Source organism: Strongylocentrotus purpuratus, unplaced genomic scaffold (assembly GCF_000002235.5).
Source record: "Strongylocentrotus purpuratus isolate Spur 01 unplaced genomic scaffold, Spur_5.0 spur5_scaffold_5, whole genome shotgun sequence".
NCBI lineage: Eukaryota > Metazoa > Echinodermata > Echinoidea > Camarodonta > Strongylocentrotidae > Strongylocentrotus > Strongylocentrotus purpuratus.
This window is the reverse complement of record NW_022145611.1, coordinates 33,667,532-33,721,047: the sequence shown is the minus strand read 5'-3', so window position 1 is coordinate 33,721,047 and position 53,516 is coordinate 33,667,532. Positions and strand designations below refer to the sequence as shown.

The 53,516-nt window shown below is 37.6% G+C and overlaps 7 protein-coding genes across 7 annotated transcripts in view; 4 read left to right on the top strand and 3 right to left on the bottom strand.

Moving 5' to 3' along the window:
* The window catches only part of LOC577727 (spastin), a 55,812-nt gene extending 44,971 nt beyond the window's left edge, over positions 1-10,841 (bottom strand). Inside the window, exons 1-2 of the mRNA XM_030999540.1 lie at positions 10,121-10,841; positions 5,731-5,823 (exon numbers count right to left, since the gene is read on the bottom strand). Of these exons, the coding sequence (XP_030855400.1) occupies positions 5,731-5,823; positions 10,121-10,580 (553 nt within the window). The 5' untranslated portion in view covers positions 10,581-10,841. The remainder of the gene's footprint in view (positions 1-5,730; positions 5,824-10,120) is intronic.
* A 2,617-nt stretch (positions 10,842-13,458) lies between these two features.
* Positions 13,459-16,769, top strand: LOC105440824 (sphingomyelinase C-like). Its single transcript, XM_011671387.2, has 3 exons — positions 13,459-13,596; positions 14,716-14,760; positions 15,232-16,769. The coding sequence occupies exons 1-3, from the start codon at positions 13,524-13,526 to the stop codon at positions 16,554-16,556; spliced, it is 1,443 nt and encodes a 480-aa protein (XP_011669689.1). The 5' UTR covers positions 13,459-13,523; the 3' UTR covers positions 16,557-16,769.
* A 976-nt stretch (positions 16,770-17,745) lies between these two features.
* Positions 17,746-20,929, top strand: LOC100888670 (sphingomyelinase C 2). Its single transcript, XM_003730417.3, has 3 exons — positions 17,746-17,852; positions 18,323-18,367; positions 19,332-20,929. Exons 1-3 carry the CDS (start codon positions 17,777-17,779, stop codon positions 20,555-20,557), a joined length of 1,347 nt encoding a protein of 448 aa, XP_003730465.2. The 5' UTR covers positions 17,746-17,776; the 3' UTR covers positions 20,558-20,929.
* A 1,224-nt stretch (positions 20,930-22,153) lies between these two features.
* LOC100888731 (sphingomyelinase C) lies at positions 22,154-26,335 on the top strand. Its single transcript, XM_003730418.3, has 3 exons — positions 22,154-22,500; positions 23,331-23,372; positions 24,021-26,335. Exons 1-3 carry the CDS (start codon positions 22,440-22,442, stop codon positions 25,259-25,261), a joined length of 1,344 nt encoding a protein of 447 aa, XP_003730466.1. The 5' UTR covers positions 22,154-22,439; the 3' UTR covers positions 25,262-26,335.
* Positions 26,336-29,625: 3,290 nt separating this feature from the next.
* LOC115929619 (sphingomyelinase C 2-like) lies at positions 29,626-34,471 on the bottom strand. The gene is made up of 3 exons (XM_030999181.1): positions 34,360-34,471; positions 32,290-32,334; positions 29,626-30,842 (listed from the first exon to the last, which is right to left on the bottom strand). Exons 1-3 carry the CDS (start codon positions 34,433-34,435, stop codon positions 29,626-29,628), a joined length of 1,338 nt encoding a protein of 445 aa, XP_030855041.1. The 5' UTR covers positions 34,436-34,471.
* A 4,867-nt stretch (positions 34,472-39,338) lies between these two features.
* On the bottom strand, positions 39,339-42,013 carry LOC105440827 (sphingomyelinase C 2-like). The gene is made up of 3 exons (XM_011671388.2): positions 41,938-42,013; positions 41,137-41,181; positions 39,339-40,627 (listed from the first exon to the last, which is right to left on the bottom strand). Exons 1-3 carry the CDS (start codon positions 42,011-42,013, stop codon positions 39,411-39,413), a joined length of 1,338 nt encoding a protein of 445 aa, XP_011669690.2. The 3' UTR covers positions 39,339-39,410.
* A 5,559-nt stretch (positions 42,014-47,572) lies between these two features.
* On the top strand, positions 47,573-52,798 carry LOC577482 (sphingomyelinase C). Its single transcript, XM_777708.5, has 3 exons — positions 47,573-47,841; positions 49,427-49,468; positions 50,959-52,798. The coding sequence occupies exons 1-3, from the start codon at positions 47,766-47,768 to the stop codon at positions 52,155-52,157; spliced, it is 1,317 nt and encodes a 438-aa protein (XP_782801.2). The 5' UTR covers positions 47,573-47,765; the 3' UTR covers positions 52,158-52,798.
* Positions 52,799-53,516: the final 718 nt, after the last annotated feature.

Genomic DNA, 53,516 nt, shown 5'->3' with positions numbered 1-53,516 from the left:
GATTGGCATCTCTTGCATGAATACTGTACAAAAAGCTTTTGAGATTATTGATTCATGAATTTACAACAAGATGAACACTAATTACAACCTCCATCTCACACTGCTGATACTGGGACAACAAAGCCCTTATCATTTAATAAAGCCTTGTCTAGACTTGATGGAGAAACATGCCTCAAAAAAACCTTTCAAGAAAAAAATGTAGCTGCTCATAACAAGGGTCCTTAAGCATTTTTGTGTGAGAAGATTATATAAAACACATTGTATCTTTATTAAAATGTTACTTTGCTATTTTTCAAGGTATTATGGTGGCAAAATATTTATTTGCAACTGGCAGTGTTTCATTCACCCCATTTGTCTAGTACAAATGAGGGCTTCAATTTTCACTCATAGAGAGAAAACCACAGTCTTTTGATCTGAAATTTTGCACAAAATACTTTCATAAACTCATCTTGCTGCTACAGATAAATTTGGAGATCAGTTTTTGAGGGCTTGCAAATCCCTAAGAGGGGCTTTAAGGTGTCAGACCACGGAGATGGAGAGACACAATTTCCATACCATCAAGCAGAAGTCCTCATTAAGTATTTTCTTTCTGAGGATTAAAAAAAGCTATATTTAATACCCAATTTTTAGCTGATCTGCAGTAATAATAAAACAATTAAGCTCGAAAGAAATTTAGACCCCGTTCTCACTCACTTCGTTGGAGCGCTCTGGAGCGCTCTAACTAAGACCCGCTCCTCAGGAGCGGTTTTTAGGTGAGTGAGAACGCTCAAAGTGGTCCAGGAAGCGGACTTCTAGACCGCTCCAGAAGTCCACCTTCCGAGGAGGTCTTGAGGAGCGGGTCTTATTAAGAGCGCTCCAGAGCGCTCTAACGTGCAATGTGAATGGAGAGCGTACTTTGAACGGAAGTGACGTTCCGCGCAATGAGCGATCGGGCAGGCACTACACATATACATGTATACGGGACGCGTCGCAAACGGGACATCAGGTGACATAGGGTTTGGATTCCGCGCGCGAAAAAATTGACCCGCCTACCTGAGCTGCCATAGCAACAAGACCACTTTGACTCGTGGAGCGGTTTTAGCCATAAAAACTGCTCGGAGTGTGAACGCTCACAAACCGTTCCTCAAGACCCATTCCTCTGGAGCGGTCTGGAGCGGTCTAACTAAGACCACTTTCAAAGTGAGTGAGAACGGGGTCTTAGTCATGAATACCAGTTATTGGTCAGTAGAACTAATATAACTCAGTACATATTAAACTCTATATATAGGCCTCCCATATACAAGAAAAGTTAAAAGTTTACTCTTAATTTCTCTAAATGTTCATGAACTAAAACTATATCTTGTTTCTTATCTCATTTTTGACTGGATTTTCACAATGTTAGAAAGTGTCTTTGAACTTATTTGTATTCAATCTCAAACTTTTCATGAAGAATTGTTGATACTTCAAAGTTTAAACAGTCCAATTAATGACAACACAGAATGTTTAACATTCAGAAATGTTCTGCATTGATTGAAATTCCCAGAAATAAGCACACGTGCCCTCGCATACATACACACCATGCAAGTTTATTGATTAACGAGAGCGAGAGGTTTCAATTATCCATCTCGTTAAATTCAGAGACACGTAGCCACAAGTTGTTACGAACGGATGGGTTGATAAGAGTCATGCGAGGCTAATGTTCAGCTAATGTTCAGCTAATGTGTGACACACACATACAGATACATCGCTTCTAACCCTAATGACTGTGCCCTGGGGATATACAGCTACCCTCGTAAAGAGGCTGTCACTCACTTTTTTATAGCACATTTTCTCCAGTTAATAGACGGCAGCATGTTACATCAATACACTATTCTGAATAGTGTCAATTATAATCAATTTTCCAATTTAGATTGGATTAGAAAAGCCTATAAAATGTTCATGAATTAATGATATATTCCATTATATCCCTCATGCTAAATTTCTTGTGCATGGATTAGTCATGAGCAATTAATGTGATTGTACAATGTACATGCATGAACATGAATATCTCATAGTCATAGAAAGCAAGCCCTTTACTATTTTTCATATCTGTGATGTCAAAGTAGGTTATTTTTTCATATTTCATTTGTTAGTTTGCAGAGAAATGTTTTTAGTGGAAAGCGAGCTTGCCTTGCTGAAAATTATGTTTTTTATGCCACTTGTTGCTCATTGGCCAATGATTAAGTCACAACTTTCTCAAAGTTACTAGTGCAAAATGCGGTAACACTGCAAAGATGAGGGGTATAAATACACCCTACCTTAATTTCTGCCACCAGCTGATTCTACAGGGTCTCGGTCTCTGCAATACTCCTATTTCCTAATGGGATTGCACCGTCAGGAAATAGTACTAATAGTACAATCATCTTCACTCCTCAAATTCAACTAGAATCTCTCAAAGCAGGGTGTATTTCACACTATTTGTACACATTGTATATATACACAACTGATTTATAATTTCAAGCACTGGTTTGTGCAGCTCTACACTCTACACAAAACCAAGATTTTTTTAAAGTTTGGAAATCTGGGTGCTGAGAGCTAGGAGATAACTTACAAATTACTAAATGTGCTAAAACTGCAAAAAGTTTACACCTAGAGAATTGCTAATTGTTTAAAAAATCATTGATGAACATTAAATTGTTATATGTCTTATGAAAGATTGTTTTATCCCAAATCATTTGGTACCATTTTTGTGTGGTATGTGTTCTCGCTTGGATGAACATGAGGCATTGTTTGCGAGAGTGCAAAAATCGACTTGCGCCAAAGTTGCCTATGTGATGTATAAAATAAAACAATCGGGATTTGGGTATTAATTCAGTCTTTGCAGATCTAAATAACATCCCTAACAAAATAAATCATGCCACACATATCAAATATCCAATATCAAATATCAACAAATATTTTGTGTGCGTGTGTGTGGGTGTGTGCGACTTTGCCTTTTGCAAAAAACATATGCAATGCATTCATTTGATACTCATTCTCTCACTCCGCTAATCCCAACATAATACATACTGTAGGCATCACTTTGGCGCAAATCGATTTTTGCACTCTCGCAAACAATGCCACCTGTTCATCCAAGCGTGAACACATACCACACAAAAATGATACCAAATGATTTGGGATAAAACACTCTTTCATAAGATGTATAATAATTTAATGTTCATAGATGATTTTAAAAATGATTAGCAATTTTATAGGTGTAAACTTTTTTTTTGACTCACACGGTAGTTAACACCCTTTTGGCTCACAAGAGAATTTATTGGCTTGCAATATAAAAATTGACATGTATGAACTATATTTATTGAGTTCCAGGTTACAAATCAAAGGCATTCTCTGATTCTTTAAAGTGACCCTTACTCCTAAAGTGGATTCCTAACTGGTCAATTGACCGATACGCCTCAACAATACTGGTCACTGAGGTCTGGAACTCTGGATGCTTGAGTGGAAATGGAGCAGAAAAGATGAGTGACTTGACTTCTCAATTATTCATAGCAGCACAGCTATTTATATCATTCATATCACGCCTGGGGGCCTTCTTCAGAATATAAAACCTGAGAAGGACGTACATTTTAATGGACGGATCTTCTCAGATGACTTGATAGATGCAGGGAGAGAAAGTACAGATCTGGTAAATAATTTGGAATGAACTTTAACAAAAAGAGAAATAATCTGATTCCTACTACCATATATGATGAAGATTAAATGAAGAAAGAATGTTCCATTTCTATCCATAAGAAAATAGAAGACAAATACCTAAATACCATACAAAATATACAGAGAATAGCCCAAAAATATCATTTTCAAATGTGTAAAATGACTGGGGGTAAAGTACATGAAGGCCTACATGTTATAATCATGAATGCACATACATTTAGATTTTATCTAAGTAGGCCTATATGAAATAGGGAAAGTCAAAGGTCACTAGAAACACATTAATTGTTACTCTTCATCTTAATGATAAACTTTTCCTAAAACATAAAATATACATATAATAAGTTGGCAAATACAACAAGAAATTTTCATCAGAATTGCGTCGGAATTGGTCACTTTTGTTTGCAAATTGCTATCGCTCTGTTATGATTTTTTGTTTATGTCACTAGTCAAATGGTACCAGGCACTGAACATGATGATTAAAATAAAATCCAATTGAAATTGTCATTTCATTTTATTCCTTGAACTTCAACTGACTGTATAGTGCCTGCCATCATTACTCATTACTTGATTGAATTAGGGTTGTATATTTCTCATTTGATATTGATTGATGACTAGTCTTTAACTACACCATCACAGCTGGGTAGCAATTCATCATTTCTGGCCAATTAACCTCACTTTCCTTCAAAGACTCATTTCTGCTTTCTAAATTCATAACAACTTGATTGATTTAATAACGTTTGTTAAGAAGCTAACTGTGTTTACAACAAGCTCAGTGTCTGAAAGTGTGTTTGTATCATATCATTGATATCATTTGAAAGGCCTTGATGAGTGACTCTCTTCCTTATTACTCATATTCCTAAGACTGCTTTAAAATCAAATGCATCCTTCTCAAATTGATGTCACTTTTCATTTTGTTTCTAATCCCCTATATAAAACCCTAATCAAATTATAATTGTTGTAATTGTCAGATATTAATTGTCAACCTTCCCTCCTCTTTTGCATTTCTTGAACTATCTCTCAATCTTCTCCACTTCTTCCACATCCATCCAGAATTCATCTACTTTTCCATCTATCCCTTTTCCCTCTCTGCCATTCCCACAACACTCCATCCAATCTCAGTTTCCTATGTTAACTGAGAGTCAGACTCAATGATGTACACATACTCTCTAGATTCGGTAATTGGAAAGAGAAGTAGATAGGACAGTGCGGTTTTCTTTTACACTCATGATAGTTAATGTAAAGCCAGTTTCGGAAAAGGTCAGCATTATCTTCCCTCCTCAAAGCTTGGTTTCTATTTGCAGCGGGCTGCTGTACCATTTTACATCACAGCAAACACACCCATATGGCAGTGAAGCACTGTTGTGCATAAAATTGTATAATGGTGAAAAGAAGGTATTTTACCTTAGAAATAAGCATACATTTTAACATACATGTTTAACAAATGTAGTATGGTGCTGTGAGATTGACAACTGTCTGTTGAGAGCCAGAAGGGTGTAAATTTAATTGTGAGTTAATGATATCCTTCCAGTCTCAGCAGATAAGCCCTCTTTCAAACATTGCATCCATTTGTTCAGAGCTAGAAGGGCATCAATTCTATGTCAAAGTATATGAGTTGATGCCTTTCTTCTGGCTCCAAACAGAAATATACTACTACAGAAAACAAATCAGAAATCTAATAATATTTTTTAAAATCTAATGCTGCATTTGTAGAGGTGTAGTGGTCTAGCACATATGTCAACAGACTGTGGATTACATGGTTTGCCGTTCCGAGTCCCATCGCAGCACTAATGTCCTTTGGCAAGAAACTAATCTACATTTGCCACTCTCCACCCAGGTAATAAATGGGTACAACCATGAGGTTGGATTGGTATGTGTGCGCTTGTAAAATGGCTCCTGGCCAGAATAATCCCCAGGGAAGCGTGTGCACTATCATGTGCGGATAAGGGATTAAAACCATTGACCGGGGTAATAATAATTAAAATGTAAAGCACTTTAAACAAAACTATTAAGCACTACATATGTGACTATTATTAATATCATTATCATTTTAATTATTCCTACCTGGTTTATTACAATCCACTGCAATACCTTTCTCCAACTCATCCACTCCTTTCCTATAGTACTCAATAGCTTGTCGCTTGTTGCTCCCTGGCCCTGTAAAGATAAAGGTCAAAGGTTATGAAAAAGTAAAATATCTACACACCTGTAAGCCTATGTTGTTATTAGGACTGTATGGCTTACTTGCTCATACTGTATGTGCACACAGATGCATCTAATCATATATTGGAGGATATAATCAATTAAAGGAGATTTGATTAATTCAAGGGCAAGTCCAAGCTATTTTGTACCATAATTTACTGACCACATCTAAAATTTTAGTAGCGCCTATACCTGATCATTTAATAGCCCTGCTATAGCTTGTTATAGATCAGATAAAAGAAGTAAAACTACAGATTTTATATCACTTCAGGGTCACTCCTTAGTATGGTAACTACGGGATACCAAATGACAAAATACTTTGGTCTTGCCCTTAACTTAGAATACCTTGAATTTCAATTGACATGCACATAATTTCACACCTCTAGCAGAATCATCAGATAATAAGAGATCGGTCGATGAATAATGGTTAAGCTTACTTCTTTTCCTCAGAAACAAATAAATTGAACTCTAAACTATTTACCACATTGATGTTTCAATTGAAGAAAAATTATGATAATTTTTTCTACATGTACAACAGACTAAATCACTGATACATTACATTATTTAAGTTAACCCAATACCCCCTCGCCCCACTGAAAAAAAAATGATGTGCCTCAATAGTATGATATTTGTCTACACAGGTTACACATATCAATCGATTGTATTGCAAGCTGATTCAACAGAGCAAATTTGATTTATTATCAATTCAAGTGTTTACATGCGCACTGCTGCACATCCAAGACAAACATGGTACATACATGTACAAGGTACTGATACCACACAGCAGATTTTGACAAACGACCTCAATGGTCGTGATGGTCGTAATTGGTGTGAAACGTTGAATATTGCACATCGCTCTCACATTAGCAACCATCACATGATCCTGTCTACAATTTCATTATCCAAATTTGATGAATAAAATGTATCATTAATAAAGTAAATTTTATCATTATTATTCTCTTGCCTTTCCATAAACTGTAAGTATATTTAATCAGGGCCGTAGCCAGAGTTTGATGTTTTTTGGGGGGGGCACATACATGTAATTGATCGACGTCCTGGGGAGGGGTCTAAAAAAGTTCAATCGATCTTGGAGAAAAAAATTGGGGGGGGGCACGTGCCCACCATGGCTACGTGCCTGTATTTAATGGCACCAAATGGTGTAAAAACTAACATTATTATTATTGATATTGATATCATTATCACTATTATTATTGTTGTTGTTGTTATTATCTTATTGTTATCATCATGACTAATTATTATTATTATTATTATTAACGATAATAGTATCATCATCATCATCACTTTCAATAATGATGTACACCTGTATATTGACCCAAACCAAGTAACACATTTTCCACAGACCCAAGCCCAAGATTCCTTTTACAAAAAGTCAGTTCTTTTCTCACCTCTTCACCCACCCTTACCCAATTTTATCCATCCTCCCCTAGGCCTTGTACTGTAATATTTGAAATAACTTCCCTTTTACAAATTTATTGTCAACACCCCTAACTAAAGCTTGGGCATGTATGTATAGTCAATGTCAGCACTAAGTGGCATTTACATGTGACACGTATGCAAATTGCAAAACATACTTTGATCTCTGGCTATTTGTAATATGCTGGTAGTATACTTATGTTTACCAATAAACTATAGACAAGTTAATACAGAACAATTAAGTCTGTGGATTCTTGTTCCCTCTCCAAAACTTTCACTCACATTTTCCATTCAATAACAAATATTTCTCCATTTTAGCAACTTCATCTATAGAAAGCTAGTGGTGGGTTTTAAAAATTTGTCCAGAGGTAGATCATTACTAGTGTTGTAACATCACGGATATCTCCAATTCCGTTTAACCGCCAGTCAAAACCAGATGGTTTTCGCTTAACCAATTTTATTTATTTTTAATTTAAAAAATAAAAAAAAATACATTATTAACAAATAATGTACATAATTAGAAACAAAATCACTAAACAAAAACTGAGACTTTACTGTCGGCCATGCTTTGGAACAACGACTGGGTTTCACTTTGTTTATGAAGCTAATGAATCTAGTACGCACATGTATTCATGTTTATAGCTAACGATCGTGATATCGCAGAGGTCAGGATTTGGGATTTAAATGGCATCAGTGAAGTATTTTGCATGTATTTCAAGGCTGGGAACTTAGGGCGTGTTTATGCTTAACTTTTTCTGGCCAGAATCAGGCATCTGTTACGCGTTTAGTTTAAAACACGGTTGTGTCCTTTCTCACTTTTGTAGAATCACCGAAAAACGGCGATCATGATCGCCAATCGTAAACTCACAAAAAGGTGCGTTTACAATTTGTAAACGCATTTAAATGGGGTCAACGCACTGACCTCTAGTGGGTCTACGTAGCATGCACAGTGCAGGTTTGCGAATCCAGCTGCAAGACCAATTAGGGCCACCCAGCAAGAATTGCCTGAAGGAGCCAAAGAAGTGAGCATAAACAGTACACCGTGGAACTGCGATTACGATGAGCGTTTACGATGAGTGTTTCATATAGCTCATTCTGCCTTCAAAATTGAGCTTAAACGCAGCCTTAGTTTTACGAGTCAACTTCTCAATCTACAATCTTGCAACTGATAGTTATCTTGTAGATTGTTGCTCTGCAATTCAACATTCAACAGTCAGGGCTGACTTATGATGACTATAATGTCGCCCAAACTTGTTTTTGTTCAGTGATTTTGTTTCAAATTATGTACATTATTTGTTGATAATGTGATTTCTTTTGATTTCCTATAAAAAAAAAATATTTAAACAAATATATTCAAAATTAAAAAAACAGGAGAACAAAAATGTCCAATTGAAAACGGATAGTGCCATAGACGGTCGGATAACGGACGGTTAAAAGTTTGACTACAGCACTAATCATTACTGAAGCACAACAAAAAGAACGATAAATACCTCTTCTACTTGATTGCATTAACTTCATTAACTGTATGAAACCGTTATTCAGATAGCAAGGATACATGTAGATTATATATTTTATTCACCGACATCAGTACCAATAATTACGGTTTAGCATTCCACTTCCAGACACATCTTTAGTCTCAAACCATTACATTTTGCTATGCTGCCTAAGCTGATTGATACAGAATCTTTAATCTGATAATATATGTTATATCCAGGTCTAACAGGCTACTGGGGGTGATACGAAGATCATTCACAAACTCTTGTACATAGGCCTTGTAAGGTCTGTCTTGGAGTACGGACAAGCTGCATGGTCACCATACAGGATAGGTGAACAGAAGAGACTTGAAAGCGTCCAACGAAGAGCTACAAAGATGGTACCTAGTCTGAAGAATCTTCCATACGAAACACGTCTGAGATACCTGAAGCTACCGTCTCTTGCCCATCGCAGAAAGAGAGGAGATATGATTGATGTTTACAAGTACCTCCATGGCCTATACACCACTCAGACAAACCTACTACACTTATGCAAGGAAAACAGAACACGAGGCCATACTCTGAAACTAGAGAAGACATTTTCACATCTGGACATCAGGAAATTCTTTTTCTCGAATAGAGTAGTGGACACATGGAATAGCCTATCTGAAGAAGTGGTTAATGCCCCATCTGTAAATGCCTTCAAAAACAAACTTGATAACTATTGGAAGAATTCACCTTCAGTATATGACTTTGAAAGTAAATAGAAGAATGCAGAACTATTCCACCCTCCACACACACACCTCGACACGAAACCACAACAAACAGAAGTATTGATGCAAAGGAATTCAATCGATCAATGAACAGGCTCTGTCCTACCAACTTCTTCTTCTTCGCTATAAGTACAGGCTACCGTCGGGTGTATTCTCGTACTGATTGTAGGTGCTGTGCAGGTGTATATATACATGTGGTGTCTTTATAAAAGGTCTACAATGAGCTATGTGCAGTTAAAAAGACATCCGTAGTTTAACGGAACTGGATCTCGAGTACCTCTCTCTCTCTCTTAAAGCTTAGCAGAGAGGTTCTCTGTATCTGCATGCTCCAGAGTTTGTCCATGAATGATGATCCAACATCGATGGATTAAAGTAAAGTAAAGTAAAGTATATTTGGAGCGCCTTGAGCACCTTGCATGGTGGATATGTGCGCTAGATCTATATAAATATCTGATATTATTATTATTATTATTATTATACAGATAGACTTCTCTAGAGATTCTTTTATTACATGTTGTTGACATGTTATTAATTATTTCTTAAATACAACATTTAATTCACACATTCACAAACCTTTATCTTCCTCATCTATTTTGAGAGCTTTAGATAAATACTCAAATGCTCTTTTATGATGTTGTTTCTGCTTTGACAGCTGTGGATCCAACTTAGTTCCATTTGACGTTGAATTGGAAGACGATGAAGGATTAATTGTTACTCCTGTCATAGCATTCCCATTATCCTCCTTGTCATTTTTCAGGGGACCATACCCCGTTTTGCCGCTGTCTACCATGCCGAAGCTTTCCCGTGTACTGACTCGAGAAACTGCCTCTGTGATAAGCATCCACAGCTGAAACAGAATAAAACGAAGTAAGCTGAACAGTAAAATCACTGGATAGCTTGCACACTGAAAATTCCTCCTGTGAATTGACTGTGGACCATCTGTTTTGGGCTCCTTTTTATCGCCGGGAGTTTTTGGGCGAATTTTACGGGGCATGGGCTGTCGAAACCGATGCCCCTGTGCAGTACAAACCATGCAAAAACACGGAAGGGTCACGAGATGATTACATATGACGTTATTTCCAAGTTTAGAAGATACCGTAGACACAAACACTGGTATGTTGACATCCTGAGATCTTTCACAGCGTAATCCACGGACGTGCTTCCCCGATCGTAGCAAGTTGCGAAATAACGCTTCTGACGATGAGCAAACGCGAATGAGCAAAATACTCTCTCGATCTCAGCTTGTGCTGTCTCCTTTAGCATCCCGTACTTCGACTGCAGCTGCTGTATGTGTGGCCTGCCTGAACGATGCTCTCTCACAATTATGAAACATCCGTTGGCCAGTAAACTTCATACCGGTATACTGATTGGAAAGATTTATTTTGTTTTTTTCCTGACAGAGGATATACACATTACTTGTAAAGAACCATTTAAAATAAATCATCACTGCCATCTATTAATGTTTGGCCTATACGACTTTCCAAACTCAATAAAGGGTGCTCTTGTGTCTCCTTTTCTTTCACTCATCGCCGCATTATATGCTCTTTATAATGAGTACGCTCGGCTTCTGCTTCAATTAGGCTTTGAATGAACTGGTTTTAGTAGCCTTTGTTTCCCCAAGAAATTTAATTGACTAACTGCTATCAATTCATCAGTTAGTATTAAATCAATACTTAAAACCCCTCATCATAAAAACCCTATAGGACTGGGAGTTAGAGACAAACTAGGCCTTGCAGGCTTTCGTGACGATAAACACAAACAAGTTTGACATTATAATGTACATAACAGGAACGACCTACACCACATCATCATGACAGCAATGGACAATCATTATTGGTTTACTTCAAGGTAAAGGTGCTGCGTGACAGTATAGGTGGGGGTTGTATACCCCCTCCTCATCCCTGCTTTCATGGTGGCGAGGGGAAAAAAGAAGACTGAAGAGAAAGTATTCAGTAATGCCCAAGGGAAGGGGAAATGGCCATTTTATAAGACCAGCGCCCCTTCACCTAACAGCCACAATAGCTGGACCCAGAGGCGGCCCTCCGGGGGGGGGGGGGCAGGGGGTTGACACAGTGCCCCCACCTTTCAAGTACCCGAAAAATGCCCCTTTTACTTTGACAAGTGCCTCTATTAATTTGTAAAAGTGCCCCCTTCACTTTTGATATTTTGCCCTATTTAAATCTGAGAGGTGTCTCTTTCACTTTGACAAGTGCCCCTTTTCCTTTTTAGCTCAGATAAGCGCACTTTATATTTAACATTCGCCCCTTGTCCTAATGATAAGTGTCCCCATTAAAAAAGAGCCCCTATCCCTTCTTATAAATTTCCCCTTTGATCTCTGGTAAATGACCCTATTCAGATACGAGAAGTTACTCCTTTGCACTTGAGATAAGTGCCCCCTTCACTTCAACAAATGCCCTTATTAAAATCTGGTCGTTGCCCATTTTCTTTCAACTAATGCACATTTTCCTTTATTATAAGTGCCCCTTTTTTATTCCCAAAAGCGCCCCTTTTCCTCTCATCATTAAACGTGCCCCTAATTTCAAGGGACTAAGAGCAATTTCCCATAAAGCTCGCTTGCATTTATAGATGATATACTTATGTTACTTATCAAAGGCCTTTGTCGTATTCCGTTATGAGAATATGCTTATAACCCTATCAGGATTGGATCTTTTCCTCTTTATAAGATGTAATTTTTCCTCGCTCGCTTCGCTCCCTCGTAAATTAAGTTTCAGACCATCACACCCAACTGCAAAGTATGGTGCTTAAGCAATATCTTGTATGAGTTACAAACGTGAAACAAATATTGAAATCATCCCTGATAATGTAATCACAATGTAAAGGGTACATACCAACGTCTTAAAAATTGAATATTTTCGCTTTGAGATGTCCCTTTGTAGGTGCCCTTTTTCTTGGTGCCCCCCTCCCCATTTTGGAAGTCACTCGGCCGTCCCTGGCTGGATCTATGCTATCACGGTACTTCACAGCAGAGCAAGGGAATCGTCGAGGTGTTTCCCATGATAGACAGGCCTGTTAAGGGATTAGCTGTCATGGTTTAATATATATATATATTTATGTTTCTATTTTGTTGATGTGGCCCTATACTTTCCTGCTGTCCTGCAGGATTGTTTTGTTTATAATTATAAACATAGCGTGTCCGAATTTTTTTTCTTTATTAAAAGGCAATGATTTTCCTTATCTCCCACACTCAAGTGCAGTTAAGTTTCCGATTATTGTACCTGCCCCCCCCCCCTTGCACCCAACAACCGAAAGATTGATCTATAAACACCTTTTGATGGTAACACTGCATAGGCATAGCGTTAGTCCGGCCATTGACTGGCATTATGGGGCGGGGGTACCGATCTCACTTGCAAAATGATATACTAATTTACAAGCCTCTGACAGGAGGGGGGGTGGGAGCCGAGCTGGGTCTTATCGTCTTCTTTTATTGTCCATTTCCCCATTTTTAATCTCTTTTTTTTTCTCTCCGTTTATCATTAATTTTTTCCTTCTTTTCTTTTTTTCTTCTTCGATTAAGATCCCCCCCCAAAAAAAATATATATATATATAAATAAATAAACAAATAAATGAATAAATACAAACAAATAAAAAATGTCCCCCGTAATTCACTTCCCATGATTTTTGCCTTTTTGCTAAAGGGAATAATTTCACTAGGTAAGAAAAAACAACTACAACAAAGCCCACTATTTCTTGTATCTAACATTATAACCTGTCCGCAAAATATACACCCTATCAGTCTATCAGCCAGTCTATCTTCAAAATGGATTATAGCGACCCCTTTAGGTGACCTGTATTAAAAAAAGACATGCACTGTTGATCTGGTTGTGATCCATAGGATACAAAATCCAAAGACCAGAGATAATTTTACAAACATTGTAATCAGGATATCTTATCAGAAATATTAACTTGTAAGACTCGTTTAAAAAATCTGTCATTATTGAAAACAAAATAATCCGAAATGGCGGTATTCAGGAAGGCATTATTGCTGGTCTTCGCCTTCATTACTTCGATGATAATACACTGTGATGCTGGTAAGTCCATGCTCAAATGCTATTTCTTTTACGGCAGAACTTTGAGAGAAAATTCGTAAATTTACATGTATATAGAGAACAAATATTTGTGCAATGTTGGCATACATTTCTGTCCCTTCTGCGTTTCAAAACCTTGTTTAATTTCTTAAGTAGGCAGGCATATAGGTTTGGCATTAATGATGCAAAGTAAATACGTAATGTCAATAAAGAAAAGAATGATAATAGGAATGTAGTCCGAATAAATTAAATGACTCTCATAATATAGCGATAACTCTAATAGGTCGAGTACATGCATGAGTGTATCTTTCAATACTAAACCTTTGATCAACATAATAAAGTGCAAAAGCTACAAAATGATGAGGACATTTTTAAGAGCAATCGTAAGAAAGTATGTAAAATTGGATGTTGCGTCGTTCTTCTAAATAAAACCTCGCAAAATTGTTACTGGCATGCATACCCTCCTGTTATTATCAATGAACATAGAAGTCAAGTTTATAATGACTGAGTAAAATGATTGCAAATCATCTTCAGAAGAGCCGTACGCGTGTTTTTTTGTTTTTAATATACGTACATGGCAATCAATATTATTAGCTTGCCCAGTTCTATTTATATTCGCACATAAGTACAAATGGGGGCGCCAATCTAAATGTCTTACATTCTGGATTGAATCACTTTAACAAAAGTTGCTCTCACAAGTCACCAGATCATCGGATCACATATCAAGGGGGGGGGGGCGATGAATGAAGAAATTTTAAACCGAATGGAGCTCTAGACTATAATGACCAAGTTCGCGTGTCTTCTCGGGAATGCAGACCTAGTATAGAATGTCTTCTATTTTCTTGAAATACGGTAGGATGCTTTCAATAGACTTGAATGTGAAAAACCTTTTGTATTCCTTCATGTTGTAGGGCCCTTTTATATGACAAGCAAATACTTGGCTTTGCATCATTAAGACCCAATTTTCATTTTTGGTCCGTCTGACACGCCCCCTCTCTCTCTCTCTCTCCCCCTCTCTCTCTCTCACCCCCCCCCCCCTCTCTCTCTCCCTCTCTCTCCATCTCTTCGTCTCCCTCCCCTTCTCAATCAATCCTAATCTCTCCTTCTCTTTTCCTCACCCAGATCAAGATTGCCAAATCCCGGAAGGCACTCCATCAGTATGGCTCGGTAAATATCAAATTTGAATCATTTGCAAGTGCTTTCTTTCGCTTTGTTATTTCACTTTCTATGTTCGTTTCTCATCAGGCTAATATTAGAATGAAACCAAGCCAAACAATATCACAGAAAACACATCATGAATTCAAAACATTGTAGTTTATATAGCTGCCAATTTAGAATATACAGGATAGGGTTATACAGATAATAAATTTCTGCTTTGTTTTGAATAGGTCTTTTGATGACTGGATCATTGAATAACAAACCGAAACAACATGAATTAAACAGACAATGAAACTAAACAAAAAGTAATAGATAAAAGAAAATAGATCTAGTAGTTATTATATTCCTCCTTGCGGCTCGGGAAGATAGTAGCCCCGAGATCACCTCGGCGATGGTAGTTTGCACCATTACCCTCGTAGTCGATTGATATTTTCTTACTATACTCTCTATTTCATTTGTTTCCCATCTGAATTATCCCAGGTGATGAGGATGACGTCACGTACTGCGAGGCAGATTCATCGCAGTGCTCTAATTTCGGTCTTGTCTTTGTCTGTGAAGACCCATCCGGTGGTTCTCTTGAGCCATGTATCAACGGCACAAAAGTCCTGTGCTCCTCTCCAGATGTCATCCCTCTTGCTGACCCAACACCTTCGTCTGAACTCAGTGTCGTTATCTATAATATCTGGGAGCTTCGATACCTCTACTATCAGAACGGACAAAGAGAACGAACCTGTCGTATTCTCCATGAGCTCTTGCGTCTCCGTCAAGACATCGATGTGATTGTGTTCAACGAGGCCTTCATGGGAGGATGTTTCTCCAAGTTCAATTCAACAGTTGAGATGAGCACTCTTACCATTCGAGATATTCTGGTACAGCATGGTTTCATATACCACTCTAAGACGGTTGGAGAGGAGCGGGAACTTCCCAAGTTTGAGAATGGTGGTGTCTTCATTGCTTCTAGGTGGCCAATAGTCGCCGAAGATGAGACGATCTACACGGACGCGGTCAAGACCACCGCAGACGCACTATCAGCAAAAGGTGCAAAGTATGCTCGGGTTCTGAAGTCGGTGGATGGATCAAACCGACATTATAACATCTTTGGAACCCACTTACAGGCATCCAAAGGGGTTAATGCTGATAGGGTTCGGGTAAATCAGGCCACGGAAATGCACGATTTGGTTGTGAATCTAACACTCTCATCACATGAGCCTGTCATCTACGCAGGAGACCTTAACGCAAACTACTATGACAAGGAACCACGCTCCAACACTGCCAACATCTTAGAAGCCCTTCATGCCGTGGTCCCACTGATCATAGGTGAGCTCAATTACACCACGGATGGGTTGCTCAACGATGCTAGAGACGGTGACAGCGCATCTTACAAGGATTACGTAATCTACCATGACGACTACCTCCATCCGATAGCAGCTTCTCAAGAAATATTACGCCCTAGGGCATCAGAGTTCTTCGAAGTCTGCATGGAGGCCATCTCACCCTTCCCTACTTATCCAGACTCTAACCGATGTCGAAGGAGTCAAAACATCACCGATCTTGCGGATCACTTTGCAGTCATCGGTGTCTACAAGTTTGATAACAAAATGATAACGACCGAGTCAAGTGGGCTTGAGACGACGAACCCCGACACCCTTGAGCCTTCAGAATCGGATGAAACGACGGAGTCAGGCGTATCTCCTTCCACCATGACTACAGAGTCAGGTGCCACTAGTCAGACTCGTCTTCTTTGCATGACTACTTTCTTTTTTTCGATACTGTCAGCCATTGTTTTAAAGGAATATCTCTGCTGATAAAAATGTATAATCTAACCTATTATAATGACTTAAGAAAATGAAGGTTGTTTATCACATTCCAGTGAACAGTTAGTCAACTATGTGCTAAATCATTCGATATACGACAACTATGTTCAATCATTAATTTTATCTATTTTCTTAGAAACGATATTAATATGTTTTATTCCTTTTATGAATAAATGGATGTGATCTTGCTGTCACAAAACTTCATATGAACTAAAATGAAATTTATGTGCAAATATTCATTCCATATGATTCGGTTCCTATTCTCATCATGTTTTTATTGCCACTGATTTCTTGAACTGTTTGGTCCCTCATGGGGAAATCATGAGAAAGAATGAACTTCGTAAAAGGATTGTGAAAATAATGGATTGTTGAGATAGGCGTAACAAGTCCGACGTGGAATCTCAATGTGGGGATGTATACAAAATGGAGGGTACAGGAGAGAGAGAGAGAGAGAGAGAGAGAGAAATTTGAAAGTACACGAACGTAGACTTTTTCATGACACCAACAAGCTTCTATTTGTACTTTTCATCATCGTCACCCCGATCATCATAATCATTTTAATCATCTTAATTATCATCATGAGACAACTGCAACCACCTTGCATCGCCACTCTTGTTTTTCTTCATAATTGGATATTAAACAAATAAAATATCAGCTAAGGTAAATAATGTTGTGGTGTCATCGGCCCCTATTCCGTGACATCTTCCAACAGATGACATCTCACATCACAGCTTGGTCCTTGCCCAGAGTGAGCCATATTCGACGTTCGGTAAATGTGATTGGAACTGTTTATACCCTACCATAATGTAGATCTGAGCTTTGGTCATGATCATCTATTCTTTGCACCTGGTGCCATTTTGGCGCTAAATACTAGTCATAGGTTAATGTGTTAATATAATTTTTGCAAAAAGAAGCTTTTTCGTGTTAATACCAATGTTTTGGAAGAAGCAAAACCAAAACGCCCCTTTGTTCCCCGAGAATACAACGAGACGTTCAATTAGTTTTAATTGCTGCTGTCATGAATCGGCACTAAACTGTAATTTAGTTATCTCATTAAAATCTTGGTCGAGGTAATCCAGTTGATTACATTCCAGAACAGTCAAAAATGTTTACCAATACTGAGCATTTGTTCATGATAACAAGATTTAGAGATCAGCGTTAATAGGAAGTATTTCGGGACTCTATCAGTAGTCACTGTACACATTTTCAAGATGGGTATTCTTCACCAGTCTCAGAGTTTGGTTTCATGGAGTATTATATTCTTTGCAGCTTGTTCCATCGTACAGGGTAAGCTAGCTTTCTTACATGTTTTATGCGAAAGTACGAATTAATGTATAGAATGTACAATCATTTGTAAAAGAGGAATCGGCAATGCTGCACAGAATGACCATTGTAAAATTAAAGACCCCTTGCCTGTTTCCCCTCAATTGATGAATAGCCAATATTCATGTCTATAAAATGTTTGTGCTATATCTGAAATTATGGAGCTCACTATGGTAATATATAACATATATGTACAATTATTCAATCGTTTTTATGAAGGGTCGAAAATAAGAGTCATAGATTGAAACGAATCAAAGAGAGAGAGAGGGGCTAGGATGGACAGACAAATATGAAAATAGAGAACATTTTATAGAGATCATAGTTTGGTAGCTTTTAACGATCGAAATATTCTCCGATATTTTCCAAAGTCCACCGAAGACAGGATCATTACTTTAATTTTCTTCAATATCCCTTTTTATATATATTTTGTACAGGTCAGAATTGCGATATAGATGAGAAGCAGCCAACAGTCTGGCTTGGTGAGTAGTTTTGAATAATTTCCTGTCTGAGATAATTATCGACAAACTCCACATTTAAAGAAAAGGTTGAGTTCTGGGGAGAGGTGAAAAATAATTTGGGAGCGTTATCATCGTTATTATGCCTTCATATTCTTAATATTACAAGTAGCAGCTTAAAAACGAAGCCCGATTTTTATGCCACATGTTTGTATAGTCCCATACACATTTTCTTTGTACAGTGCTTGTTACTTTTCCAAGACTAGGCCAAGTTTCTCATCATTTTGATGGCTTCCAGAACCTTGCAGTACACACCAATACTTATATGCTACATGGTCAACTTCTTGATTGATCCCATACCGTTTCTATCACAATGCAATCGTATGCCCAGAACTCATCTTTATCTTTAAGCTTAAGTAAATAGTTAAGTTGATCATTTTATCTCGTGTAAAAAGATTTGTTTTTAAAGTAGGCCAAGATAGAGAATTAAAGCTCATTTTCATCAAGACTAGATTTAGAAAAATCCGGAATAAAAGAATAGATTTGTTTGTGTGTGCTCAAGCAATCTTATCTATTCAGGTTCTTGTTATCAGTACAACTTTAAGCAGTATCTGGAAACAAAACAAAATAATATGGTATGTTCTTTAGCCACAATACCGAACGCTTTGTGCTGGAGGTGCCCGAAATGTGAGGGAGTGATTATCGTTTGAGCAATATATGTAATAACTTGTAGTTCTGCTGCTGTAATGTATTAACCGATTACGGTAAGATAAGAGCGGAACAATGATTAAAGGCACATACTGTCATTTGCACATTATGGCCGTCACGTCTGTCAAGGACATTCGTATGGATAAAACGTAAAATAAATTTCCTGAAAAATATTGATGAAGATAAGAAGGCGTTAAAACCCTTAAACTTCAGTAATGCATTAAAAAAAATAGAATAAGAATTATGGAAAATAATGTTTTTGTGGTTGTTTCATTAACAGGTGATGAGAATGATGCGAATTTCTGTCAAGGCAGCACCGAGCAGTGTGCTCACTTCGGTCTTGATTTCGTCTGTGAGGATCCGAATGGAGGATCACTTGGACCTTGTGTCAATGGCACCAAGGTGAAGTGTGCGTCACCACCTGCTGTCCCTCTAGATGATCCCACTCCTGCCACCACTATAAGAGTTCTTGTCTATAACGTCTTTGAGCTACGCTATCTATACTGGCAGAGTGGTCAACGAGAACGGACCTGCCGTATTCCACATGAAGTGTTCAGTATGCATCCAGATATTGACGTCATCGTGTTCAATGAAGTCTTCATGGGGGGTTGCTTTGCCCCTTTCAACAAAACCATCGAAACAAGCACCCTTACCATACGTGACATCATGGACCAATATGGATTTATCTATTACACAGAAAACGTTGGCATTGGAGAACCTTTCCCAAAAGTAGAGAATGGTGGAGTATTCATTGCTTCTAGGTGGCCAATCGTTAAGACTAATTCTCGGGTTTTCAATGTAACGGAGCCATACTCGTATATGGCTAAAGGAGTTGTGTACACCATGGTTAACAAGACTGTAGATGGACAGAGCGTATCATATCATGTCTTTGGGACTCACATGCAAGCATTCCGAACCCCAAATGCAGACTATGTACGAGTTGCTCAGGCAACAATCATTCACGACTTCATGCTGGAGCAGGACATCGGTGATGACGAGCCCGTCATATATGGCGGTGACCTCAATGCCAGACTCAACACAACAAACGGTGATGACGTCGTCGACGCTCTAGACGCCACACTTCCAAGAATCATCGGTGAACTCAACGTCACCTACGATCACGAGAACAATGACGTATTTGACGACAATAACGATACAAACTGGTGGTTGGATTATGCCTTGTTTAGTCGATCTCACATTCAACCTGAAGCTGCTACAATACATATCGTAAGACCTCGTATGTCTACAGCCTTAGAGATTTGCTCCACGGCCATATCACCTCTCCCCAGCTACCCCAAATCTGATCTATGCGTCGAAAGAAAGAACATCACAGACCTGTCTGATCATTATGCAGTTCTAGGGACTTTCCATTACAACATGGATTCCCTTACTTCCACAGAATATCAGACGACGACTGATTCTGGGGTTGGGTGCCTTATTTTAAACCAAATGATCGCATCTCTCAGCATATTCGTATGTTTTATTCTGAGATTCTCACTCGCTTGATGAATCACTTTCTAATAATTCAAATTGTACATTCTAAAATCTGATGCCTGATTTTCAGAATAGTAAACAGAAACTCTTAGCCAAAGTATCATATCAGTTGATATTCAGGTATGCCAAATCTGAAGTCAATCTCGATTCACATTTACCTGTTTACGATTCCGCCAAACCATTTTACATAATATTGTATATTGATCTTTTACCTGACCATAAATTAAAAATTCAGGGTTTCAGATAACCATGTGGTTGGCGGTTAGGATTAGGCCTTAAGGTTAGATATAATCATACAAATTTAAAATGTGATAGTTAAATAAAACGGGTAATTTCAGTCGATAATTACACTCATTCTAATAAAAGAAACAAAGAATACATCTGGATCCAATACGGTTTTCAAATTACCATGTGTTTAATTTCCTATTTTGAACTACAATTTTTGTCGGTATCGGAGTAGAGGACCTGATTGTGTGCTTGTGGATATTATGTGCGTGATACGGCAACATATGAGGAGGGAGAGAAAAGGAGCAGACACAGATAGAGAGAAACAGTAAAACAAAATGTCATTATATCACACATATTTATATGTCTATACACATGCAAAGGCAGCATTTTGTATATGAACGTTCACTTTGCTACGATATACATCGGTATATTAATTGTTGGTGAGGCGTAGACGCTTGCCTTCAATTGAGTAACCACAATGTCTCGTAAAACGCTTTAATCTAAAGTCACCTTTCTCATCTTCTATTTCAATCAAGTTCTAGAACATAATTATAGAGACACTTCGTTATGCACTGTGTTATCAGATAGATAGTTCGAACTCTTAAAAAATGTAAAAGTTCGTCAAACTGGCCCGGTCTGTAAGCTGAAAATATGTTTTTTATCTTAACGCTTGATCAGTCACAGGAGGTTATCTCTCGTTAATTCACTTCATATCAAACTGGTAAGATATCAAACCAATTTGCTAAGTAAGAACGTACGCAAATAATCTCTGTCAATACACTATGAGGAGAAACACAACCATTTTCGAAAGGTCGAGAATATAAGGACATACTTGTTATAATTACGAATGTGTCTAATTAAGTATTGTAAATTGTATCAGCTCGAGGGTAAAAGTCCAATCCTACTGGGATTAGTTCTGATATTATGTATGCTAACATATCATCTCTAACATACACATACCGGTGTTGATATATAGAGGGGGTTGTCATGGCTGCTGAATCGTGCTCCTTCAAAAGAGGATTCTTCTTTTCTTTTACACTTGTCGTCTAATTTTGTTTAATATTCCCGCGTTCCCATAAAAAAATATCGTCGTGACGTCATTGCATGCAAACACAACCATCTTTCTCAAATAAATTTTTTAGACAATCAGTTGCTTGACTTGACTAGTGTATGTAGTTGTAAAAGTACATTTATCGAAATTAAGATAATTTAACTGGATTTTCTTTTCTTCTTCAGATAAATCCCTCTGATTATTTAGTGACGATGTCCATTATTATTTTGCTCTCTGATGTCACGAAATCATTTTAATTTTCTCTTTAACAGAAAAGAGCATCACTAGAGATGCAAATGAAGCAAATCCTCAAAATTAAACACAATTTAACCATGGACCTACTAATATCTAACCAACCAAACAAACAACATTATATTACGACTATTTATAGAACTGTGTTCTGAACTTTGCTCCGATTGCTTCTGTTAGCAGTGCTGAGTTGTCCCAAGATTATTATCAGTTCTCTGGCACATCTATAATTGTTATCAGTGCTTCTCAGACCAATTTGATATAAACTGTTTAAGTTGTGATTCCGTTCTAAATTTCTACTCATTGGTGTTGACTAGAGCTTGTTTTGATGTTTTGGTACGTCGTTGATATCATCAGATCTTAGACATGCATTTACTATCATTCTACTTCGTAGCTACGGTATCAGTCCTTGCCGCCCAGGTCAAAGGTGACTATTACTTAATTAATATCTTTCCTTTTTTGTTATCGCATAGTCATTTTAAAGAGAAGAATTGTTTGCAATTTTTCTCACTGGCGTGATAAAGTTTGTATTATTACACTGTATGTCATTACGTTTGTCTCTTTACAATCGTTAATGGCGTGTGAATGAACATACTATAATTACCACATTGCAAAGAAGTATTTTAACCGGGATTTTACCAGGCATTGCTAATTGATATAATTCGGAATGGAGTAAAGGAAATCTGATGTAGCTGTTGGAAAAATATATCGAAAGATAAATCAAGAACTAACGGTTGTAAAACAAACGATACTACTATACATGAACATCTGAAGCCACACATTCTCCATGTGGAGGTGTCGTGGATACAGTCGCCCATTCACTTGACTCTCAATAAAAGGGTTTAGAGTTCGTATCCCTCCCCAGTATATTGTCCTTTGTCCATATTTACCACGCTCCACCAAGGTGTAAATGGGTACCTGTTAATCGCCGGGAAAATAATAATTGTAGGGCTCGCAGGATGAGCAGAATCGATACTGATGTGGCTACCCTGTATGGGTACATAAGACACAAGTATTTATCATTGTTTCTTCTTTTTTTCTACATTAAATTCTTATTATTAATCCTCCACCGCTACCGCCTTCTCCTTCTACGTCGAAATAAGTGATCAACACAGCTACGACATCACCCTTGTAAACACACTTATTAAAGAATTATTGCTCATGTTGCTATAATGTGTACAATGTCTTACCCTACGCCATTAAGTGTGTTCTACTTTTATACATTTCTTTTAATTGACACTATTGTTTACTTTTCAGGATCATGTTATGTAGAGGAGGGGACACCAACTGTGTGGTTGGGTAAGTCTTGCAACAAATGTAATAATATGCTTATGAGCCTTGGATAATATTATTGATACAAGTATTGATTGTTTTTTATGTTGTTTGACGAAAAAGTTATCTTTTTCCAAGCTAACATTATAAAAATAAACGAACAAAATGTAGAAAATAACAACAGACTGAGAGATGATCATTAATAACTTATCTGTATGTTATTAACAACTTGTATAAATGTACACATACAGTCATGTACAAACTTTGGAAATTAAACAAAAACAGTTTAATCAGTCTTTCATTTACTAGAAGTATTATGATATAAAATGTTGTGTTATGAAGCAGCCTTTACCTCGAGGAGCCATCCTTTATAAGCCCTGGTGAAAAGCCACCGAGTTTTCAGGAATATGACTTTGTCTTAATATTTTATTTCCTGGTTTACTCCACACATTGTTTTGATAAAATACACTATAAATAAGAAGTCGTTTTCAATATCTTTCTTTCTTCACACCTCGGTCAAAAATCTCAACCGACTTCAGACAGACCGTTAACCGACTTCAGCTTGACCATTTACAGTAAAATAGTTTGTTACATTGTCAGGTTGGTCTCATAGTTTTGACTGAGGTATCACTCCCTATCGTTACTTTTTCTTCTATCTTTTTGTTATTGATACAGGTGATGAACAAGATATCAACGCATGCCAAGCAAATGAGACGTCTTGTGCCCTCTTTGGTCTAGACTTCATCTGTGAGGATCCCAACGGTGGTGACTTCGAACCATGCACCGAAGGAACCAAAGTCCTGTGCGCCTCTCCACTACCCATCCCTCTCGCTGCTCCCACCCCAGTCTCAACATTCCGTGTCATAGCATACAATGTCTGGGAGCTGCGATATCTCTATTACCAGAATGGACAACGAGAACGAACCTGTCGCATCCCTCGTGAGGTCATCCGATTGCATCCTGACGTTGATGTGATCGTCTTTAACGAGGCCTTCATGGGAGGATGTTTCTCAGAGTTCAATTCCAGCATTGGAGCCAGCATACTCACATTTCGAGACATTCTGACACAGTATGGTTTCATCTACTATACCGATACGGTCGGTGACCCACCGCAGCTACCCAAACTTGAAAATGGCGGTGTCTTTATAGCCTCTCGCTGGCCTATTATTAAGCAAGACAACTCCATATACAGGTTCTCTGTTCCGGCAACGGCCGACGCAATATCAGGGAAAGGTGCCGTTTATGCTATGGTTGAGAAAACTGTTGGCGGTAATAGCATGACTTATCACATTCTAGGAACACACCTTCAAGCGACATCGCGCGATTCAGCTGATACCATCCGCCTTAACCAGGCGTTAGAAATGCGTAATTTTATGTTAAAGCAGAATATCTCCGACGACGAGCCAGTCATCTATGCAGGAGATCTAAATGCCAAAAACGGAACGCAGCACGGCGATGACGTCATACAGGTTCTCGGTGCAACCATTCCAGACTTCATCGGAGAACGAATTTACACCTATGACGGACCTGAAAACGATCTTCTCATCTCAAACAGCACGTCTTGGATCGACTATGTCGTATTCAGTCAAACCCACCTTCAACCACAAATCGCTACCCTGGAAGTGGTTCGACCAAGATCTCAACAACCATTTGATGTCTGCATGTTGTCATTGGCAGTAGTCCCAACTTATGCCGACTCTGTGAGGTGTTTTGCCAATAGGACTGTTACAGATCTAGCAGATCACTATGCTGTTCTGGGCGTCTTCGAGTTCGGCAGCATGACGTCATCGCCTCCGTTAATGACCTCACGGCCTGAAGACATGACAACTACCAATTCCGGCTCTAATTTGTTAAGATCCAATAAGTATCTGTCTATGATATTTCTGATGTGGTATGTCTTTGCATTTATCCAATGAGAAAATTAAATAAATGAATTCTGGAATACGATTATTGTTAGGCTTTTTGTTTAACTAGAAGTGATGAAATCAAAATTAAAACGGTTAACGAAGTAAGTGTCGTAATCCAAGTAAAATACAATTTGTTAAACGAGACTTAATCAGAGGGTTGCCAAGATTCTATGTGACTACGATCACAGTCAACCACAAGTACATTAATTCCGGCGTCCTAATACAATTACATGAAGTAAGTATATCTTTAATGCAATTCTTGTTTTCTTATTTATTTGCAAGTAGAGTAGAATACTAGGCAATTTTGGAAGCGGATTAATAAGAAACCCAATCTTTTCCCTTTATCATCTTTGTGCCTTTATCACTTTGGAACAACTTTGCTTCACGTCATATGTGTTGTCAGTTTTTATTTGATGTTAATTTAATTTGGTCGTGTTTGAAAATAGATCAGGTACAAAATATCATAATAACAAATACATTTCATTCAGAAAACCTCTTTATTGTCTGTCGCCTGTTTATTATTCAACATCCAAGATTGATGCTTTGTTTGCTCTTAGGGAATAAAAGCTCTTGCAAAATTTCTATCGCAAACAATTCCCAAATACATAACAAAGATAACACAAGAAATTAAAAAATAATGAATAGTTGTTAAATTGCATGTAGCAACTTGAATTAATGACCGTATGACATTACAAAATCATGACGTCTGAATTTAGAAATAAAAGACATTTGACATGTGACGATAAAATTGGATTTTTCAAAGAATATCCTAAAAATATATTAATTTCTTTGAATCAGTGGGCGTAATGAAATGAAGTCTCGAGCGCAAAGGGAATTATTATTTCTGTAATGTTTATTTTTGTAACGTTTCCGGGCCACCCCGTTCTCTCGAACATATAATATAATTCACTTATTTTATTTTATAATAACGTAGGAAAAAAAAATTCTGTAAAGCAATATTCTGAAGAATTTCTATGTCAAACTATATGATTTATTACGTATGTAAACTTATTTTGATTCTTTGTACGTTTGTAAAATGTGAGCAAAGGACATTTCCAATATTGGACAATAAATTGAAATTGAATGAATAACAACCGTTGCACACGAGACATCTTTTTGTATGACGTAATACCAAAAACACCTGTGAGCGTTCAACCAACAGTCAGAAGGGCTGAGGAGTGACATCAATTTCAAGCTGGTACATTGACACTTGTATCCAACTTGGATCCAATTCTATGAAGGTTGGATTTAGCATGTGTTTTTGTATTGAAGAAGTCGTCATTCCTCAGCCTATCAAAATATCTCAGATTTGAAGTTTTAGAGGGTAAAGCCCACCGCACACTATACGATCTTCTTGCGATCCGATTTCCGAGGAAATGACAACTATATTAGCTATAGAAATCTAAACAAAGATCATCTGTATGATGCAGGGTCTTAATAATGATAATGATACTAACAACCGGAATATTACGCATTTAAGGCTTCTCGTCAGAATAAAAGCCAAATCGGCTTCAAATCGTAGACAATCGCACTACTGATATGACGTCACTGCGATTCCGAGCCGATTTAGCTATTCCTCCTGCAAGGAAGCTTGAAATCCATAGAATTTTAATTTTATTAATCATCTGACTATTCAACAATCGCTCATTAAGATTTTAGAAGTTTGAATGCTCATATCAAATGATATTGCAATCCCTCCACAATCAGATCGTAGTCGTAAATCAAGTGCGTGGAATGGTTGAAAAGAGAGGTGAAAAATAATTGTGAACGTTTTCATTGTTATTATGCAAATGTGGAAGAACTTTAGAGAAAAAATGTTACCTGAAAAGCATGGCTCTTCAAATCCCTTCATATTCTAAATATTACAAGTAGCAGCTTAAAAATGAGTCCCGATTTTTATGCCACATGTTTGTGTCGTCCCATGTACATCTTTCTGTGTACAGTGCTAGTTCCTTTTACCAAGGCTTGGCCAAATTTCTTATCATCTCGATGATTTTAGAACCTTGCAGTACACACCAATACTTATATGCTACATGATCATTCTCTTCTGATGAATTCCTCACCGTTTCTTTCACAATTCAATCGCATGATCAGAACTCATTTCCCGGTCTTTGGCGCGACCTTTGAGAGTAACAATGCATTCATTAAAAAAATTGCGTCGAATTACTCGTTCATGCACCAGATGCCTTCATCTGCTCGATTTCACAATACACATTTAAAATGGCGCCTCATGAGCAACGCACTAAAGATATACAAGGGCCAAAGAACGAAGGAGCAGTATCTCCAGTGATTCTACAATTTGAAACGGTGCTTCTGAGTGTGAAGCAAAGTCAATACGCATACAGTCATGAGAAAGATAATTACTATAGGATTCTTTACACGGGTGGATATTAAAGCGAAATGTCACAAAAGTTTCATGTACAGGTATTAAAAAAACAAGCTGTGGCATATCATCCGATAACACAAGTATATCGCCCACAAACTCACACACACACACACGCACACACACACACACACACACAAATCCAAGCCCACAAACAGAAAGTAAACCATGCAAAATGTTTTGTATTAAATTCTGTTCAATGAATTTCCATAATGCTTTTGCTGCGAAAAAAGGTTTTCTAAAAACAAACCTAATTGTATACATTCCATCAGATTAACCCTAGTCCATACTTCAGTATAACTATGATTATTAATGAAAAACATTATTTCCACATTTGCCTCGTTAAATTTGTTAACATGACGTGATGATAAATCTACTACAGTCAATATGATGGAATTCACACTCAGGGGCGGACTGGGAGTGAGATTTGGTTTCGATGCGATCTGCCATCATATTTTATTGGATGTTTATCCCCAAAATTACGAGATCACCGTCCAGGGATATCAAGGTGTACAGACGCGAATTCGTTAGAAGTGACGTCTCTTGCTCGAAAACCAACTGTCCATTTTTTTTATCGTGCGATCGAGCGAAGCGAGTTATTGTTTATCTGGGCAAACGTAGGTAATGAGTAGCGTAGTGTTATTCAATTCGATTCAATTTATTTCCACTCATAAACATTTTACAAATCAATAACATAAACATATGAACAATAGTGGCTGGATCATGAAAAGCACTAATTGGCTTTTTGAAAATGACCCCTTAACAAGTATACACATAACATATTATACATTGTTAAAAAATATCTTACATTACTAAATTATTACAGAAAAAACATAACAAAAACATCAACAAAATATTCATCAATTATGATTTCAGGAGGACTGTTTTACGGTCTTACTATTCTTGAGATTAGATGAGAGGTTATTCCAAATAATTGGTCGATTGTAACAAATTGAATTATGAGTTGTTGATATGAGGTTTAAAGGGAGATGGATATTTTGAGTATTTCTAGTATTGTAATTATGAATGAAACATTCCAGCTCATTATATGAATTATCAAAAAGATTTATTACTCAAAGGCTAATATATATATTTTTTTAAGTGTATTATCGTTCACCAAACTGCCACTATGTGAAGATGCCCGCGAGGAGAATTCCCCTCAAACTCCCCATGACAAGTCCGCCTCTAACAATTTGCATATGTACTTTGATCTGTTGAGTATATGCATGCCTAGATACACAATATAAAGACTTACTTCTAATGCAGATACCTACATCTAATAATCACTCATCAATCGTTCAATCGTTCATTTGATGATTCAATCTACATTTATAGTGATAGTAGTAGGAAGTGCGTCTTGTCTTTTATCGTTCATGATCACATGAACACAATGCTGTTTACATATATTCACAGTTAATGCAGGTCCTACACAATGAAATAAATATTGACATGCGATAAAGTGAAGTTTTGCCAATGATTAGTTGTCTTAGTTTATGGCAAGATCTTTCACATATTTGTTCATAGTCTATATCGCGGGAATAATTAAAGTTCAATTTAAATTTATTCAAATATAATCAAAAATTTCTGGGTTATTTTACTTTTATTTAAAAAAAAAATCGAAATAAGTTACAAAGTAATCATTGAAAATGCATCTGCTATGTAAATAATCAATATACCATTTCAAAACGAGAAGCAAATACAAATGGATTATTGACAACTTAATAAACTTTAATAACTGAGATCTCTTTTGATACATCAAGTCAGTCAATACTTCTCAACTTCTTTTCAAGGTTTGACTTCTGCACTCTTATTAAGTTACTCAAGGTTTATTAATGGCATACATATTAATTGAATGTGTATTATAATCAGAAAAAATGAATAAAAAAAGGCCTTAAAATATCAATAGGATAGTCAAATACATGCATTAAAATCTAAATTCTGATTTTAATTTAATTAATCATCTTCGAGAAGAAAGGATTAGATCTTTGAGTTAGAATATCAGAATTAGCCCTACCATGACGCTCAATGCTACCAGTACATTGTTGCGGATACAATGACCGACACCAGAGTAATTCGTGGTCGGATGGTCCGTGGGGGGAGGAGAGTTCATATTGTAATGATAAGTACCCAAAACGGCGTAGTGATCAGACAGGTCTGTAATGTTCTTACTTTCGAGGCATAGATCAGATTTGGGGTAGCTTGGAATAGGGGATATTGCAGTGGAGCAAATCTCTAAGGGTGTAGACATACGAGGTCTTACGACTTGTATTGTAGCAGCTTCAGGTTGAATGTGAGATCGACTGAACAAGACGTAGTCCAACCACCAGTTTGTATCGTTACTTTCGTCAAACAGGTCATTGTTCTCGTGATCGTATGTGACGTTGAGTTCACCGATGATTCTTGCAAGTGTGGCGTCTAGAGCATGAACGACGTCATCACCGTTGGTCGTGTTCAGTCTGGCATTGAGGTCACCACCATATATGACGGGCTCGTCATCACCGATGTCCTGCTCCAGCATGAAGTCATGAATGATTGTTGCCTGAGCAACTCGTACATCGTCTGCATTTGGGGTTCGGAAAGCTTGCATGTGGGTCCCAAAGACATGATACATTACGCTCTGTCCATCTACAGTCTTGTTAACCATGGTGTACACAACTCCTTTAGCCATATACGAGTATGGTTCCGTTACATTGAAAACCCGAGAATTAGTCTTAACGATTGGCCACCGAGAAGCAATGAATGCTCCACCATTCTCAACTTTTGGGAAAGGTTCTCCAATGCCAACGGTTTCTGTGTAATAGATAAATCCATATTGGTCCATGATGTCACGTATGGTAAGAGTGCTTGTTTCGATAGTATCGTTGAAAGGGGCAAAGCAACCTCCCATGAAGACTTCATTGAACACGATGACGTCAATATCTGGATGCATACTGAACACTTCATGTGGAATACGGCAGGTACGTTCTCGTTGACCACTCTGCCAGTATAGATAGCGTAGCTCAAAGACGTTATAGACAAGAACTCTTATCGTGGTGGCAGGAGTGGGATCATCTAGAGGGACAGCAGGTGGTGACGCACACTTCACCTTGGTGCCATTGACACAAGGTCCAAGTGATCCTCCATTCGGATCCTCACAGACGAAATCAAGACCGAAGTGAGCACACTGCTCGGCGCTGCCTTGACAGAAATTTGCATCATCCTCATCACCTATAATCGATGCAAGAATAAAAAGTCAACACGGAGCTTGTTGAAATGATAGACAAATAATAGCATTATCAATTTGCTTTCAAAGCACGTGTAATTAGAACATGAGGATATTCCTGTTTCGCAAACCTTTTTGACGATTACATATGATGGCATTATAAATAACTTGTTATCGTTTATTGTCACATCATTAGTGCCGTTTTATCGTGACATATGCCACTAGGCCAACCCACTGCTCTACAGTTATCTTCTTTAACGTACCACATTCATTAAAGGTGAAATTCAAAGAAAATCACAAATATGTCAACTAATGTATGACTAGAAACTGGTAATCTAACAGATGGCCATCGTACAAGTTATAGGTCAACTACATATCGGGTGATGTATAAAAAATACAAATACAACCACCTCCATAGCAGCTGGGATATACCACAGATTCGCCGGAAAAATAACGATATTTTAATGACGTCACTATATGGACCAACACTGCCCAAGCAGACGACATCCCATAGAGAATGAACATAATTGCAAAGCTATTATTTGTCAAATTATAATGAGTTTAGTGTTTATAAATGTAATGGCATGTCAAACCATTCAAAAGGGGATATGACCCGATTCTGATAAAACTAAAATCTTTTGCTTGTAAATGCACAGGATAGGGGTTAATTAACAATCAAAGAAACCAGACTTTCAAATTGAAAACCCCCTGGAATGATATTAAGGACGGAATTTGTTCCCTCTTGAAACGCCGAACATACCCCGGTGTGTGCAGCTGAATATACAATGGCATCTTATTTTGTTTACCAGCGACAGATACCTTTATTTTTGTATCGCTGCATTTGTCATCAAAATAAAACCATGCGCGGGGTTAAGAGTGAGGCCATAGATTATACATTTAGCCTGACGGTAGTGAAGTAAGAGAAAGAACTCAAGAAAAGATGAAAACACGGCACTGAAAATGTGTGAGATGTCATGGGGCATCGTCTGCTTGTGCAAGTCATGTCCATACTGTGATCTCACACATTTCAGCAGCGTTCGGAGAGCTCTTCCGGTGCTATGCCGGGGCTGTATTTAAGCGTTTTGTAATATATAATAATCATTACTCCGAATGTTTCCAAGCATTGAATTTTGATAACCTTGTCGAATCAAAGTTTCAACTTTGCAATAATGAAAATAAATTTAGTTTTTAAAATCAATGAATATCAACTTTAAGTCACCTGCCTTTAAAATGTGTTGTTCTATTATAAACGCTGATTAATGTTATTAGATGTTGTTTTTAGAAAATGTTTTTGAATGGACAAGTTACTTTGGCATGCAACTGAGCTGGTCAACTGTCTATATTTTAGTCGTATAATTTCCGATACATATTTTTTAATTGTATCTTATTTGTAGCAGAACTGTATATTTCATACATTGCATTTCTTTTAAAATCATAGTGAAACTAACTTACCCAACCAGACAGTTGGCTGTCTCTCATCCACATCACAATTCTGAGCTGAAATGAAAGTTTTAACCAAAATACTGCAATAAAGACAAAATACCTTTTGGGGATCATGTTCGAAAATGTTGACATATTTAGATACTAAACAATCTTATTTAAAAGAACGCCTTTACGGTCACGTCAGATACTTTAATTATTGTTATATCTAATCATTTTTTAAATCATAATACCCCCTCACCGTAACCATTTTTATGGTGGAAGGAAAAGAATGCTTTGGACCAGGTAGTTCCAATCGTGTTGAATCCAACTTGCAGAGAATATTCCAGATTTTTTTTTTTTTTTTTTTTAATTGAGAAGGAAAAAAAAAAATCGGAAATTTAGAAAAGCATTGTAAATGCTGGTGCTCCGTCGAAACTTGGAATGAGAAACCATTAGTTTGAGGAAGTGGAGAGGCCTGTCACAATAATGATACAGTAGCCGTATTTTTCAGCCGGTTTTACAGTATCATAATTGCATCAACCAGGCGCGTACGCAGGATTTTTTCAAAGGGGGGGGGGGGGGGGTTTAACATTTATAAATCGGGCCGAAATTTTCGCAACGACTCAGCCAGCCGCTGAATAAGCGGGGGGGGGGGGGGGGGGGGGGGGGGTGGGCTAAGAAGACACTTTTTTTTTTTTTTTGGTCTCGAAATTTGAAAATTTGACATTTTGCTCCGTTGGGGGGGGGGGGGTAAGGTCATCTTTTTTAGGTCAACCATGGGAAAAGAAAAAAAAAATTCATTAAAAAAAAAAAAAAAAAAAAAAAAAAAATCCAAAAGGGGGGGGGGTTTACACACACAAAATTACCAAAGGGGGGGGTTTAACCCCCCAAACACCCCCCCTGTGTACGCGCCTGGCATCAACGATATTTATCTTAAAGGTGAAATTCAAAGAAATTCACAAATATGTCAACTAATGTATCACTAGAAACTGGTAAGCTAACAGATGGCCATCGAACAAGTTTTAGGTCAACTACATATCGGGTCATTTATAAAAATACAAATACAACCACCTCCATAGCAGCTGGGATATACGAGAGATTCGCCGGAAAAGTAACGATGTTTTAACGACGTCACTATATGGACCAACACTTCCCAAGCAGACGACATCCCATAGAGAATGAACATAATTGCAAAGCTATTATTTGTCAAATTATAATGAGTTTGGTGTATATAAATGTAATGGCATGTCTAACCATTCAAAAGGGGATAATAGGGGTTAATTAACGATCAAAGAAACCAGACTTTCAAATTGAAAATCCCCAGAATGATATTAAGGACGGCATTTGTTACCTCTTGAAACGCCGAACATACCCCGGTGTGTGCAGCTGAATATACAATGGCGTCTTTTTTTGTTTACAAGCGACAGATTCCTTTATTTTTGTATCGCTGCATTTGTCATTAAAATAAAACCATGCGCGGGGTTTAGAGTGAGGCAATAGATCATACATTTAGCCTGACGGTAAGTGAAGTAAGAGAAAGAACTCAAGAGAAGATAAAAACACAGGCACTGAAAATGTGTGAGATGTCATGGGACATCGTCTGCTTGTGGAAGTCATGTCCATACTGTGATCTCAAACATCTCAGCAGCGTTCGGAGAGCTCTTCAGGTGCTATGCCGGGGCTGTATATAAGCGTTTTGTAATTTATAATAATCATTACTTCGAATGTTTCCAAGCATTGAATTTTGATAACCTTGTCGAATCAAAGTTTCAACTTTGCACTAATGAAAATAAAGCTGTTTTTTAAAATCAATGAATATCTACTTTAAACTTCATCTAACGTTTTAAAATAGCTGTATTTCTATTAAACACGACAATTTAAGTATATAAACTACTTCAAACAATGTAAGTACAGAGGTTTGTGATATTTTGGTATTCTCCTAAAACAAATGAACGGTGAAAATTTTGAATTCAAATGTATGTACGATTTAAATTATGAGATACTTAATCCCTACGGTTGTGACTTTACTCATTATTGTTTATCCAGTTCAAAACAAAGCCTTGATGTTGAGCATTTTTTGCTTTAAAAAATGAAACTCACCTTGAACCGCTGTACAAGCTGCCAAGAATAAAAGACTCCATGACGCCAAACTCTGAAGTCGATCAAGTATTGTCATCTTGGACAATGTTTTTTTAAACAGCTAAAACTAGTCACAGACTCCTCAGACTCCCCAGACGAATAAAGAATATGAATTGCCTGGTCTTAGTCATCATCACTTAGTTTTATAGCCCGAAATATTATCAATTCAATCAATCTCTAAATGGGACTTTACTATCATAATTGAGATATTAGTGCGAACTATTAAGACACTTCAATTATTAACCAGATCAAATTGCTACGTAGCTATGACGATGAGTAAAGTCTCACCTCCCTGGTGTGATTGAGTAGGCGTTTAAAGTACGTTGAACTAAGCTATTAATCCAGTCCAAAATTCGCATATCAGCAATGTTTATTTATGATTATCATTGTTATTATGATTGTTGTTACTAGCATTTCTATTGTCATTGTCACTGCTGTTATCATTATTATTATAATCATTATTGTTTTGTTTTTTTGTAATTATTTTTTTCCTCTTGCTTGTTTTATCTTCCTTATTCTTTTCTCGGCTCTTTGTCTCTTCTCTGTGTCTTTCTTACATTACTTTTCTTCCCTTTTCTTTCTCATCCTTTTCTTTCATGTGGTGTGTGGTACAGTGTATATTATGTAGGTAACTTAGTGTGTGGGTGCGTGGTGGAGGGGTTTGATTTTAATGGGATATTCACTAGGCTATTGAAATCCCTCTTGAGATGATATTTCGAAAGTCTTTGCGATCGCCTATTTTTGATTAATCAAACTTTGCATTCATTGCATCACAATGTATATGCAGCGTTGTTATGCAATAAAAAGAGTTTTACAGTGTGCGTTCATTTGATGATTCAATCTACATTTATAGTGATAGTAGTAGGAAGTGCGTCATTGCCAATGATTAGTTGTCTTAGTTTATGGCAAGATCTTTCACGTATTTGTTCATAGTCTATATCGCGGGAATAATTAAAGTTCAATTCAAATTTATTCAAATAGAATCCACAATTTCTGGGTTATCTTACTTTTATTTTTTTTTTAAATCGAAATAAGTTACAAAGTAATCATTGAAAATGCATCAGCTATGCAAATAATCAATATACAATTTCAAAAAGAGAAGCAAATACAAATGGATTATTGACAATTTATGAAACTTTAATAACTGAAGATCTCTTTTGATAAATCAAGTCAATCAATACTTCTCAACTTCTTTTCAAGGTTTGACTTCTGCACTCTTATTAAGTTATTTAAGTTATTGAAGTTATTTAAGGTTTGATAATGGCATGCATGATTGAATGTGTATTATAATCAGAAAAATTGAATAAAAAAGGGCCTTAATATATCAATTCAATGTGGTGATATCCATCCAAATCCTGGACCAGACACTGTCAGTAACAAGAAACACCTACGATGTGCTCTACTAAATGCACGAAGGCTTGGTAATAAACAACTTGCACTTCAAACTAAGATGTCTGTTGATAATATAGATATCTTAAGTGTTACTGAAACATGGCTCAGTGATGCCATCTTTGATGGTGAACTTCTTGATCAGTCCCTTTACAACGTCTTCAGAAAGGACCGTAACATAAATGGTGGTGGGGTCTTGTTTGCATGCAAATGTAACATTAATGCAAATCGAAGATTGGATCTTGAAGGTGCAACTGAATGTAAACAATGCGAAATCATTTGGGTGCAGATCAATTTGCCTAATAACGAAGGAAAGATTCTTGTAGGCACGTGCTACAGACCTCCTTCGTCAAATCATCACTTTACTACAGAGCTTACTACATCCATCAACCATATCCTTCCAGTAATACATCATTTTAAATCAATATTTAAATCAATATTCCTCTTAGGAGATTTCAATTTAAATCTACAATACACAAGTAATGATGAGCTCATAGCCAATGTCCCTGATAAGAAGACGTCAGATGTACTTGATCTTACTAACAGTCTCGGTATAACGTAATTGGTCTCCTTCCCGACTCGCATTGGATCCAATGGAAGGCATTCTATGCTGGCTCTGGAGTTCTGCGATGAGCCGGATATCGTCAAAAACCTTCGCAGTGGTCCAGGTCTTGCCAGTAGTGACCATTTCTCAGTACTCTTCGATCTTGACGTCCATCATAATCATCAGGAACTCTCTCGTTACTTCCATCAGTTTCACAAAGCTGATCAATACGATACGAATACGGAAAACCCTTGAATGTATACCGTGGGATTTATTCATTGCTGAATCTGATGTTGATGAAACCTGGGAGAATTGTAGTATCTTGATACATGCTGCAATTAAGGATACTGTACCAATCGCACAAGCCAAAGCTCAACGACGCTCCCCTTGGATAACACAAGATATTATTAAACTGTCAAAGAAAAAACAGAGAGCCTTTAAAAGGGCTATTGCAAAGAAAAGGACTGGAAATGAAAATACAGATCTATGGAATAAATATGTAGAAATCCGTACTCTTGTGAACAAACAAAAAAGGATTTCCTATAATGATTATATCTCAAGTATCTCCCTCAATTCTAACCCCAAACGATTTTAGTCGTTTGTAAAAGCTAAGAAGGCAACTTCAATGCTTTCAACGTTTAAACTTGATAACAATCATTATGATGATCCTGGAAATATTGCTAATGTGTTCAATTAATATTTCTGCTCGAACTTTTCAGAATCTACAATTGATACAATGTCTAACAATATATTGGATGCCTGTAATAGAGACAGTGCTGGCATGTTACCCCTGAACCAAATAAGCGTACAAACTGAGGAAGTCTCAATCGCTATCAACAACCTAAAAGCGTCAAAGCCCCCTGGACCCGATGGCATCTTGCCGGGTTTTTTAAAGTTAGCAGGTAATTCTTTGGCCCCTATTCTCACACGCATGTTTAATCTAAGTTTAAGTTTAGGTACGGTACCCCGTGAATGGAAATTGGCGAATGTTGTGCCTTTACTGAAAAGTGGTGATCGTGAATCTATATCCAACTACAGACCGATTTCTTTATGTTCAGTGCCTTGCAAAATGTTGGAAAGAATTGTTGCTTCCCATCTACTTAAACATTCTAATATGTATGGTATCATACCGTTATCTCAACATGGTTTTATGGAAAAACGCTCTTGTTCTACTCAGACCTCAACTTTGTACAATGACCTTGACAAATGTTTAGAAAGCGCGAAAGTGTCTAGAGTCGATACTGTCTTCTTGGATTGGGCTAAGGCCTTTTTATAAGGTAAACCATGCACTACTTGTAAGAAAACTACATGATTTTGGTATTTGTAAAAAGCTCTTGGGTGGATTCAATCATTCTTGTCAGATCGCAACCAACGGGTCTTGTTTCAGGGTACATTTTCTGAATGGTCCAGTGTGACAACTGGAGTTCCTCAAGGGTCAGTGTTGGGTCCGACCCTTTTTAACTTCTTCGTTTCTGATCTACCTTCCATAATATCCTCCTCACTCCCACAGTATGCAGATGATACAGTACTGTACCGCCCGATTCAGAATCCAAATGATTGCAATGTACTTCAGAATGATTTAAACCTAATATCTCAATGGTGTACACACAATAAGATGGAACTCAATGCATCTAAATGCAAAGTAATGCATATTACACGTTCTAAAAGAGGAATCGATAAAGAGTACAATTTGGGGGGTCGTCAACTTGATGTAGTTACCTCACACAAACATCTTGGATTAATATTCTCGAGTGATCTTTCTTGGAGTAAACACATCCAATCTGTGACTTCCCGATGTGCACGATTATGTGGCTTTGTGCGTCGGATTGTAAACTCCAGAAATGCAACCGTCCTTAAACGATTATACTGTACCATATGTAGACCTGTCATTGAATACAACATCCCAGTTTGGTTGCCACACCAAAAGAATCACATCTTAGCTCTTGAGGCTATTCAAAGACGATTTACTCGTTACGAATGGAGAAGCTAGCTTTGCCACCCTTGTATAATCGTCTCATTTACTTGACAGTGTCATTTGTTGTAAAATGCATCCGTAGTTGTCATGATGTACCCGATTATGTTCTTCCCATTCCCAGTTCAAGACGCTCCCATAGTCTTTTCTTCAACCATCGACTTGCAAGATCTAATGCTCTGAAATTTTCATGCTTTTATGCCTTTCTTAGGTTCTGGGATACTTTACCTGAAGAGATCAGGGATCTGTGTGTGGACACCTCTATATCGCCCTGTTTGGGTGCGCTGAGGGGTTTGCTCTTTGAGCAGTCTCCCATTGAGAGGGCGTTCTGATGTAGGTGTTGGAATTTTGTTCGGTTCGGTTTAGCTGATTTGCTTAAATTAAGTAAATTAGTTGAATTGAATTGAGTTGAGTTCTGGCACTTGTGTCGAAGTGCCTTTTCGGTGGGGGGCTGTTCGAGGAGTGAACTCATTCGAGCGGGGTGGTGTGGAGGTTTCTACGCGCGGATCTCTGATCCCTTCAGGTATTACATTAAATGAATTACATTAAATTGAATTATGTTATTTTATTTTACCGTTACATGCCGTGCCTGATTGTTATTTTCTTCATGCCACAAAGTTCAACATACATGCAATCATTCTATAAGTTATTATGCTTGATGAATGAACTTGAATTATGTTATTTTATTTTACCGTTACATGCCGTACATGATTGTTATTTTCTTCATGCCACAAAGTTCAACATACATGCAATCATTCTATTATGTATTTTGCTTGATGGATGAACTTGAATTATGTTATGTTATTTTACCGTTACTTCTTAAATCTATTTATATGTAACACCAGTGGATGTGGAGAACCTCATGACAGAATGGAAATTCTTTTAGGTAATCCTCAGGCGTCCGCTGGTGGCTTTTTCACTGTCTTGTAACTCTTAATGTTATATGCTCTGTGTTGTCATTTCTATTTTGTTTATACATGTACCTGGAAATCAAATAAATTTCAAATTTCAAAAAATCAATAAGATAGTCAAATAGATGTATTAAAATCAAAATTCTGATTTTAATTTAATTAATCATCTTCAAGAAGAAAGGATTAGATCTTTGAGTTAGAATATCAGAATTAGCCCTACCATGACGCTCAATGCTACCAGTACATTGTTGCGGATACAATGACCGACACCAGAGTAAGTCGTGGTCGGATGGTCCGTGGGGGGAGGAGAGTTCATATTGTAATGATAAGTACCCAAAACGGCGTAGTGATCAGACAGGTCTGTAATGTTCTTACTTTCGAGGCATAGATCAGATTTGGGGTAGCTTGGAATAGGGGATATTGCCGTGGAGCAAATCCCTAAGGGTGTAGACATACGAGGTCTTACGACTTGTGTTGTAGCAGCTTCAGGTTGAATGTGAGATCGACTGAACAAGACGTAGTCCAACCACCAGTTTGTAGCATTACTTTCGTCAAACAGGTCATTGTTCTCGTGATCGTAGGTGACGTCGAGTTCACCGATGATTCTTGCAAGTGTGGCGTCTAGAGCGTCGACGACGTCATCACCGTTTGTTGTGTTCAGTCTGGCATTGAGGTCACCGCCATATATGACGGGCTCGTCATCACCGATGTCCTGCTCCAGCATGAAGTCGTGAATGATTGTTGCCTGAGCAACCCGTACATCGTCTGCATCTTGGGTTCGCCATGCTTGCATGTGAGTCCCAAAGACATGATACATTACGCTCTGTCCATCTACAGTCTTGTTGATCATAGTGTACACAACCCCTTTAGCCAAAAATGAGTAAGGCTCCGCTACATTGAAAACCCGAGAATCAGTCTTAACAATTGGCCACCTAGAAGCAATGAATGCTCCACCATTCTCAACTTTTGGGAAAGGTTCTCCAATGCCAACGGTTTCTGTGTAATAAACAAATCCATATTGGTCCATGATGTCACGTATGGTAAGAGTGCTTGTTTCGATGGTATCGTTGAAAGGGGCAAAGCAACCTCCCATGAAGACTTCATTGAACACGATGACGTCAATATCTGGATGCAAACTGAACACTTCATGTGGAATACGGCAGGTCCGTTCTCGTTGACCATTCTGCCAATATAGATAGCGTAGCTCGTAGACGTTATAGGCAAGAACTCTTATAGTGGTGGCAGGAGTGGGGTCATCCAGAGGGACAGCAGGTGGTGACGCACACTTCACTTTGGTGCCATTGACACAAGGTCCAAGTGATCCTCCATTCGGATCCTCACAGACGAAATCAAGACCGAAGTGAGCACACTGCTCGGCGCTGCCTTGACAGAAATTTGCATCATCCTCATCACCTATAATCGATGCAAGAATAAAAAGTCAACACGGAGCTTGTTGAAATGATAGACAAATAATAGCATTGTCAATTTGCTTTCAAAGCACGTGTAATTAGAACATGAGGATATTCCTGTTTCGCAAACCTTTTTTGACGATTAGATATGATGGCATTATAAATAACTTGTTATCGTTTATTGTCACATCATTAGTGCCGTTTTATCATGACATATGCCACTAGGCCAACCCACTGCTCTACATTTATCTTCTTTAACGTACCTAATTCATTAAGTCACCTGCCTTTAAAATGTGTTGTTCTATAATAAACGCTGATTAATGTTATTAGATGTTGTTTTTAGAAAATGTTTTTGAATGGACAAGTTACTTTGGCATGCAACTGAGCTGGTCAACTGTCTATATTTTAGTCGTATAATTTCCGATACATATTTTGTAATTGTATCTTATTTGTAGCAGAACTGTATATTTCATACATTGCATTTCTTTTAAAATCATAGTGAAACTAACTTACCCAACCAGACAGTTGGCTGTCTCTCATCCACATCACAATTCTGAGCTGAAATGAAAGTTTTAACCAAAATACTGCAATAAAGACAATATACCTTTTTGGGGATCATGTTCGAAAATGTTGACATATTTAGATACTAAACATTATTATTAAATCTTATTTAAAAGAACGCCTTTACGGTCACGTCAGATACTTTAACTATTGTTATATCTGATCATTTTTTTAATCATAATAACCCCTCACCGTAACCATTTTTATGGTGGAAGGAAAAGAATGCTTTGGACCAGGTAGTTCCTATCGTGTTGAATTCAACTTGCAGAGAATATTCCTTTTTTTTTTTTTTTTAATTGAGAAGGGAAAAAAAAAATTGGAAATTTAGAAAAGCATTGTAAATGCTGGTGCTCCATCGAAACTTAGAATGAGAAACCATTAGTTTGAGGAAGTGGAGAGCCCTGTCACAATAATGATACAGTAGCCGTATTTTTCAGCCCGTTTTACAGTATCATAATTGCATCAATGATATTTATCTTAAACTTCATCTAACGTTTTAAAATAGCTGTTTTTCTATTAAACAAGACAATTTAAGTATATAAACTACTTCAAACAATGTAAGTACAGAGGTTTGTGATATTTAGGTATTCTCCTAAAACAAATGAACGGTGAAAAATTTTAATTCAAATGTATGTACGATTTAAATTGTGAGATACTTAATCCCTACGGTTGTGGCTTTACTCATTATTGTTTATCCAGTTCAAAACAAAGCCTTGAGGTTGAGCATTTTTCGCTTTAAAAAATGAAACTCACCTTGTACCGCTGAACAAGCTGCCAAGAATAAAAGACTCCATGACGCCAAACTCTGAAGTCGATCAAGTATTGTCATCTTGGACAATGTTTTTTTAAACAGCTAAAACTAGTCACAGACTTCTCAGACTCCCCAGACGAATAAAGAATATGAATTGCCTGGTCTTAGTCATCATCACTTAGTTTTATAGCCCGAAATATTATCAGTTTAATGAATCTCTTAATGGGACTATACTATCTTAATTTGAGATATTAGTGCGAACTATTGAGACACTTCAATTATTAATCAGATCAAATTGTTACAAGTAGCTATGACGATGAGTGTGATCGAGTAGGCGTTTAAAGTACGTTGAACTATGCTATTAATCAAGCCCAAAATTCGCATATCAGCAATGTTTATTTATGATTATGATTATCATTATTGTTATAATAATTGTTGTTACTAGCAATCCTATTGTCCAGCGCTCAAAATACACGGAAGCGATGGGCGATTCGCCCCCGTGAGCTCCATAATCGCCCCCATCAGGTTGTCCACGGGGGCGATTGCAAAATTAAAAATCGCTCCCGTGGAATTATAAAATAAAGATTTTCAGCGAATTGAATAATATTGAAAAGGATGCAATTCATAGTTGTACTCGATAATTCTCTCTTAACATATTCTCTCTCTCTCTCTCTCTCTCTCTCTCTCCCTGTCTTGCATAAAGAAAATATGAAAATAATATTTTGCCTTGATTAAGAAAAATTGAAAATTTTATCAGTATTAAACAGGGAGAAGGAAAGGGGAGGAAATTAACCAAAACAATCATTGAAGAATCCAATTCAGTGTTCTTTCGTGATGCATAAGAATGAAAGTACATTAAAAGGTGAAATAATAAATTGAAGTGCGATGATAAATCAATTCTTTGACGTTGATTGATTGAATAAAAAATAATGAAACAATATGGTCTGAAGGTCATATATCTTTGAATATTAGAAAGTTTCATCCACCATCATATTTTGCAATTTAATTTTAATGCGGTGACTTGTCGGTTACGAGCAGAAGGTCATATCAGGCTTCTATATTCTATAATACTAACAGATATCTGGATAGAGACACTTCGTCGCATCAAGCTACGAGAAAGTATATCATCATCTAGTATATTATCATAGAATTCTACTCGAACACCGCATCGAAATTCTTTTCACCCTTTTGTTTTTCTTCTTCCTCTTTTTTGGTCCCTTTTAGTTCTCCTTTTTTTCTTTTCCTTCCTTCTCTCTCTTTTTTTTTTAGCGGGGGCGGGGGGAGGCAAAGGCCTTTTGCCCCACCCCCATCCGCAACTTGTTGGCGGGAAAATTGCAACTGCATGATATCCCCCTTCTTTTCTTTACTTCTTCCTCAATTTTCCTTCCCTTTATCTCCTCTTTTCCTTTTTTCTTTCAATTTCCTTCCTTCTTTCTCTCTTATTTTGTTTAATTGGGGGAGGCAACAGCCTGGGAGGCAAGGCCCTTTCGCCCCCCCCCCCCGATCTCCTTCTTCCCCCTTTTCTTTTCTTCTTCCTGTTATTTCTTTCCCTTTCTCTCCTCTTTCCCTTTCCCTCTTCTCCTTCTCTCTCTTTCTCTCTCTCTTTCTCTTCTGCGGAAAGGGGGGGGGGCAAGGCCCGCTCACCCCCGCTGGATCCGCGCCTGCATCTACCTTATATCTACTAACGTTAGACCCTAATAATGGATCTAGAAGATTGATTGACCTGGTCTCAGTGACAGGTAAACTTTTTTTTCTCAATTACTTGGTCTAACCATGAAAACCGTCTAATTTTACTTTAGATTTTCAAACAGTAACAGTTACGACCTAAATTAGGCCTAAGGCCAAGGGCTGTACTCTACATTTTAATAACAAATTAACGTTAACGTTAGACTTAACTTAAACTGTTGTTTCTCTGTGATACAAGTGGGAAAGGAACACTTCTTTTTTCAAAAAAAAGAAAGAAGAAAATTCCCCTTTTTTCCCCTTTCTTTTTTCCCAGGGGGGGGGGGGTGGGGCGGCCCCCGCCCCCCCCCCCCCCCCTGGATCCGCCACTGATCACGGGGATAAAAGTATACAGCTATGTAACAAGTAAATTTCTAAGAGGGAGAATGCCGACTTAAATAAATGATAATGATAAAATACCAAGGAATTTAGGAGTTTCATCCAATGGAAATTTGTATTAAAATAAGAGCCCCCGTCAGCACTAAAAGAGCCCCCGTGAGAAGGTTCACGGGGGCTATTTTTTTTTGAAGAGCCCCCGTGGACAAAAATAATTTGAGCCCTGCTATTGTCATTATTACTGCTGTTATCATTATTATTATAATCGTTATTGTTGTTGTTGTTTGAAATTATATTTTTCCTCTTGCTTGTTTTATCTGCCTTCTTCTTTTTTCGGCTCTTTGTCTCTTCTCTTTGTCTTTCTTACATTCCTCTCCTTCCTTTTTCTTTCTCATCCTTTTCTTTCATGTGGTGTGTGGTACAGTGTATATTATGTAGGTTACTTCGTTTGTTGGTGCGTGGGGGGGGGGTGATTTTAATGGGATATTCACTAGGATATTGAAATCCCTCTTGAGATGATATTTTGAAAGTCTTGCGATCGTTTATTTTTGATCAATCAAACTTTGCATGTCATTGCATCACAATATATATGCAGCGATGTTATGCAATAAAATGAGTTTTACTGTTATAGTTGTAATCGGCCACAGGCAATGCAAGTAGCGACGCATGAAAAATATGCAGGAGATTCGGGTGTTAATAGGTCAATCTAAACAGTGATCCTGGACTAAATTGGGAAAGAGTAGAGTCCGGGAATTTGACTTGGAATGTAATGTATATTGGCAGGTGGAGCCTCGCAGAATATGTTTCCTTGTCAGAGCAACATATGACCTTCTACCCACTCCTGAATCTCAGCACGTGGTATGATAAGTCCAACAAGAGTGTTGTGGTGTCTTGGGAAATCGCCAGCATATACTGATAGCTTATGAGGCTAGTTTGGCCTGTGGTTTGTACCCATTGAGGCAAAGTCCTCTAAGTCTCCAAAGGCCTCAATTTCACTGGTGGTGCCTCTGAATATTCTAGGCTCTAGATAGTTTTGTGAAGGAGGTGGACAAACCAAGAACTGAAAATGAACTTCTCGTTCTAGTATACTAATGTCCTCAGTTAGGGACTGGCAGGTCAAGCTGATTTGAATGAGAAGGGTGGTTTCACCAAAGAGTAACTCCTTGGTTTCACGCAGCATGTAGCGCTCACAAACTTGGGCCCGCTTGGGCAGACTCCGTCAAGAAGGTGATCATCGGAGACTTCACAGTCTCATGGGAGCACAATGAACCATGCCTTTGAGGGTAAGCTCACAAGGTACTCCGAGTTGACAGCAGAGTGGCACACAAGGTTGAAAGTATCTTGCCTGCCGTTGAGGTTGATTTGGGTTTTACAAGTAGAGATCGAGACAAGGCAGGGTTGAAGAGCTGCTTCTGAGGCAGCAGAGACAGGTTCTGCGTCGGTTGGGACCAAGTATGTCTAAAAGCAGAAAGCGACTGACATTTTTAAACAACGTTTTGTTGCATTGTATTTTGCACCAGGGGGGATGGTGCATTGCACTGCTGGCCCACCACCGAGAGCGAGCCGAAACTCCTGCCGACTTGTGGAAGAACACCTGATGATCGTCCTGGTGGTGCATGGCACAACTAGCACCATAGTATCTTGTTTTCTTCAACTGGTAAATCTATTAAATGTTGTTCTTGTGAGCACCGGGGGTACCGGGGGCATGGCCCAGTCCCGCGGCTACGTCTCATGACTAATTTGATTTTCATGACACACATATCGATTCTGTGTGCAGACTTTAAAATGGGCCACACCACTAATAATGATAAACTCCTCAGGGAATATATTTATTTGACAAATTTCTAAGCTATGTTGAAGAAAATCATGCCTCTTTCTCTCTCTCTCTCTCTATCTCATTGAACCGTATATCTATATAAAATATTTTAAACGGTGAATTTCAATCCATATTATTATCTAATCCCTATCTCTATACTCCGCCTTGTATACCCTGATGAATAATGGGCCTGTTCATAAGTCTGGTTTAGAACTGATCTCACCAAACAGACTACCGGCATGAACATTAGAACATCATCCAGACCCCAGCTTGCACTTGGTCCTCGCACCCACAACCGATATGGTGACAGTGTCTTCTTAGTCTGTGCCCCCACTCTTTGGAACACTCTCCCCGCCCATATCCTGGACTCACCCATCTAAAAACTTATCTATTCCAAACACAACCCAAATAACTATAAAATAAGTTTGAAGTAGGATTACGATGCCTACATTGGGTATTTTACATTGTTGCCATTATAAATATGTTTATGTTAATTTCTTTAGTAATGTTAATAATGTTTGATCTTCTTGGTAGTTTAAGTAATGTTAATTTGTTAAGTTATGTTAGTAATATTTTATTTTCTTATAATTTTTCTAAGTAAGGTTAATTTCATTTAGTAATATTGATTTTTCTTGAAGTAATCTTGATTTGCGTACAGCGCTTTGAAACTTTATGTCACAAGCGCTATTTTTCGTATTATACGTGACGCAGTAAATCGCGGTGTGTTTTGTAGGTCATAAAAATGTGTGTGTGTGTGTGTGGGTGTGTGTGTGTAATAATACGCTTCACATTTTGTTTGTTTGATTGATTTTATTTCTGCGTTCAAAAATATACAAATTCAAAGTCCAAGTACAAAATTTCGAACAATAACAAATACAATGAATACAATGTTTACAAAAGTAATTAAATGAAAAATCATGTACAATTATATCATTCGATAAACATGTACGAAGCATACAATAACATAAGAAATATGAAATATTTTCAATAAATTAGAGAGGTAATTCGGAACGCAGGAGACCACCATCGTGAGCGGTTAGGCTGGAGATGGATGGCGGCCTCGTAAAAAGAATTGGCGACATAACTCTCTTCGAAAAACTGAGTGATCAAGAGGGTGCGGTGCAAGTGCAGGTGCAGTGAGCAGTTGCATGATAAAGAATAAATAAGTCACGGTTTTGTTATACTAATTTAGAGAGGGGGAGCATATGATTGTATTATTTGTCGTTTAAGTGTAGCTTTTAAGGAGTAGATGGTTGAACAAGACTTTATGTTGTCGGGTAAATCATTCCAAATGTCCGGGCCAGAATGTCTAACAGATTTGTGTGTTATTGATAATTTGGGGTTTGTAAGATGGAAGTTTCCAGATATGCGAGTAGAGTATGAATGAACGGAATTATTAAACCTAAACATGTTATCAAAGGATGGTGGAAGCAGATTATTAATGTACTTAAACATAATAACTGCTACTTGAGTAGTGTTCAGATCGAAATTTTTTAGTGTTTTAAGTTTATAGAATAAAGGATCAGTGTGAGCTAAGAAATGCGAACCTGTACAAATACGTATGGCTTTCTTTTGCAGTTTGAAAATAGAATTGATTTTTGTCGAACCACAATTTGCCCATACACTATTACAATTTGTTATATACGGGAGAACTAGCGAATTATATAGTAGGAATAAGGTTCGTATCTTATAACACAGTAAATGAATATACGTAAGACCTTTGTCGCCCGCAGTCGTCATTCACTTTCACGTTTAAAAAAACACGACGTGGTTTACTTCTTCACAGCTCAACGAGCTTAGAACTAGAAGCAATTGTATAGGTGTTACGCGCAGATATAGGGTAGAGTCTCGTGGACGACAACAACCAATACAGAGGTATCAGATGTTAGTGTGTAATCAAAGCGAAGCAGACGAAGAGATCACATCATCAGAGACGGGCTCAAAATACTTCTCATCATGAAGGTAGCTGTGAAGATCCTCGATCTGTACTTTCTTTGCTGGTTTCTCCTAGCAACAGTCAATGGTCATCCATGTAAGTCCCGTAGATAGGAAGACTTCCTTTTGCGACAGCCACCCAAATTCAAAAAAATAAATATGGGTACAGCTTAAAATTATATATGTAATAATAATATGATATATAAAACATGATAAAATAGGGTTAGAGATAGGATTAGGGTTGGGGTTAGGAATAGGGTTAGGGATAGGGTTAGGGTTAGATTTTAGGTGGCTGTCGCAATAGGAAATCTCTCCCCGTAGATATTAAAGCCAAATTCCGATAAAATAAGAGATGTACTATTTTATGTATACTTCTAAAACTCATTGACACAATACGTAGAAAATGCCATATTTATAGATGTTGATTTTTTTCTCCAGTACAGATCATATTTAGTAAACATACGCAATAACTCTCATCGAATGTTAATAAACTCTATTTTGCATAATTCCATAAGCTTTATAACCCCAAAGAAATGAATATAGGAGTATCCAAAAGGGATTTCAATTTTTATCCCCACCCCTTTCAAATTATAGCCTCAGGCTTCAATCGGTTTCCAGCTTTATTTCATTTGTGGATAAAACTATAATAATATCAACAGCATCATCATTGAAAAATAATGCTTATGATGTTTACATTAAGAAGACCAAACACAACAGTTAATCCGTATGGAAGATGATGGTCATCAGCACAGGCTGAAAGGATCTGTAAACAAGATTAATGAAAAGGGAATAATAATATTCTTTTTAAGTCGAATAGTAACAACAATTGACATACAAGAGCTGGACAAGCCTTTATTTCAGTAGTAGAGAAAGTGTATTAGGCCTAACTGGCCTTTTCTAAACCAATATTAATTCGTAATACAACCATGGCGCCAAATTACTATTTTACTGATGTATTGATATCGGGTTCCATATATTCACTCGTTCAATTATTTTCTTAAGACGGTTTGAGTAGTGCTTTTAAAACTGAAACTTATCATGATTGCTGTTTATAATTATTGCATGAGATAAAGTTTTGGATTCGTGTCAGGTAGTGCATATAATCTTGTATACTGCTATGAAGGCTGGAAATATTTCATTGAACCTTTTCACTTCAGCTACTCAACCATATAGGAATGTGCTTTAATAGCTGAGTTTAGTGACCATGTCTGTATACATGTATACAAAGGAACCAACGGAAAGCTGATAATTTCACGAGAATTCATTGAAAACGGATTGCTTCATCGGTTTCTAGTCTCCTCGTTCCAGTGAACACCAATAGACTCTACTTGCTAAACAGAAATCAGTGAACGTAACTGGTCTGATAATTATACTGTTAAACTTTTCACACAAACTAAACACTTTCCTATTTGGAAGTTTAGATGGGTTCTTCTTCTTCATAACTGTACTCATGTGATGTTCTTTATTGGCACCCCATGAAAAACATTTCAGTATTTACCGTTGGCTAAGGGTATGAATCTTCTGTTTTTATGTGGTAGCGAGCCCCCCCCCCCCTCCCCCGTGTTAAAGTAATGAACATGTAGTAAGTGTAATACTTATGCAGAGTTTAAGGAGGAAAGGCGTCTAAAAAGAAGAATAAAATCATTGATTTGTATTATCTTGTTATTTTAATTTTGTTATAGTTCCGTGTACAGTGAACGACAGTACTCCAATCGTATGGTTAGGTAAGTTATGTCTCTCATTCTTTTACAGTCATGTAGCCATGATAAATATTCGACCAAACACACGACTCCAATTGGACCAGAAATTATGGAAAGATATGTTTGATTGGTCCTCAGATAGATATTTCATAAATTTCCTTTTATATCATTTCTATTCTTCTCTCCCTTTCTTTCTCCCCCCTCCCTCCCCCTCCCCCCTCTCTCTCTCTCTCTCTCTCTCTCTCTTTCTGCATAATTAAGGAAGAGGGAGACCGGTAATATAGCCCTATACCTACATTAAGACAGTATGCCTACGTTTAAAAACTTAATGTCCGTTGCACAGGGCGTGTCGCTCATTTCGATAATATTAAAGGACAAGTGCACTCGAAAAATAACTTACTTTCAATAAAAGCAGACAAATCTTGGCAATTTGTGTTGTGATTCTCATTGTTCCATAGTTTTACATACTTTTTCAAAAATTCATAACTTTCTTATTAGTTATCCGATTTTGCTCAGACTTTTTTTGATTGGTTAGTCGGATTTTTCTGCTTCTATTGAAAATAAATTGTTTTTTGGAGTGGACCTCGGCTTTAAACCTGTAAAGAATTGAGTAGTGTTTGCACTCTTCGCTTTTTGTACTGTATAACCCTCATCACAGATGGCTCATCTAGGACCACACATCAGTAATTGACGCAGTCCTCTGCGTCAGGCACTGTACCGCCCCGTGTTTAACAGACATTAATTTCAATATTCAATTTCAATTTATTCATGTTTCCAACAAAACATTACAAATCAATTAGAAGCATTTAAAAACCAATGTCAAAATACATGTTGGAAAAAGAGGGGTCCACTAAAAAGCAATGCTTGTACACGTGTGAACACCTCAAATGAGACTTTAGTTATAGCGCTTAATTCAGGGCTCTCTTAACATTTCTTTTCTGCTTATAGGTTGTTGTGGCAGACACTGACTGTTGACTGACAGCCCAATACACTATCCATGTTGGCCTAATGATTTTTGATCGTTTCATATTAATACAAAATATACCACCGCGAACGGTGAATGCTTTCTAAATAAATCCTTTATGTCCTACATGTGATTTATATTACATTGAAGTCATCGATGTTGTAAAAAAAAGATAAGATGTTATTGTTTTAATAATTATATGACCTTATTGACACGAGGCATCATTAATTTTGTATTGCGTTAAAACCTACGATAAGCAAGCCTATGGACGCCATTAGTCGGTCCGATTTTATTGTTAGTCCAGCAATTAGAGTATTTTTTTCATTAATTTGTGTACGATGTTATTCTCACATGGCGTGCAACCGACTGTTTTAGGCCTTGGCGCACGGTCCTATGTTTTAGTGATATGATAAGCAATCGGACATTGATCTCATTCATAGAGAATTTTAACGATTTCACTGCATTGCTAGACCTACTTCTTTCTCTATTGTCTTGTAATGTTCAACTCATCTTTTATTCTGCGGTTTCTCAATGTCTTCCTCTACACCAGGTGGTGAACAACAAGCGTACGACTGTAAAGAGGACTCACCAGGTTGTCCATACTTTGGCCTTGACTCCATCTGTGATGACCCTGATGGCGGTGAATTTCCACCGTGTGTAAACGGCAACAAGCTCCTGTGCGCCTCTCCACCAGCTGTTCCGTTGACCAATCCTACATCAGTTTCAACACTTCGGGTGCTTGCCTACAACATTCTTGAAGTACCGTACCCGACCTGGCAATGTGGTCAAAGAGAACGAACCTGTCGCATTCCACACGAAGTGTTCCGGCTGCACCCTGATCTTGACGTTATTGTCTTCAACGAATTGTTCCAGGGAGGATGTTTCTCCATGTTCGACCCTGCTATTGATTCGAGTGTCCTCAATTTCAGAGACATCCTTACCCAACTTGGCTTTAGCCATTTCACTGAAAACGTTGGACAACCAGTTCAGCCTCCCCATCTCTTTAACGGCGGGACATTTATTGCTTCAAGATGGCCTATTGTTCGAAATGACAGTCACGTCTATACTGCTGCTGATAATTCTACATGGGAGTATCTGGCTGCTAAAGGAGCAGTATACGCTGAGATCATTAAAACGGTTGGGAAATCTATGATGACCTATCACATTGTTGGTACTCATATGCAGTCTACTGATACACCTTTATCCGAAAAAGTCCGTGTTAAACAGGCAGAAGAAATGCGTATTTTGATGGAGATGCAGAATATATCACCTAATGCACCTGTCATATATGCAGGAGATTTAAATGTTATAAATGGAACGTCACATGGTACTGACGTAATTGACATGTTAAACGCCACACAACCATCCAACATTGGAGAGTACATGTACACCTACCATGGACCAGAGAATGACCTCGTCAATCATACGGAGTATTTGAATGATACAGGCTGGATTGATTACGTACTCTACAGCAACAATCATCTCCAACCTACAAATGCTTCTGTGGAAGTGGTACGCCCTCAACTGGCCGAACCCATTGATATCTGTGTATCTGCCAATGAGTTAATCCCAATCTACGCAACATCTAATCGATGTCTTCGACGCATCCAAACACGTGATCTCTCTGATCACTTTGGAGTCTTGGGCGTTTTTAAGTTCAGTGAAAACGGCACCCCGTCAGCAACGGACGCCATCATTGATCCACTTTCCATCTTTCTCCTCACTCTGCTTGGGATACTAGTCAACTAATTGTCCTTTCAATATTGAGAGGATGCAATTATCATAATGTGGTATGTCTCGTACCCGGATAACTGGTCTATTAAAGTATAATTATATTCAGATTTTTTGACCTATACTCATCACAAACTGCTAATTATGCGGGAAAATGTTATTTTAAGGACTGTATTGTATATTGTATATTGTAACTAGGCGTTGAGGCGTGCGCCTGTTATCCAGCTAAAATTACAAACTGATTCAGCCGAGGACGCAGGTTCAAATCTGAGTCACGTTTTTCGGATGGTGACGTTTAAAGGTCGGTCCCCAGACGTAAATAATCATATCTGATTGACAGACGTCTGTAAGAACACAATATATACCCGTATTGTGTTGTTATGCACATAGCACGTACATTTTGATTTGATTTTGAATTATTGATTTTCTGCATTTTTCATACAAAAATAATCAGTGACAGTAGAACAGTTTGTACATAGTGGTAATATTTTTCAAATCACAATGAATAACACAATTTATGAAACAAACTGTTGGGAACGATTATTGACTCATCAAACTGAGAATAGCTGCAGCGTACGTATGCGTGCGCTTGAAGTGCATGCAGCTCTTTGACTTATGGTTACAGTGACAACAGAATATGATGATATAAACAGTTTTTTTTTTTTTTAAAGGAATTTAATGGCAAAAAATGATAAAAACTGAAAAAACTGACCTGCTTCAGGAAACAGTTGTTGTTGTTGGGTAATTGTTTATTGGCGTTCATTCAATGTTGAATATATACGCCATAATTATTTTTAATTTTATAAGGAAAATCAGTTATAAATAAGAAAACTGAGGATAAAGATTTGTAATGATATAATTAAAAAGTAACGCAATTTTTTAGGAGTCTCTGGATGGTTTGCAACTTCGTGTTTCTGCTTTTTTTTAAAGTTTAATCTGGTCAGCCCGGTTTCGATGGCATGGAAAACTGAAAACTAGCTTTGCCCGATGTGAAACAGGCTTCTCGGCTACTCGGCGTGCGTGCGCAGTGATCTTTTAATTTTATAACGCACGGTGCCTAGACCACTCAGAAACACAGAAACACTATAAATTGAGACACATCGTACAGGGGCGCTCCTGAAACCGAATTTCCAATCCATTCAAGTAAATTGATATACAAATCTTATCACATTATCACTATTTGTAAGCAAACATTTAAGTGGGCTCTTTGTTAGTATCAATGCATAAAAATAGAACAATTGAAAAATTAACGTCTTTATTTAATATTATATATGGCCTATATAGGCCTATATATTACATACCTACATACATTATATTTCTTTATTTATTCCTCCTTTTATTCTCTTTATGAGAATCTCCTAAAGAAGCGATAGGGGA

Excerpts from the sequence above, each read along its gene's own strand:
- LOC105440824 (XM_011671387.2), top strand. The coding sequence starts at position 13,524 with ATGGCGGTATTCAGGAAGGCATTATTGCTGGTCTTCGCCTTCATTACT. Across the intron at positions 13,597-14,715 it reads GATAATACACTGTGATGCTG|ATCAAGATTGCCAAATCCCG; the intron begins GTAAGTCCATGC and ends TTCCTCACCCAG. Across the intron at positions 14,761-15,231 it reads CACTCCATCAGTATGGCTCG|GTGATGAGGATGACGTCACG; the intron begins GTAAATATCAAA and ends GAATTATCCCAG.
- LOC100888670 (XM_003730417.3), top strand. The coding sequence starts at position 17,777 with ATGGGTATTCTTCACCAGTCTCAGAGTTTGGTTTCATGGAGTATTATA. Across the intron at positions 17,853-18,322 it reads AGCTTGTTCCATCGTACAGG|GTCAGAATTGCGATATAGAT; the intron begins GTAAGCTAGCTT and ends TATTTTGTACAG. Across the intron at positions 18,368-19,331 it reads GCAGCCAACAGTCTGGCTTG|GTGATGAGAATGATGCGAAT; the intron begins GTGAGTAGTTTT and ends TTTCATTAACAG.
- LOC100888731 (XM_003730418.3), top strand. The coding sequence starts at position 22,440 with ATGCATTTACTATCATTCTACTTCGTAGCTACGGTATCAGTCCTTGCC. Across the intron at positions 22,501-23,330 it reads CCTTGCCGCCCAGGTCAAAG|GATCATGTTATGTAGAGGAG; the intron begins GTGACTATTACT and ends TTTACTTTTCAG. Across the intron at positions 23,373-24,020 it reads GACACCAACTGTGTGGTTGG|GTGATGAACAAGATATCAAC; the intron begins GTAAGTCTTGCA and ends TTATTGATACAG.
- LOC115929619 (XM_030999181.1), bottom strand. The coding sequence starts at position 34,435 with ATGACAATACTTGATCGACTTCAGAGTTTGGCGTCATGGAGTCTTTTA. Across the intron at positions 32,335-34,359 it reads AGCTTGTACAGCGGTTCAAG|CTCAGAATTGTGATGTGGAT; the intron begins GTGAGTTTCATT and ends CTTTCATTTCAG. Across the intron at positions 30,843-32,289 it reads ACAGCCAACTGTCTGGTTGG|GTGATGAGGATGATGCAAAT; the intron begins GTAAGTTAGTTT and ends CATCGATTATAG.
- LOC105440827 (XM_011671388.2), bottom strand. The coding sequence starts at position 42,013 with ATGACAATACTTGATCGACTTCAGAGTTTGGCGTCATGGAGTCTTTTA. Across the intron at positions 41,182-41,937 it reads AGCTTGTTCAGCGGTACAAG|CTCAGAATTGTGATGTGGAT; the intron begins GTGAGTTTCATT and ends CTTTCATTTCAG. Across the intron at positions 40,628-41,136 it reads ACAGCCAACTGTCTGGTTGG|GTGATGAGGATGATGCAAAT; the intron begins GTAAGTTAGTTT and ends CATCGATTATAG.
- LOC577482 (XM_777708.5), top strand. The coding sequence starts at position 47,766 with ATGAAGGTAGCTGTGAAGATCCTCGATCTGTACTTTCTTTGCTGGTTT. Across the intron at positions 47,842-49,426 it reads AACAGTCAATGGTCATCCAT|TTCCGTGTACAGTGAACGAC; the intron begins GTAAGTCCCGTA and ends ATTTTGTTATAG. Across the intron at positions 49,469-50,958 it reads TACTCCAATCGTATGGTTAG|GTGGTGAACAACAAGCGTAC; the intron begins GTAAGTTATGTC and ends CCTCTACACCAG.